Source organism: Drosophila gunungcola, unplaced genomic scaffold (assembly GCF_025200985.1).
Source record: "Drosophila gunungcola strain Sukarami unplaced genomic scaffold, Dgunungcola_SK_2 000081F, whole genome shotgun sequence".
Taxonomy (NCBI): domain Eukaryota; kingdom Metazoa; phylum Arthropoda; class Insecta; order Diptera; family Drosophilidae; genus Drosophila; species Drosophila gunungcola.
Window position 1 is genome coordinate 194,492 of NW_026453243.1, and position 72,089 is coordinate 266,580.

General features: G+C 35.4%; 1 protein-coding gene and 6 non-coding genes across 7 annotated transcripts; 2 read left to right on the forward strand and 5 right to left on the reverse strand.

Annotated features, from left to right (window-relative positions):
* The first annotated feature begins 25,018 nt into the window (after window positions 1-25,018).
* Window positions 25,019-25,100, forward strand: Trnas-aga (transfer RNA serine (anticodon AGA)). Its single transcript has one exon. It is a non-coding gene; the product is annotated as a tRNA-Ser (tRNA).
* Window positions 25,101-25,541: 441 nt separating this feature from the next.
* On the forward strand, window positions 25,542-25,623 carry Trnas-aga (transfer RNA serine (anticodon AGA)). Its single transcript has one exon. It is a non-coding gene; the product is annotated as a tRNA-Ser (tRNA).
* A 9,243-nt stretch (window positions 25,624-34,866) lies between these two features.
* Window positions 34,867-34,939, reverse strand: Trnar-ucg (transfer RNA arginine (anticodon UCG)). Its single transcript has one exon. It is a non-coding gene; the product is annotated as a tRNA-Arg (tRNA).
* Window positions 34,940-35,847: 908 nt separating this feature from the next.
* On the reverse strand, window positions 35,848-35,929 carry Trnas-cga (transfer RNA serine (anticodon CGA)). Its single transcript has one exon. It is a non-coding gene; the product is annotated as a tRNA-Ser (tRNA).
* Window positions 35,930-36,399: 470 nt separating this feature from the next.
* On the reverse strand, window positions 36,400-36,481 carry Trnas-cga (transfer RNA serine (anticodon CGA)). Its single transcript has one exon. It is a non-coding gene; the product is annotated as a tRNA-Ser (tRNA).
* A 158-nt stretch (window positions 36,482-36,639) lies between these two features.
* Window positions 36,640-36,712, reverse strand: Trnar-ucg (transfer RNA arginine (anticodon UCG)). The gene has a single exon. It is a non-coding gene; the product is annotated as a tRNA-Arg (tRNA).
* Window positions 36,713-45,129: 8,417 nt separating this feature from the next.
* On the reverse strand, window positions 45,130-48,094 carry LOC128264853 (ubiquitin-conjugating enzyme E2 N). The gene is made up of 2 exons (XM_053000567.1): window positions 47,917-48,094; window positions 45,130-46,299 (listed from the first exon to the last, which is right to left on the reverse strand). The coding sequence occupies exon 2, from the start codon at window positions 46,252-46,254 to the stop codon at window positions 45,799-45,801; it is 456 nt and encodes a 151-aa protein (XP_052856527.1). The 5' UTR covers window positions 46,255-46,299; window positions 47,917-48,094; the 3' UTR covers window positions 45,130-45,798.
* Window positions 48,095-72,089: the final 23,995 nt, after the last annotated feature.

A 72,089-nucleotide genomic window follows, 5' to 3' on the forward strand; every position in this document is an offset into this window, starting at 1 on the left:
GAAAATTACGAATCGGAAAAAGGCATTTTGGCATGCGAGTATAATTTTCAATTGGCAACAAGTGGTTCACTCATTCCACTTCATTTTGTATTCTATTTTTTCTGAGTTCCAAACATGACGTCATCGGTCTGCAATTGGAGCAGAAGTTTTCAATTTTCGCAATTTTGTTTTTTTCTAAGGTTATTTTTGTTGCCACTTCTTATTTGGTTTTCCCACTTAGCTGACATTTCGCTGGAAAATTGGTCTTCGACTCCAGCCCTCGACTCGGATTCTGTTCGGCTTTTGTGAGTTCTCAGCAATCTTTTGTGTAATTGGAAGCGGAATCTTGGCCGTGCACAAAACGCTTTGAACTCGCCCATTTGGCAGTTGGCGTGGGAAATGCGAACGCCTCGGCAGGGGCACAGTGGGACAATCATGCGAAAATGTTGGGAAAAGTCAACCGTAATCTGGAAGTTTTAAAAAATATTTAAATGCAACTTACACAACTTAAAACACTTTTGGTAACATCAAAACACTAAAATAAATAAATTAAATCGGTTTTTTATTGCTTTTTTTAAAACCATTTTACCGGTTTTTTTAATTATTTTTAACGTCTCTATTTCAAAAATCGTAAAATACAAATTGTTGTATAATTCTATACTAAAGATACAAACAATATATAAATAACTAATGAATAAAAAAAAAACCAAAGGGCAGAAAGAAATAAAGATTAATTTATTTTATTTGGCATAAAAAAAGTTTAATAGCGTTTAAAAACAATAATTGAAAATGGTATAATAAATATATATAGTTCTCAAGCTGTTCTTGAATGAATCCATAGTGCTCTCTGTCCTTAGCTTGTTGAATGAAATGAAATAAATTTTGGCCGAATTGCCGCTTTGGGCTCTCTTCTCGACCACTTTTCGGCCACGTTCCCCTTTTTTTTTTTTTGTATTCCAGGCTCTTAAAACACCCGCAATGCAACTGGCATTCTGCTTCTGAGCTTCTGAGCATGTGGCAGCTGCGCATTTGCATCAACTGCCCTCCACTGCCCCGCCCCCTTTTGGTCAGCGCCCCCTTCCCAACGGGCTAATCTCCCCAGGATTAAGGCCAGCAGCCGGCCCAGCTGCATTTTAATTTTGAACACCCTTTCGAAAGGTATTTCTAACACTAATAAAAAATAAAAACAAATAACATCCTAAATTAAAGAAAAAATTGTAAAGATTTTCAAATTTAAAAAATAAAATTGTTGTATACAACATTTAAAGTTACATTTTTTAAGCCTTTAATATTTTATTCCTATATTCTAAATATTTTATATTATAAGAGAAAAAAGTATATTTTGTAGAAACTACAAGGTTCTTGTTTTATATAATCATATAATTTGGTTAGTAATGCCAATCAAATATATTTTTTCTATAATAATATAAAAGAAAATGTCGCGGACAAAGTCATACACAAAATTTTGAAAAATTAGAATGACTAGAATAGAATAACTAGTAATTGGTATTTCAGGGTATTTTATAGTTCGATTTTTTAAACTTTGATCGACTTTCCTTGGCTTTTGGATGTTGCCCCATGCAACGTGAGCCTGTGCCACACACTCCATAATTTGCCTGCTGATGCTGATGTTGTTGTTGCTCATGTTGTTGTTGTTGCTCATGTTGTTGTTGTTGTTGTTGGTGTCTTAGTGTCTGGTTGTTGTGACTGGCGTTCGCATTTCATTCGCGCTTATCTTGCACTCGGCTCGTTTTCATGTCTTTATTTATAATTTTATTGATAAAATTGACATTAATCGCGCGTTTAAGATGATTTTTATCGCCTCGCGTGCAAATTGCTTACAATTTTTTTTGCCTTCAAGTAACTTGAAACATTTCTTGCAAGGTTTTTTTTTTTTTGTTTTTTTTTTTATCCGGTTTAAACTGTTTTATTGCCATCGGTGTTGAGGTGCCCAGCTATTATTGGATATGACAAGCGGTCAGCAAACGAAAAAGGTGAGCTGTCAGTGGTAATAAGGAGGGATGCGGCATTCAAAAACATAAAAAGAGTAATAATTTACCGCAGAAATTGTAAAGAGGCCACAAACATAATTCCTGAAAGTACAATGTATATATAGCTGTAATTATTAAGAATTATTTATGTGACTGTACAGGGAATTTTTAATTTTTTTTATAACTTTAAACACCTATATTTGTATTATAAGTTACTTTAATATGTTTTAAGATTTTAAGGGCTTAAAAAAAGCTGTAGATCCCATAAGTTTTCCCATCAATTTCAAAGTGGTCTAAAATGTGGTAATGCAAGGTAGCTTTCATTATAAAACAGAAAAGCCAATGGCCAGAAGTTTTTTACCCAAACAAAAACCAGTGGAATTACGATTAAGAAATATTCTTCCTGTTATTTCTCGTTACCACTTCCGCATTCAAACTACGATTGCAAACTCAACCATAACTCAACCATAAATATGAGCCCAGTTAAAAATAGGGACAGAATTTATGATTTTATTTGTCTTCCTTTTTGGGCAAATTTCAATAAAAGAAATAGCTCAGTGGAAAATCAATGCCTGAAATAAATTCCCATCTGCCGGGTTTTTCGTTTATTCGTTTACTCGTTTTTTCGGCTGTGATATATGAGATGCGTTTGTTGCCTCGTTCGCTTCACTTTGGGGCACAGCATTTTCCCACATTAATTTTCCTAATTTCGAAAGCCAACCCGCACACACATCCTTTAGGAGAGGGACATTTGGGTTTTTTTTTGATGGGGAGGGGGGGCTGGAAAAGCTGCGGAGCTGACTGCATCCCCGTGGGACATCGCAGAACTATTTATCAATGCTGAATCATTTCAAATACATTCTGCGTTTTTAGACCAAGAGGGGTTAGGGGCGTGGCAGGGGCAGGGGGGAGGGGCAGAGGAGTAAGGGGCGGGCGACAGGGCAAGATTATGATGAAGATCGCATTGCATGCCGTCCCCCTCGAATTCCCTGTCAAATGAAGCGGCAAAAAAGTAGCTGGGAAATGAAATATGCCAGCGACGTCTCCAGCTCCCCTTACTGTCATCCCGCCCGCCCCCTTTAACCCACTGAAGCCGGCTGCTAAGACAACTGGCTGCGCATTAAATGACGCTCCAGCGACATCTTACGCAATGGTCGACCAACCAATAGTTCGCAGGAAAACGGCGTTAGCGATGATATAATTATGAAATAGGGAGAAAATACTATTTAAATTGTTGCATAAACCTTATCAAATAAAAAATATAGTCATACAAATTTATTGTTACATTGTCATTTACATAAGTTGGAAGAGATTGTAAGTAATAAATGTTGTTAAATATATTTTATGATACTAATGGGTTTCTTAACTTAAGGAAATATTTGAAGAATTTAAAAAAAAAAAACTGACTGCCAAATTACATTTGTTTAGGTATTTTTATTTAAAAACTAAAGACGATTTCTCATTTTTCGTTTATCTTCCTTAATGGCAAACGCTTGAGGGCAAGGAAAAATTAAATATTTAATAAATATTGATAGTGAAAAACACAAAAAGTTTTGATGATGATGCACATAAATAGGTTGTTAGAAATAAAACATATGCCAGCTTGTACACTTTTTGATAAACACGATTTATCAATTTATTCGTTTGTGATTTTTGACATATATAATATAATATTTCATTTAAAGAATGTTGGACTTATGACATCTATACATCCGATATTTGCCGCGTGTCACGTTGCCAGGATCTATTTTGCGCTTTTTCACTGCCTCTGTGTGTGGAAGTTTTGCCCACACAACTCATAGAAAATTGCATTTCGCCTGCTGCAAAATATTTCACTTTAGAGGACAAACAGGTCACAGGCTGACTTTTGCACACACGCACATGCCAACCCTGGCTGTCGGTCGAAATGCGAGGGCAGCGTTGCAGGGCTGTAGGGTTGCCATCTCTCTCAACCATTTCGTATGCAGCTGACGTTTTGGCGAAAAGGCGGGGGAAAACTTTTTGGCGCGTCTCGGCCAACAAACGCATGCATTTATATTTATCCGCCCCGCAGAGGGGTGGAAAACTCCCCGAGGCACGTAAATAAATCTTAAAATTGTAAAACCCGCAAAGGCGAAAAGGGGAGCCCAAAGGGGGGCGTGGCGGTAGGGCGGCAGACACCCTTTTGGATCTGTCGCCATTTTGCGATGTGTTTTGCCGCCATTGCCGCAGCAAATTACGCAAGGCGCCACCCCTCTACCCCCCAAAACCACCACTCGTCCACCGCTTTTCCGCCCCCTTTTCTCCCGGTTCAACTAACGTTTGTCCTTGGCATGTCCTTTGGCGCGCTTTTGTGCATTTAAACCGACAAGATGGGGGGTTTCTGAAGTAAAAGCCGAGACGACGGCAAAATGCAGTCATTACTGAAAATTGGTTTTGGGGCTAACGCACTTGCACATTTCATGGCTATGATGAGCATCAAAGGGGGTTGGGAAATGCAGGGGCGGACAAAGCTGGAAAAATGCGTCGTTTCAAAAGTTTACTTCTCGCATATTTTTCTTCAAATTGCATACGATTTTTACTTGTTTGCCCCGCCGTCATCTTATTTATTTTTTTTTTTTTTTGTGTGTTTGGGGGCGCCTTGTGCCAAGATTTTTATTTTTTGAAGGGATATTATACACATGGTACAGTAAACACATTATGCTATATTAATTGAAATAAAATTTAATTTGTGTAGTTTCTAGTTTCATATGTATTTTTAAAAGTCTAATATTCATGGCTTAAAATTAAGTTTATTTTGAAATACAATAGTTTCTATCCAAAAAATGCACAACCAATTTAGAATTTGTTAACGAACTCCCCGAGCTTTGACATTCCATTATTCGAGAATTATTTGCATCGGTATAGCCAAAATAATGATATTTTTGTACGAAAAATTGATGATCAATTTAAAATATTGCCTTTTTTAGTTTCAATGATTATTTCTTGACACACAAAAATATTAATTAATTGATCTGTTCCCCTAAATTGTAAACTTAATAAAAGTCTCCAGCCTGTAGTAAATATTAATTTTGGTTTAAAAAAAAAACAAGAATGAACCTCCCTTTTAGGCAGTACCTACTGTTTCTTTTTGGGTATGCATTACCTTGGTGCTTGTTGCAGTTTTCCGTTCCACGTACCATTTTCCACAACCAACGACACACGCATCGCATTTTCAGCGATTTGTTAGCCACCCCCTCAACCCCCTGCCCACCTCGTCAGGGTAATCGCATGTGGTTTGTCACCCCCCACCCCATTTTCCCACCCCCTTTCGCTTGGCTCGTGAAGGTAATTTGCTAAGACCAAAAAAAAAAATGCTAGCCAAAATAGAAAGGGGAAACCGTGAAGATGCCGGAGAAAGATGGTAAGCAGGGAGGAAAAGCGGAGAAAGCTGAGAAAGCTGAGAAAGGAGAGACTAATGTGGGGATTACAAGGATTTACTTGTGCAATTGCATTTTGCCATGGGCGCCGTAAATGCCCAGCCATAAATACAAATTAATTGTTATTAATGTTGGATAAGAAAGGGCCAGAGGACAAAATAAACGGCGAAGAACCAAATAAAAAGCAAGTTAATAATAATAATAGGTACACAACAACTTAGCTTTCCTTTTCAATAATATATTCGAATTCTTTTGAAGCCAAACATACCTTTTAAGCCCTTAGATATATTAAAAGGTTCATATGTTAAGCATTTTCTTGTTTTTGTCAAGGCCCCCGGGAGAACTTTTAAAACACAATTTAAATATTTGGTCAGTTCTATTGCAAAACATAATTATACTGAGTACTGAATAATTAGTAAAAGAAGAAATTTATAAAACATTTACCTCATTCCTTTCCCGCTGCCTTGTTATTTTATGCCGCTTCTACCCATCATCGGGTTAAGATATCGATTGCCCCGGCGTAATAATAACATCCTACATCCCTAATTAAATCGGTTACAGATTAGCCGCATCAAGTCATTAAGAGCCACTGCATTTACTGACAGCCACGCAAAGAAGTTTTCCTTTGTTTCCTTTAATTTTTCCTTACCATTTTCCGAGCTACGATGGTCAGATTCGGTTTGGCTTGAGTCTTCTGCCTCGTTCTTGGTAGCTGGTTAAATTTCACACTTAAGGGGCCAAAGGGTAAAGCGAAAAAAAGCTAACCATGCCAGCTATTAAAATGCGATTTGATGAGGAGCTATAGCCACTTCTACTCTCAGCATTTTATACTCTTTCAAAGGGTTTACAGCTTTTTGTATTTTTATGCATCTTAAAATTGTTTATGATAAATAGCTTAAAAAATTGATATATTCCTAAAAAAATATATAGTTATACAAGTAATTAAAAAAAAATATATATATTATTTTCCTCTTTTAAATAATAATGACAATATTTGTTTGATATTGATATGTTATTATATCGAGCTACAATAACTAAAATATTCACAAATTTCTTAAAAAGATTTTTCAAGCATATGTGGCGTTCCAATAAAGAAATCATTATGTAACTTTGTTATTATCCTATCGTAACGTTTAGTTAGAGTATTCAATACCTATGAGTACTTAGCTTATTTTGTTTTCCTGTTTTTTTTTTTTTTTTTTTTGATTAATTTCCAACTAACTAGATTGATTTCGCGCGTAGGTTTATGCGCACTTTATTGCCTTTTTGGGAGAATGTTTCTACAAGACTGAAAAATAAAGGAAAAGGGGCTGTCTGGGGGGGGGTGGGGAAATGGAAACGCGCAGTGCATTTTCCCAGCCCCGAAGATTTTCCACAGCACGTCGGCAGCCGGCTAAGAAGATAAGCCTTCTGGACTTGCACTGCGATTCGAACGGGGACTTGGGACTTGCAACTAAAGCCTTTGGGCAACGTATTTTATTTGGAGCACTTGGCAAGCCGCTTCCCCTTCTTTAAAAATGCGAAGCAGAGGGGTTCAGCGGGGGCGTGACGGGGGCACGACTGGCCAATGCGAAAGGTCAATTGATGGTGCCGGCCGATAGGCAGTTGCTGTAGTTGTTAACTTAAAACGTGTAAACTGCAAGCAGAAACAGCAACTGCTGCATCGGATCACTTGAAGAAAAATATTAGTCAATTTGGTATATAAATAATAATCAAAATTTTATCTTACTTTTATTTAAATATGATATTTAAGTTCATTGACCAAAGTTTAATGTTTATATGTTAATTTAAGTATTAAGAACATGGCTGTGATAATATAAAAATATAGCTTTTATTTTAAGTTCAATATAAAACTGAATACACTTCAGTTAGTTTTATACTAGTAAAAATATTAAAACGGGAAAAAAAGGGAAGAAAATTAAGGTAAAACTTTTTATGTTTGTGTATATTTACATACATAGAAACATTTCTAAATGTTGAGCATTAGGTATTTTATTTATTTATATTTTGTTAACAATTTAAGCAGAGATCGCATAACGCTTTAAATATTGTTTTTTTTTACTAAATATCTTGGCTTTAATCTACTACTTAGATTAGAGAACTGTATATGAAATTTGCATATCATTTTTTTTTCGCCCATGAAACTAAGAAGAAATTGTATAACAATATGCAGTGCATACAGCTTTTGAAGTGTCGAAATTTTCACGTTGCATTTTCTCAACGGGTTCAACGAGCGCCTTCAATTAAGATCATCTGAAAATTGCAGTAAGCTGGTCGTAATTAACTTTTTTTATGGTTCGCCAATTCAAGTCCTTTCAGGCTAGTATGGTTTATTATATGGATACATTATTTTGTTTACAAATATGTATTTAAACGAAATTTAATTTTCATCAAAACATTGACTATATCTGATAAACAAAGTTTCGTTCTTAAATATAAATCTTCTCATTCTTTTAATATTTTTCTACTTGAGATTAAAAAAGTTTTTAACTAATTAAAAACTCATTAATGTAGAATATTTTAACAAAACGGTATTTTCTATAGTTAAAGTAATTGCAAATTGTCCAATCCAGAAGTATGTACAAAAATTTATATATTCTTTAATATAAGTATTTGCTTTAAAACGGTTGCTAGGGATTTTAATTGAATACATATTTCCCTGTAAAGTGTTCTTTAAATTCCGTATATTTTATTACCCATTCATGGAAGCACTCACATCTCGTGTATTCATCCACATCTGCTAGCCTCCATTTGCAGCATATTTTCGCACCTGCAATAGGCAAATGCCACCTACATGGAAATGCACCCCCTTTCTTCGAAACATGGGGAAAATGCCAGTCCTTCATCGGGACAACATGGATAAAATAAATATTAAACGGCCTTCCTGTGCACCTCGTTCTCGTTTTGTTCTATTCGTAGTGTGTGTGTGTGTGTGTGTGTTTGTGTGTGGATATGTGTGTGCAAATATGTATATATATATATACCCGTATATCCTGAACATCCTGTGTACCCAAATTGCAACCACAACAACAACAAACAAACAAACAAGGGCGGCAATAAAGGAGAAAGGGGGGCGTGGTGGGGTGGGGTGGGGTTTTCGTCCAGGGGGGCGTCTTAAAAGTCAAAAGTAAAAACAAGTCAATTTACGTCAAGCACTTTTGCTATAAAGGATATTAGAGCAGAAATACAACAACGACATGCCAACATTTCCGACATGTAGGCGTCGACTGCCGGCGCCGTTAGAAGCACGTGGTGCGACTGTGGGTGGTGGGGTGGTTCTGGGTGGTTCTCGGTGGGTTTTCCCTGGGTGGCTTTTCCGAATGCAACTGCCATTTGCGAGGCGACCATTTTGGGCGCGGGGCTATGGGAATGCGAATGGGAATGAGCATTGCATGCATGTCATTTGTACCCCGACATCGGCGGGGGAAGGATACATATATATATATATATATATATATATATCGGTGGTGGGTGGTGTTCAGGGGGGTTTGACTAAGGGTCGAAGGGAGTTTTTGTGCGCCGTGCATCTTGCAACTTGTCGGGGCTGCAGTGCCAGAAACAAAATGGCGCCGATTGCACTGCACAGAAAAATACTTGTAAAACACTTACAGTGTACGGTTTTTATTTTATTTATTTAACTATTTTATTTAAGCAGCAAAATATATTTTATATTATAATTAATCATTGAATAAAGTAGCCCAGAAGACGGGTAAATAAAAAACTCTTACAAATGTATTAAAATTTCGTTTAAAATTAATAGTGTCTGTTGACTTAAAATCACTTCAAAAGTTGCCTTAAAGTAGGCAATGGTTTATTGGTTTTTTTAACTTTTATAACACTATTTAGGCACTCCCTTTTTTAACCTATTACTGCACATTCTTACATGTTACATGAATTGATCAAACTGATTTTAAAAGTGTTTTCAAACAAAAATGTAGTTATTATGTTAAGAAACATATTTTCAGATATCAAATTCGATGCGGATAATAATTTTCGGTTAATTTTTTATATAAGAAAATATAAAAAAATAAGTAAGTCTGGTTTTTGTAGACACATTTAGTCCCACAGTTGATATAACGCAATTTTTTTTCTTTTTAGGGTACTCTTTAATATATGTACTTTAAAAGGTTATTTAAGTGCGCCAGAAATTTTTGGCAGTGCTAAACGCTACGTGTTTGTAGGCGCAGCAGAGTTTTTAAACAGTTTCAGCCGGAAATTGCGTTGCCATTAGGCGAACGGCAAAAGGCAAAGGGCTAAAAGCGATGGCCACCCTTCCACGCGACCTACCCCAAAAATGAAACGTACATAAAAATCGTGGCGAAAAGAAAATGGAAAATAAGGTAAAGTAAGAGCACGAGAAAATGAGAAATAACGGCGAAGAAGGAGCGATGAAGGAGCGTTTTCCCGACATTGCCTGACCTACCGCAACGCATTTTTGCCTGGCTAAGGGTAGTTCTTCCCTTATTTTGTCTTATTTTTCTTTTTTTTTTTTGGCTTAATGTGCTTGTGTGTGTGTGTGTGTGTCTGCTTTTGGCCCTCTCGTTTCCCCCCTTCTTATATTTATGCTTTGGTTTCAGCCAAAACAATTTAATACATTACATTTTACTGGCATTTCCTTTTACTTTTCCCCAAAAGCTGCACACGCACCCCAAGACGTTCAAAAATAAAAAAAAAAAACAAAAAAAAGAAAATGGAAAATGGAAAAGGGGAGGCAAGTGGGTGACTGCCGCATCCGGACTGTGGCGCAGTTTTCGCCATAAATAATGCCATAATGCCCTCGTTTCGTCTTTATTTCTCTGCACCACGCTAAAACCCAAGGAAAGGTGAATGGATCGGGGCCAGTCGAGGGTTAAAATGGAGAGGGGGGAGGGGGCGGTTAAGGCACTCATACCGATTATGGGACAAGATCATTGAGGTGAACCCATGAATCGCTTCGTACGAGGGGCATTAAATGAATTAAACACGACCTGCTCAAGGTCAAATCGACACAAGGAGCTGGCGAAAAATGAAAAAGAAAATCACACACAAAGGTGCAATAAAGGATTCCGAAAATTCCAAGCACAAACAAATCAAGGATTCAAAAGGATATTCTCATGAATGATATGGAATGTTTTTGATCGTTAGTTAAGGAGAGACTTGAACAGAAAAAAATTTGGAACGAATAAATAAATAATAAATAAATAAAATGTGCTACAATCTATTTTAGTTCTCTACATTTCTTATTCTAATTTAGGTACAAATAACACTATCAATAAAATTGTTAATATTTAAATTTAAATTAAAGTAAACCTTTTAATTCCATGTAACCCCAGTACCTTTTATTTTCATTTCTATACCAAAGAGTCTAATACTATAGTATATAGTATAATAGTATACTTGATGTACTATTAATTTATATTATTTGCCTTACAAAATTAATATTGTTAAAAGCTATGGTGTAAACAGAACTGCAAAAGTTAACACATTTATTTATTTAGTTTCCGGTTTTATAGGGGCCTCTATGAAAACTTTTCTCCGCTGAAAACTATTAATTAATTTAAACAAATGGAAATCATTTGGCAAGCAAACAAATAAATTTCCCTTGTTTGCACACAAGCACGCAACACTATAAGGCTTTTGGGAGGGAAAAAGTCAGAGCCGGCAATCAATGATGGAAAACCGGGTGGTTTGGGTGGCTTTGGGGGGGGTTTTATTTTTTTTTTTGAGGGGTAGGGGGGTTTTGGGTGGTTTCGAGAGAATTCGGGAGGCTTGGGTGGCTGGTGCCGGCGGAATCGACTCTTCAAAATGAATGCCGTGTGCAGATGTCCTGCCAATCAATGGCTACGCTTCAATAAACACATACATCGCATCCAAGGGGACAGGGGTGGCGTTATAGGGGGGCGGACCTTCAAGGGGGTGGTGTATTGCAGGGGATTGGTCTGCACACACCAACACATATGCAAAACTGGGGGCTTGGGAGCCCCTTGCAAAAATTTGCAGCACGAACAAATCGTAAAAATTATTGAATAAAAAAAAAAATTAGAAATAGTAAAAAAAAGAGGGAGCAAAACCAGCTGAAACTATCCAAAAGGAAAGAGCGAGATGGAGGGCATTTCATGGAGAAAAAGAGACGCGACGATTGCAAAGACAGAGAGGAAAACAAATTAAAAATTGCTGATAGAGGCAGCACAGCACCGAAAAAAAAAATATAGCAACCTAAAATAGGGGGGAGTTTGGAACTTGGATTCTTCATTTATTGATGTGTAGCAAGTATCCCTATGATTGCCTTTTCAGAAACTATAAGCCCCACCCCCCCTAAAAAAAACCTTCTATCGAAAAAAAAACCCTCGCATATGCTCGTGCACTGATTGCTTCATTTTTATACTTCGTCCTTTTGAAAAGCCCTCAACATTTTGTTTCGCTTGTTTACTCACACACAGCCAAAAAGATAGTGATGGAGCAGGAAAGAGCTAAGATATTGAAGACATTTTTCCATAGGTTTCACCTATTTCCATTTTTTTCCTTATTGCTGAATAGTTTTTGCAATTTTTAATTAGAAGCGTTTACACATGAGTTGGTACCTTAATGAATGCAAAAGCCAAACGATGTTCGACCAAAAAAAAAAGCGTACATAAAAAATATGGTCGATGTTCAATAGCAAATTTAATTTATTGAAGAAGAAACATTGTGTACATTTTTGTTTGTATATATTTGGAGCAAACGTTTATGTCTGTTTAAATGTTTAAATGTTGTTTATTAAAACGTTACTAATTTACTGAATTCCTTAATTATTTATTATCCCAGTGCGACAAGCTTTAAAGTTTTGTTAAAGGGCTAACCAAATTGTTAGCAAACACAAATGTTTAAATGCTTTATTATTTCAATTATATTTATAAATTTGTTTGTTAAATTTCAAAAACATAAACGAGATCAAACTTTTTGAACAGAACTACGCCAAGTGTAGCTTGATAAAAGTTGATAAAAGTCCTTAAAAGTATACCAAAGTAAATCGAATATCATATCTTGGTTTTGCCTGAGTCTGCAATTTTATTTGGTTTTTTGTTACCAAAAACCAAGTCGAAGGGTGGGAGATGGCTATCATAACAAATCGCAGATATATATAGAAATATATAATACATCTGTGTGTTTGTGTGTAGACAAAAGGCAGCCAACTAAACTGACGCACCAAAAAGTCATTTGAAAGTCGCACAAACTTTGGGGAAAAAGCTTTTCTTTTGTGGGTGGAAATTCAGGGAGGGATGAAAAATTAAGGGAATGCATTGCAAGAAAACGCACTTGTCAAGGGGAGTGGGCTAAAAACAAAGGGGCTTCGTGAATTGTCGGTATTACATATTCTTGACAGCTCCACTCTGATGTGGAATTTCTGAAAATATTTTATATCTAGATTGTGTTACAAGATCATACATGTTTACCACATAGAACATTAAAAAAATGACAAATAATCAACCCAAAACTTCAAACCAAGAGAATTAAGCCACAAGAAAAGTTATGGATTTAGAACTGCAGGTTTTTGGTCACTTTTCCGCAAAGCCATTTTTCAATAACTTTGTAACAAGTAAATGACAAAATATCGACATAAAATCTTAAGCCGATATTTAAACACAGATTTTTAGAGAATTAAACAACAAGACTTTACAGGTATACCACTTCAAAGTCGGATGTCTGTAATAAAAGTTATCAGCTTCGATGGTAAGGTTTTTGGTGACCTTTTCAACTTTTAATGTAAACATAAGTTGCAATATTTACATATAAAATTCCAATATATCCCAGATAATGATTAATTTTGTGAAAGTTCTTGGTAATTTATTCTGGCATGCTCACAAACTATATTGGCAATGATATTCAGCAGCTTGTATATGGAAATTTTCGCTGCGACATTTTCCAAGCTAATCACTTGCACAGGGTCACATCGTCCGGAAAAATGCAGCGGGGAAAAGTCGGTGTCAATAATGAAAGCAGGCCGTTGGGGTGACATCACATACACACGCACACACACATATACACTTGGAAAAAAAAGCTGAAAAAGCGCAACTAAAGTGGCAACAAAGGACATGCACACATACCGACACACATTCCAACTTACTCACAGGTCTAAGGACACACAAACGGGCGTGAAAAATAAAATGTCAAAAGTGTTTACGTTGTCTCCTTCTCTGTTCTCTGTTCTCGCCGTCTCGCTTGCACTCGCTTTGTCTGCTATGCTATGGCAAAATATACGAAAAAAAAGAAAAGTAAAGAAAAAAAATTGCCATAGTGGGCGGCAGTTGGGCCAAAAGCACAGCATTCATTATATGCAACAACATCAACAGCCGTCGACGTGGCAAAAGACGCAATGCAACGCGATGCGAGGCGACGGCAATAATACTAAAAACTAACAACAACAGCAACAGCAGGTCCGCCAACAACTATCGGCAAAAATCCCCCAACTTGAAAGGACTCGTTGCCAAAAAAAAAAAAAATAAGTGTTACACACGAAGAAAGTTTGCGTCAACACCCAATTAACTTGAACTGGATAGGTAAAATACCTTGAGCTGGTTGTAAACGATGCATCAGCTATAAAATCTCTTAATGGCTTTGATTTTCTGTGCGGAATGGAAAGTCTATTACATTAACTCAAATTAGTACATATTTGTCAAGAATTGCTCTTTCTCAAATAAAAGAATATTTAAAGTAATGGGTCTTAAATTAAAAAAAAGCTCAAAAACATTATGTTGTTACCTTAGAACAAAAGGAAATATTTCTTTACTTACAATTAAAATGGCCATAAGAAATAGTGCATAATTTTTCTGCGTGTACACCGACGTCATTGACGTATTTTGTATTTTGCAAGAAAAAAATCACCAACAGTCAAGACAAAAAAAAAAAAACAACAACAACTGCAACAACCACGGCGGAAAATACACCAACGACATCATAAAATACAACGGCAACAAAAATCGAGCGCTTTTTTTTTTGGCAGGCAAACAAAAATATTTTTCACAGAGCAGCAGTAAAAAAACATAAGACTGGAAAATGGAAAAAATAAAACTTAATAAGTAACAAAAGAAAAAAAGATAACCGGGTGCAAGGAGCTAAAAAATCTGTCAGAAAGAAAATCACAACGGATATTAAGATACCCTCAGTAGAAAGTGAGGTTAAAATTTAATGAATTCTTGAAAGCAACCCGAAAAATGATGTGTTGGTGGGTTTTAATTGAACTTAATTTGTTTTTATGTTAAGAAACTTTTTTTTGAATTTAAGTGTTTTTCGTGGTTTTGGATTTATGAAGGAAAAATATTTTCTATAGATTTGAGAACAACTAAAACGGTGTCTAAAAGTGCGCTGTGGGAAAAAGAACGTAATCTTGGTGCATTAATCCATCCGAGTCTGGATAAAAAACGGCTTATAGCATACGTATTGGCACATAAACAAAAATAACAACAATGTCTTCAATAAATGAAACTAGAACTAATATTGAAAAAATAATACACTGCAGTAGAGACACAAACTCATACATAATTTAAGGCGCAAGTGAAATTCCTTATTACTTAACAAATAGTTTTGTTTTTAGTATAGTTTTTGGTTTTTGGTTTTTTTTTTTAATTTTAAAATGTTTTTTTTTTTAAAAGAATAAATATTTAAGAAAAGTAAACTAAACAACTATAAGAAACATGCCTTAAATACTTAATAAAGTAAATTTTGGGTTAATTACAAAATAAATAGTAATGCTACGAAAAATATAAGCGACACTTGGACGCCTACGATTTTGTCGGCAGAGAAATGTTTCGTTATCGGCGCCGATACACCGAGAGAAAAGTCCAGTCACTTTTGATAGTGACTGCACCACGTGACCAAAATGAAGGGCCATCATAGGGGTTCAGGGGGCGAGGTGGGTGTGGGCGGGCGGTAAAAGGGACGCACAAAACGCAGCAAAACGAAACGCAAAAACGACTTCAACTGCGCTGCCGACTGCGCTGCCCAAAATGCCCAATGCGCTCTCTTTTGCTCTCTCTACCTCGGTCTACCACGGTCTCTTTCTCTCTCTCTCGTTCGTTTGCTGTTGCACTCGTCGCATGTTTTTTGTTGTTGCTGCCAGCCTTTGTGTGTGTGTTTGTTTTTGTTTCTCTGTGTTTTTATGTTTTTGCGTTTTTTTTTTCCATTTCCTTCGCTGCGTTTTTTGCCAAAAGGGGCGATTTTTACTCCGGTGGTGTCGCTTTTGTTGCTTTTGTTTGTTTGTCTCGCTGCCGAACGCAGCTCAAAACAACAACAACAAGAACAGCAACAGCAATAGCAACAACAACAGCAACAGCGAGCGGCGAGTAAATTTTTTTCTGCTTTTCGCCCCAATGTTTGTTGTTGTATTTTTGCAGCTGACTTGCCAATTGTTTTTGGGCCAATCACAACGGAGTGCAAGCGTCGCATTTCGCATGTGGGTGTGGCCTAAAAATGCAACCCCCTGCAGGTGGATAACGCGGGCAGCGCAGTCGCAGCGCTGCTTTTTGTTTTTGTTTTTTGGCCAGCTCAAAATAAATAAAATGTGTTGTGTGTTTGACCCACGGAAATAACAAAAACAAAAACAACAACAAAGAGGACAATTGACCAAAAGGTCCTGTACACAAATTCTCGCAAACACACAGACGAAAGGAGAGAGGTGTAAGCGTAATCAAAGATTAGCACCATAAAGGGATAAATAGGTAACGGTACCATTTAACCCGTTTGTTATTTATTACACATGTACATTTACATATATTAATTAACAAATGTTAAAATTTTGCATTATGTAAAATAGAGATAAATTGCCTGTGAAAATACATCGATTTAAATTTAATGTTTTAAATATTTACGAAACTACATATCTTGAAAAGTTGTTTGTTGAATTTTAAGAAAATATAACGAATCATATTTTTTGTACAAGTGGAGAAAGATTAGAAAATTATGTAACACCCACTTACAATGTATATACTACCCATATGGTTATAAAAACTCTTAAAAAAGTAACTTCTTCAATTATACGAATAAACTTGAACGAAAATCGTTGTTTTTAAACATTTTAAAACAGAGTTAGAAAAACAAATGTATTAATTATAACAGACAAAAATAAAATTGAGAAAATGGTTTCTTTATTTCAATAGGTTTACCTTTGATTAATTAAACATTAAATATATTGATAGCTTAAAGTTTCACTTAGTTTTTTCCCCTTCTCCAAAACAATTATATTTTAAAAAATGTATATTTAAACTAATTGCTAGAAAACACAAATTGGTGTTGTAAAAATTGAATGTAAACAAATCAAAATTTGTTATATAAGACAAACGTTTTTAAGTTTTCAGAGAACGCTTTAAGCACGAACCCAACAAAAGTTCCAAACTTTAAACCAGTGTTTAAGTTTGTTTCCTTCACTTTATTTGAATGTTCCTGTTTCTCTGGTTTCAAATTTTATCCGCGACTTTTCGCCAGCGAAAAGTTTTCACTTTCCTTCTGAGGAGTGGGCGGTGGGTGGTGAAAACAACAAGAAAGCACACAATAAATACTTGACGCTATATTGTACGAGTGTGAGTGTTTGACTGCAAGTTTAAAGTCAAAGAAAAGCGCCAACAACAACGGGAACAATCTGTGAAAAGCGAGGAAAATCGTCTGCGGGCAAACACTTTCAACTTTTCCAACCAGAAAAAAAAATAGCAAGTCAATTGAGTAATTCAGATTATAAGTATCAAACTCATTTGCAAACGAGCGGTTAATTATTTAATTAGCATTAGTGGGCTTTAATATTTTTAAACTCACAACAACTTTAAATTACTAAAGTTTAAGCTATATTTTTTTTGGAAAAATAATATAACCGAACACATACGAATGCAAATATACAACCGATATGATATCCCGGAACTATGCATTTAAGTAAGCGATGCTTCAAAGGAGCAGCAGACAGATATCCATTTACAAAGGATGGCAAAATGGTTGAAATTGTAATGCCGACGTCCAATGCCACATATTGCATACATTTGTGCGCCAGTCGGAGTAAAATTTTATTTGCCGCTATTTTGCGCACAATTTAATGCCATTTTTATGCACTTAATGTTTGCCCAGATGGCAATATATATATATATGTTACATATAAGTATAGCTATATATTTGTGCATACAAATAGTAAGACAGCGCAAGTTTGCAGCCAGCGAGCGGAGAGTGAAAGTTGCTCCTTTCTTTCATTCGGTGCCATTTGTTGTATGTATCCGCCAGATACATTATATATAGATATATATTCATATATATATATATATTTATGTATATATATATACATATATATATATCTATGTGTGGCTGCATATATCGGTGGCAAAGTTTTCAATTTCGCTTTCAGCATAAATATGCCAGAGAGAAGTTTGCTGGCGCTCTTTCTCCTTTTGGCCCGCTGGCTGTTTGTCTGCATTATGACCCACTTAAGTGGCTTTATGGCGAAGGTTACGAAACTTTGACTAGACGCCATGCCATGCCACGCCCCGCCCGTCCGCCCCCCCCCCCCCCTGATATCAGTCGAAAAAGTTTTTAACTTGATTTAATGGGTTTTAATTGCCGACGCTTGGCAACTTCTCAAGTGTGTTAATTAATTTGCCTGTTTCCGGACACTTCCGCAAATACCAAAGCCCCTTCTTGGGAAAAAAGATATATATCCTCCCCAAATATTTTTGGTCGCCAGCACATGTATCTGGCAGATACATCAACTATCTTTGCATGCCATGTCATCACCAGCAGCAAAAACCTGTCAGTCATACCCACACAAATTGTTATTTTTGTTTATACACCCGCCAGGTAAATACCAAAAGTGTATATATATTCATATACTGGATCGCATATATATATATACATATATACTCTTAATAAAACTGTCAATCAAGCGGCACAGGCCGAAACGCCAAATAGAACGACATTTAGATAGAGCCAACAAGACTGTCAAAGGTTTTCCAGCTGGCACCGAACCCAAGCGAACAATTCCGCGCCCAATTGCCAAATACCTGCCAAAGTTAAGCTGCACAAATTATGTCAATAAACAAAAAAATTATGGAAAATGTTTTGAAAAGTGCCACAGAAAAATAACCAGTCATTGGATGGGTGTTTTTGATCAAGCTGTTTTGATAATTTTTTCAATTCAATTGCTCACAATGAACCACTTTTATTTGCGTAACTAATGTTACCTTATACTAACTGACTTATTTATAATAACTTAGTTGGCTTTTGGGCTAAATCCTAAAAAACTTTATTTTTGATGCTCTCAAAAAATTAAGTCAATGACTTCACATTTTTGTTTCATTATAAAATGGTTCCCAAAACATTAAATCATTAAGATAAACATCATTATTTTGCTTTCGGTTTTTGATGGGACATATTATGTAATAATATGTGATTATGAGATATATATTTAATCAATTTATAAGTGTGAGCATACAAATACTTTACGTATTTGATATTATATTAAAATAGTATCCATGACATATTTAAAACTACCTTTCAATATTTTTTAAATGATTTTGTTTCAAATGAATCGAACCATTAGAAATTTCAGATTTGTTTTCCCTTTTAGAGCCTTTCCATGGAACCTTTATAAAATACTTCGAACCATTTGCCGATCAATAGGTACAAAAAATCGACCTGTCACAGGTACAAGTCTAGAACATCCATTTTGGGGGTCCTTTAAGGGGCTTCGATGAAGGGAGATCCCGACCCTTGATTTGTTGCTTATGTCATTTGGCAAATTGATTTCATTTGAGGACACCTGACACGAATGCAAGCCGCCCCGTTTCCCGATGTTTGTTTAGCATCAAGTGAAAGTTTTCTTTGTGTTCTTTTCCCATTCAATTTTCCAGGGGGCCAATGGGCAAGGAGTGGGGCTAAATGGGGTTTTATTTAAATCTTTTCTTTTCCATGCCGGTCTTTCAGTTGTCAGCAACATGTTGGTAGCAGCCAGGCTGACGCTAATTAGACACCCAGGATGTGTGTGTGCGACCGCCGATTCTACTGGCTTATTAATGATTGAGAGTGGTGATGACAAAGGTGATCGATAAATATCGAAAGCGTAGACAAATATAACACAATTTCAGGCAATTTAATCGAAAAGTTGCATCTATATTTATTATTAAACTATATTTTCGATATTGAGCACGAACTTGTATTGATTTTAAAAACAAAACTATTCACAAATTAATAGGTACGAGATTTTGGCAAGTATCTACAATCCAACCGATTACAGGTTCAAAATAATATATGATAATAATAATTCTAAATAGCATTAACCCTTAATTTTTTAAATTTTTTGAAACATTTGATTTTGATTAGTACAAAAGATCATCGATATATTTACGATAAATGCAATATTTTCGATATGTTGGCATACCGATATTTGCGATCACCACTCGATATGCATCCCTAGTTGAGAGTGCGGCGGAGGATGGGGGTAATTCACTTGGCAGACGTCGGCAAATAACAAAAGGCCACATTTTTGTACACCGGCAACATGTTGCCGGCAGGTTGTTGCTGCTGCTGCTGCTGCTGTTGCTGTTGCTGTTGCTGTTGCTGTTGCTGCTGTTGCTCCTTTTTGTCGTCTTCATCTGGTTTTGTTGCCCTGCAGCGGCGGCATGTGAACAACACAATGTGTCATGTTGTTATTGTCGTTGTTCACCATCGTTGTTGTTGTTGCTGATGCTGTTGCTGCTGTTCATTTTGTTGTTGTTCGCGCAATCGATTTGTTGTTGGTGTTCAATTAATTGTACTCAAACTCAATGCCAATGTTGCCTGCTACTGTTGCTGCTGTTGTTGCTGCTGTTGTTGCTGCTGTTGTTGTTGCTACTGTAGATGTTGCATGTTGCTGTTGAGCATGTTGCTGGCGCCAATCGAGGATCATTCAAGCGAATTGTAAGCGACGGCGGCATTTTAGATGGAGAGAAAAGGATCCCCGCCCCCCTCCCACGGCAGATTAGCATCGGCATATCGGCAGCAACAACAAATTGCAATTTATATAGAAAACTACATTTTTACTATTGCCGTATTCTTGGCCATTGTTGCCGGGTGGTCTTCAAAAAGTTTGCTTAATTCCACGCTGTCCTGTCACTGCAGTTTTTTGTTTTGTGTTTGGTGATTGGGGATCTTCTAGATTTATCAGAAAATTAATTTTGGCTGTTATGTATCTTAAATAATTTTTAAAATATCAGTAAATGAGAATCGAAGCACAAATTTGATTGATAATATTAAAATTTTCTAAAAGATGAGAAACATATCATATTACACCAAGCTTAATAAAGAATCTTGGCTTTACATTTTATCTTCATAGTCTGATATTCCAATTTGAGCGCTAATTATGATGAACTTTAACCTGTTTTGAGATTAACCTTTTTTTATCTTTAAAAATGTTTACATAATTGACTACATATCATTAGATATTGCATTGCTTAACGTATATGATATGTTATTTAATAAACATATTTGAATTGTTATAAACAAGTTATAATAACCTGGCATCACTTGTGTTTTAAATGTTTTATTTTGGAATTTTGTTTTAAGGTTCAATTGAATTAAGCAAAGTAAAATTGCCTAGAAATGCATTGGTATACAATTTATAAAGCTAATTTTTCGCTGTTTATTTTGCTTTGTTTTTAATACAGATCTACAAAATTTTCCATTAACAATCACATATCCTCAAAAACAATTGGACTTCTATTGATCTTTGATGGCCGCAAGCCAAGAAATCTTGTCCTGCGTTGGACAAGTTGGACAAATAATCTTGAAATAATCTTAAACCGAAGGCGACCCGCAAATGGAAGATGCCTTTTAATTAGCCAGCAACAAGAGGCGCCAGACAAAGGAAATGCCGAAAAGGATGTCCACAAGGGGCATAAATGTAAGGGGGTGGCAGGGGGTTTTTCTTCGGTGGGGGTGGGTAGAGGGGTAAATTGCCCCAAAATGCTGGCGGCAAAATGAGGCGACGAAACACGAACCAAGACAAAATACGCGGATTTCTGCAACACCCTCAGACCGCTGAGAAAAAATAACAAAAAAAAAAAAATAAGAAACCACTCAGACCTCAGAATTGCGACTTCAGACCCAAAAGACAACTTCATTTTTGTTGTTCCACACTGTCTGCCGCAAGCAGGAGCGTCGGCGGGTTAAGGGCTGCTTTCTGAAGGGGGGGTCATGCAAAAGTGTTAATGGCGGCTAATAAGGCGAGGCAAAAAGGACGAGCGGCTGGCGGCAGAATGGACAGAAAGGCGGAACGTCGCCGAATAACATTAACAAGCGTGATAACAAAAAACAAAGCCAGAACAAAAAAAAAAAAAAAACAACAAAAAGCAAGATGAAGACGTTGCAAAAGGGCGTGAAAAAAAAAAATATAAAAAAAGGAAACTCAAGGAGGGTGGCCAAAAAGAAAGTGGGAGCACCAGAAGAAGGTGTCAAACAACCAAATTTTGACAAAACTTAAACCCGCCAAAGGACACAAAAACAAAGGTTTAAACACCGCAATACATGACCCACTTCGCTTTATTTCCAAACTAATAGTTACAATATTATTTCTTATATTCTTCAATAACTAAGGCAATTCAAACATTGACTAGGAAAATAATAATTTATTTTACATTCTTTTAATTACAAATTCTATATATATATTTATTAATAGTTTTTTTTTAATCTAATTTTTTCTATTAAAATGTTCTTCAACGTTGATCAATCGAATGAAAGACCATTCTTATTAGACTTCTCATAAGTTCAGTTCTTCCATTAAAGTATCTATTGCGAAATAAACCAATTGCTTAATAAACTTTGAAAAAAATTTAATTTTTATATCATTTATTCAAAATGCAAAACATAAAAAAAAGATATTGTTTAATTTAGATTCTAATAAGCTTCTAAATCCTTATTTAAAAAAGTATATGCTTTTCACATTTGTTTTTTTTTTGAATTAGCCAAAAAAAATAATTAAGCTGCATTATAGATTTTTACCCGCCCACTTGAGAGCTCCCAAGTTTATTTAAAGCATAAAACCAGCCAACAAATTTCCGCCAAGTAAACCGTCCGATGTCCGGAAGCCTTCCTGCTGGAATTAAGCGGAAAATGTGATCCTGGGTAAGGGATACCGAGGAGCCTTCAGGATTCGGGGGTGGATGAGTGAAGTGTGGCAGCTTTAGACAGCTTCGGCTGCATAGTTTCAGTTGCCTCTAATTTAACGGCAGAGTAAGCCGAAAAATGCGCGAAGGCAACGGCAATGGCAATGGCAACGTCAACGGCGACGGCGACGGCGGGCAAAACATTTGGCAGCTGACAAGACATCCTAAACAGCCATCCAAAGAGCCAAGGATCCAAGGATCCCCGGCCCGACAAGCAGCGATTAAGAAGATAAATGATTATTTTGAGCAATGCCAAAATAATAGACACCGAAAGCTGCCACTAAGGCCTTGTCTTAAATTTCTAAATTAGATGCGATGCGAAATTTTTGCCGCTCCGTCTGCCATTCGCAGTTCACACATATTGATTATTTTCCCCCGCCCAGGCTTTCTTAAAGCCATTGGACAATTGACGTGTTTTTGAACCCGAAAAAGAGCGACGCACTCCAGGAGTCAAAGACGAAAAACAGAGGCCGTAGACCTAAAACCGGCTGCCCTTTTTTTGTATATATATAAATATATATATCAATTTATGTATATAAACAAACAAACGTACCTATATATATTTCGTATTTTCATTGTCAAGGCTAAACGCAGAGTGACGCCCTCAACACGCATTTTTGCGAAGCTTTGAGATACATAAGTTCATAACTAAATGCCCTGCTGAAATTAATAAGTTGATTTCAGACAGCTCTTAGTAAATAATAAAAAACATGCTAACTTATAAAAATCGACAGCAAAATATTAAATGTTATTTTAAATTGTTTGTCTACTTCAGTAATCATTGAAAATTTTATGAAATGTTTAGAGATTTTATTAAATTTAAATTTTTTGAAAATGACTTCTTTGCAAATGTTCTGAAAGAGAGATAAAATAAATTTGTATCACACCTAATTAATTACTGCCTAAAACGAACTTCGCAAAATTTGGCAAATCAACTTAAATAAAAACATGTGTAAGTATGTCAAAGATTAATATCCTTTTAGCTAAAAATCAACCCTAAATAAATATACTATTAAAGTCAATGTACCCCCAATAAAAGTTTGTTTCGGCAGAGTATTATCAAACACACATAAGAGTGCGTAGAGCATTGAACTTGGGCCGAAAGTTGAGTCAACTTTGTGCGTGTATCCAGCGGATACATTGAACCTGCGCAGCCCCAAAAAAGCCCCCTCCCCCCCTTCCCCGCCCCATTAACACCCCTCCACCCCCTGGAAGGCCAGCCTAGTGAGACACTCGCCTGTAACGGCGCTTTCTTTTATGATTTTTAATTAATTTTATGTGCCAACACCAAGACAAAAGTAAAATAAAATAAAACCGAAAATCTTGTTAGACAAAAATTAAAATTTAAGCAAATTTGATAGATAGTTAGATGGATAGATAGGTTTATAGAGACAAGCGCAGCTGCTCACTAAAGGGGGTTGCCAAAAGAAAAAAAAACAAAAAAAAATCAGCAACAACAACAACCAAAAAATCAGAGCAGCCAAGTCAATGAACCAAAAAAGGTCAAGATGTTTGCAAAAATCTTTTTTGCCCATCGCCAGCTTAATTTGTATTTGGCAGGTTTTTAATTTCGGCTTGTCTTGCTTTCTATTTCTCTGCGTAGCATATAAGATCTAATGTTTCTGGGCCCGATATCTGCTGAAAACTGCTTGAAACACTCCAATGATAAATTATAGACAAAATATATTTCTCCATTTCTGTTTGTCGTATCAATGGCGATCTGATTGCTGGTGGCCAAACCCAAAAAATTTCCTTGTAATCACAAATGTTGATATATTTTTTGGACACGCTGGGGATTGTGAAAGTCTACTGATCGTCCGATAATTGTACAAATATGGTTGTCTAACTTATGTGCAAATTGTGGAACTAACATCAAAACTAATAAAGGCATCCACAAAATTGGAGTAATCATTTCCATCTTGATTCATAAGTTGTTTTTTTATGCAACGTAAATTTAAATGATTTAATAATATTAATACTTTTCGCTATATATATATTTTTATATTTAATTTTTTAATTTATTAATTTTATTAAATTTAGGTCTTGGAGTTTTTCTTGTTAAACCAACATATTGATTGTTTTAATTTTTTTTTTATCATTTTTCAGTGAAAAAATTGTTGTTCTTCGTAATCTGTTCATTCCTGAGCAGTCAATTATATTAACAAATTACCCAAATTAAAACAATCAAAGAAATTAATTAATTTTGATTTATGTTCAAAATTTTAAAATAAATAAAAGTAAGAATATATATATATATCTTTATATATATTTATAGTTTGTGTAGAACTATACAGAACACTTAAATGTACGATTTTCGTGAATTAAAATAATCTAGAAAACCAAGTACTTCAAGTTCAACGGCACAATCGTACAAAAATTACACGATCGTCAAATTTAATTCGACAGATAACCAATATCATCGTCAACACTTTATTTATTCAGCTTTCTTGCATCTAAAAATAGAGCCCCGATCCCCAAAAAGATCCAAACTTGTTTTCACGCTAGTTTGGCGATCGGTGATCATTGAGCAGTCGTGGCCGAGCGGTTAAGGCGTCTGACTAGAAATCAGATTCCCTCTGGGAGCGTAGGTTCGAATCCTACCGGCTGCGGTGATAACGCGTTTTTGTTTTTTTTACTAGAGTTTAATGAGTTTAAAAACAAAATAATCATTTATACATCTTTAAAAAAATATATACTTAATGTATTAAACAAATCATAAACACCCTTGCCATTATTGAGAATTACTTATTACCGATAAATTCAATATACACAATATTTTCTTGTTTAATTATTACATTTCTAATGGGTTCCAATTGATTGATTTTTAATTAAAAGCCCTTAAGTTGTATTTATTTAAACCTTCAAATTTGTATTAGAAAATGAAAAAAAGCTTAGAAAAGAAAATCAAATGACTCAAATAATTTAGTTCTTTTGTAATAAAAATGGATACATATATCCATTTATAGTAAATTTTTGATTGGTATTAATATATAGCTTCAATTGGTTGTGGGCCGCTAAACGCGGGTGTTTGGGCCAAAGCTGTTAGCCAAGCAGTCGTGGCCGAGCGGTTAAGGCGTCTGACTAGAAATCAGATTCCCTCTGGGAGCGTAGGTTCGAATCCTACCGGCTGCGGTTAGCAAAACACTTTTTTAAAAGAATTTATTGAAATCCTAAACAAAAATACAAATATGTTAAGCCCGCTAAAAAACTATGGTTATTTTTGAGCAATTCAACACAGGTTATTTGAAAAGAAAGGAATGAAAAGAAAGAAATAACCACTGGAAAAAAATTCTGATTTACATTAAAACATACGTAAAGACAATTTTTAATATTCGATTTCATTTACAAAGAAAAAATATGCAAAAATAAAATTTGTTTTAAGTTTATTTATCATTTTGTTATTAGATCTTTAACATCGCAATTTACTTCTTTTGATATTTTGGTTAATATATTTGTAACTCTCAATGGATAGTTTTTTTTTTAACTTATTTAAGGTCAACCTTTGCAAAGTTTCAGCTACAGCGTGCAAAAAAGAAAAGCGAACATCGAATTGGCACTGTAATTAACCTTATATTGATTGAATTTTAAAGGCGTTTAAGCTAGTGCCACCCGCTGGGACTTGAACCCAACTAAAATCGCCAAAAATAAAGGCAGAATTGAGACTACAAGATTGGCTTTGACTTGCGGAGGGGCAAGGAACTCTTGAGACCATTGAACCCGCCCCAAGAGGCAGTTGGGCCAACAAAACCAAGAAAAAAGTAGAAAAAGGCCCCAGAAAACGCGCCGAACATTTGCCAGATGCTAAGTGAGTGATAGACAAGCAACAAGCGACGACAACTTGCGCAAATCGACGACAGAAATCAGAGCAACGCATCAAGCCAAAATGGCAAAATCTTAAGCACAAGAAAAGAGAAGGAGTTCATAATACCCTTACATTAGATCAAATTATTTATTTATTAGCAAATCAGGATTTGCACGATTGTTGTCAAAATGTATGCAAATATGAAACCTATCGTTTTCATGTAGTTTATTATTAAATAATTTAAACACTTTTAAGCAACATGTAAAATCTAATCGAAAAATATATTTGTTTGACCACAAATGTTTCAACCTTTGATATTCAGTTAAAAAAAATGTGATAAAATCTACTTTTCACCTATTGTATAATAAATAGAATCAATTGTAACTTCAATCGAATATTGACACACTTTTTCTATCATTTTGATATTGTTAATATGATATGAATATTGTTAAGAATTTTTAAAAAAAATTTTATAACTGAAAGTATTAAATAAGCAAATCAGTTTTTTCCCATTTTAGCTCCAGAACTTTTATTTGATACCATGCACCAGGGTACATAAATAGCCGGAAAAAAGGCAAATTTAAGATACGCGTATCTTTCGCACTGATTTCGGTTTTTCGCCGTTTCGAGCGAGATAAACGACCGCAAAAACGAGAGACTTTGACCCAAATTCGGCCAAAAGCCTGCGTTGATTAATCGACTTTTGGCGGTGCTCATCGCACAGATACAGCACGCGAAAAAAAAAAACCTAAATCGAAACTGAGACCGAGACCGAGACCGAGAATTTGCACAGCTGCTCCTGAGCCGGCTAATTGAGGAAATCGAATGTAAAATTATGTGAGCGGCAAGCAAAAAAAAAAAATAAAAAAAAAAACCAAAAAAAAATATTTGCAAACGGCCGGCGAACACGGTGACGCATCCATCTAATTTATGTATCTGATAGATACACCGCGATACTTCGCACGAACTCCCAAGTTTTGTTGACCTTCTTCGGGCGCTTTTGGTCGCAGATTTTCACTTTTGGCCACGCCATTAATTTCTTTTACGTAGCGCCCCCTTCGACAAAGCTGCTAATATGTCGAAATTGTTTCAGCTCCGAGCTCTGTTTTCCATTAATTCGATTGTATTTCTGCAACTCGCGATTCATCTTTCGATGCTTTTGCGATACCTGGAAATTGTCACAATTCGAGCGGAGTTTTTGCTGTAATTATGCCGCAATCGTCAGTTGACAAATGTGGGCCAAAGTGAATCAGTGAGGGACCCTGGGAAGTAAGCTCACATATCTGGCATATATATCTGAGGCCATTTGAACTCCCAGCGAGTTCAAAACTTAATGAGCTCGGGAATATTCTGACACCCATTAGAATTATCAATCAAAATTCCATTTACTTATTAACTACATTTTTAATAAAACCACAAGTAAATCACTTGTATGAAGCTTAAACTCTAAAACAAACTGCACTTTATTTACATGTATTTGTTTAATAATAATATTTTAGTTTAAATACTTTGAGGATCGTTAACAAACATTTAATGTGATTATTTTTGGACGTAAATTTATGTTTTCAAATAATACAAAATAAAACTTTAATGAAAAGACATATAAAAAAAGTTTTAATTTTATAGTACATTTTATAGTAAAATACATTTACTCTTGATTTTTTTCAAGCTTGACATACAAATTTTTGGACAATTCAAATCTTAGTCTACTGGTATGAAAATTTATTTATTTGAGTAAAATAAATATAAGGAATTATCTAATTTAAATTGTATAGACTTTCACTTTCTCATTTCAGCAACGTTAATAAAGTATGCCAGTTTAATTGTTTCTTAAAAGTTTAATTGTATTTATTAAGTAAACTTTATACTATGTAAATGAAATACAAAATAAGGGCAATGTTATGCCCTCCAAATGGAGTCGGATATTACCCCTTTGACCACGCTCTGTGAGTAAAGAATTAAACGCCTGCCCTCTGGCCACGCCCCCAAATGGCAGACTACAAAACTGGCATGTCGGGGGTTATGGAATTGGGTAAGGGATCGGGATCGGGGGAGGATATGGTGTATATGGTTAGCTGACTCAACCCGGCAAGTGAAAACGTTGAGAAATCATTTGCATAAAATAATTTTGCGTGTTTTGAGTAAATAAATTACGGAACAAGGAGGAAAGTAAGAGAACAACGCCGCAGAAGAAACCGATATATATAGATATACATATATATATATGGATACACTAGCTGACAGATATGTTTACACACACACACACACACACACACTTGTCGATGCAGTCGCAACACTTTTTTTCGAGCTGTCTGAATGAAGTTGTGCAGACAATAGATACAAATACACACACACTGATAATAAAATTATGATCAATTGGGAATAAAATCATATTATTTTATAATGGATTTTCTGGTGACACTTTAGTTTTAGTTTTTAAAAACACAAAATAAAATCAAATTATAAAATGAACAAGTCAGCCATTTTATTGTACGGATCAATTATTACATTTTTATATAAGTATATAAGTTGATCGTTATTTTTGTAGAAATTACCAACTAATACACAATTTCATCATACATAAGAAGAGTCTCAAACATTATTCAAAAGTTAACCTAGGTAAATTAAGTTATTTTAAAGTTAAGTAATGAAATATGGAACCGATGTTATGAGTTTTTCTCTATGCTTATATACTGGGTTTATCTATCGACTGGCCAAGCCCCTTGATAACTTAGCCGTATTCCCCGTCTTTTGGCCCTGGTAACATGTCGTTGGGCAATTAATAACGGATTATGAGGCGATGACTCCCAAAGCGTTGACACTGCGGAAAGAATAAAATAAACACAAAGGGGGAAAACTGTCAGGGAAATGGGAGGTTGGGCGAAGAATCACTGACGGCATCTTTGAGATGCACATTCAGAAAAAGAATATACGAAAAAATAAAAGTAACGCGTATCTGTGCGCTACAAATGTATCTTTCATCATCATTGGATTCTTTTTATAATTCTCCTTTAGCCCCGACTTTGTCACGCCCCCCGCCCCCCTGGTTCCTTGCCTCAACAGGCTTTTAAGCTGATGAAAAGGAAAATACCCGAGCATTCAAAGTCCAAAGTTTTCTTTCTTTTGAGACACCATCATCTTCCCCCTTTCGTCTTTATTTTTTTGCGGATTTCTTGTGAAAAGCGTAAAAATTGCTGTAGATTAGCCAGGCGACGACATTGTTGGCTCTGTTTGAGTTTGTAGACAACTCATATGAGTCGGGTATTATTCGGCTTGAAGGGTTCGTCCTTCTGGGAATGGGATAACACGGAGGGAAAACACAGATGGCTATGAAATTTTGATACATTTGCATTCAGCTTGAAGGATATTTATTCGAAAATAAATAAAAAAAAAACAATTTTTTCCAAAAAATACTTAAATATTGAATTAGGAGTTCTTAAAAAGTCACCAAAAAATGTGGAAGCTATAATTCTACTTAAGACTGCAGAGTTAAGATGTAACCCTTAGCAATTTATATTTATAATTACTGCAAAACAAATATCTTAACCAAATAAATTATAAATATATTTATCAATTAAATTTCAAATATGGGAAAACGACTACCAAAATGTGAAAAAAAGGCTGAATCTTCAATTTCAGGTAAGAGCACATTAAGTAATGCTTAGATATATATATCTAAAATAATACAGCTCCTAGCAAATAACATTTTTAACTATATGTTGTATGTGTTGGTTTAGTTTGTTCAAATAATGCACTCTAATCTTTTGCAAGACAAAAAAAATTTCACACGCTAAAGCGATTTATTTTCAAAACTTTCAAAACCATGTTTAATTTAAATACATATATAAAATTTAGATATTTATTTTGCATAAAAAAGGCTAAGATCTATTTGCAACACCAGTGCTTTCCTAGTCCCTCCAATACTATTTGAACATCAAGTGGGCTTTTTTGAGAAGCAACCTGAGAGATTCTGCCAAAAAACCTTTTGCATAATTCTATAAATTATAAAATACAACAAACAAATGACAACAACGGCGGAGGAAAATGCCCCAGCGTGTGGCTGCCTTTTTTCCTTGGAAAATTCTGTTGTCATCTCCTCCTGGTCTTTCATTTTTTTCACTCACATTTTTATGTGCGTCTTGTGATTTTTTCACAATTTTCCGTTGTTACTCTTTTTTTTATATTTTGTTGTTTTGTTGTTTTGTGTGTTTTTTATTTTTGTTATTTTGTTGTTGTCGAGCTCTCAAGTGCAATATGCAGGCCTCCCCTGGTCGAAAACCCGCCGCCCCCGGTCACGCCCCCCCATCTTCCCCCTTCCCCCACACAGCCTTTGCCCATCTGTTTTTAGTATCCTTTGGCTTGGCTTTGGCTCCTTCATGTATTTTTTATCTAAATGCCCCAAAGGCATTCTTCTGCAGCATAGACAAAGTCGCCTGCTTCTTCTACAAAAAAAAAATGCAAAAAAAAAGATATATAATAATAATAAAAAAAAAAGAAAAAGAAAGGGGGGAGAGAATAAGGAGAAAATAACGCAGTATTTTTTCTTGGTTTTTGTTTTGAATTTTTGTGTCTTGCATCAGAAGTTGGCAGCAGAAGAAGGCAAAAGTCATGCGCCAGAGAGCTCCTGAAGGACGCATCAAGGAGACAGTTGCCAGTTGTTGCAAACGCCCCCGCCGCCGCCCCTTTATCCGCCCGCCCCTGGCCGCTTCATCATCATTAGCGCCCTCCCAAAAAAAAAAAAAAAAATAATAAGAAATGTAAAAAACAAAGTGCAGCGCAGCGCACACAAAAGAAAAGAAACGCCGAAAATGTGCTTAGGGTTAAGTGTTCCCGTTAGAGGAAGCCAGCTGCCTCCAACCCTGATCCCTTAACCCTTAACCCTTAACCCTTAACCCTTAACGTTTTCGCCCTCGCAATTGTCAAGGCCCTAATCCGAAAGAGGTCCTGGATAACGGTGCATCGGGATATATGGGGGATATAACCGCGACCCATTGTTTGACCAAAAAACTGCCTCGCACACAAAAACCTTTGGCGGCATTTCGAAGATCTACACGAATAATATATACCCTATTTAGACTTTGGAATGCTTATTTTTTAAATGCTTATTTTATATCAAACTAGGAAAAAAAAACAAAAGCACTAAGATAATTTAGTTGATTCAATAATAAAATATATTTTCATATTTTTTATTAAACTTAAAATAAATACCTTCGAACCAAAATTTGTATAAGTTTTAAGTTTTAATTATTTTCAAAAGAAGAAAGCATAATATAAAATTATATTTCAAATTTTGTAAGGCCAACAAAATGTGAAAATTCTATTTGTTATTACTGTTTTACTTAAAAAAAAGCTGTCAAGGTATAAGGCTAAAAATAAATCACTCTCTATGAAGCTTAAAAAACTTTTGAGAAATTTTTAAAAAATGTACTAATCAAACCATTTTGCTAAATTTCAATAAAATCTATTTATTTTACCACTCAATGGAGAGGGTATATGGAAATATGTCCCGTTGACTTCAGGCTCAAAACGCACCCCCTACCCCAAAAAAAAATTAAAGACCGTCAAGGAGGCGGCCTGCAGTTCAATGCACCTACAACATCTAAACCCAAAAATAAAAAGAGCACAAATAAAAAGCAGCCGAAGCAAACAAAAATAAGCGGGGAAGGCCCACACAAACACACACTGATGTGTGTGTTATTTATTGCGACACAAAGGACTCGCGCAGGGAGACAGACGTTCAATGTCCTGCAGCCTGCAAACGGGCTAATAAAATGTGACGAGCGTAACGCAGAACGCAGCGCGAATCGAGTACTTTCTTTCCTTTTTTTTTTTTTTTGGTTATTTTCTCGCTCAGCGCTGCAGGACACATGCCACATACACACACACACACACACACACACACACAAGCACACACACACACAGATACAGATACAAACACAGCACGCAGGACATTGACACCCGAAAATGGAATGGCATAAAATAAAAGCCGGCGAGCCGAAAAGTCCGAAGCCCTACGAAGACGCCGAAACTGCCGACGCGCCGGCGAAGCCCAAAAAGCCAATGGCCCTCCGCAGGATGCGTTCAGGATCCGGGATCCTGCACAGCAAAAATTATTTATTTAAATAGGTAAATGTATTTGAATTTGGCATTTGAATTTGAATTTGACAAAATAAAAATACATTATATAACATTTTGGATGATAATTAAAGCTACAAGTCGACAATTGTTGGTTTATTTAAGTGTTCTTAAAAAGTAAAGGAAAATTGTCTTTCAATGATGTTAAATTTTAATATTTACCATTTTTATTTCAGTTAAAAAAATTAATCTTTTAATATAAAAAAAAACAAATATTTGATTAATTCCATTTTATTAATTTATATTTTTCTTTACAAATGATGAAGAAGTATGACTTTTTTTTGTTGCCAACTAATAGTATAATTTTTGTTATTCTGTAGGGGCACGTGTGCGTGTCCATACACACTGACTAACGCACACACAGAAAGACAATCCTGTGTCCTCAGTCCTGAGTCCTGAGTCCTGAGTCCTGAGTCCTGCCGGATTATCCCTAACGTCATCGGGGTGCATTGAACTTTTTTCAACCTTTTGCCGCTCGTCTTCGGTTCGGTTCTTCGGCTTCTGCTTCTTTGGCCATTGGGCGTAAATCAAAATGCGCCGAGTCCTGCGTCTTGGCTCTGGGGTCTCTCGACCTGCAGCGCCAACAGCTGATGTCCTGACATCCCGGGCATTGCGTATACGCAGTGGGGTCCCCCATCTTCCTTCCGCCCGCGGCCAAAGTTCATTGAACGGTTTCGTGCGTCGCCTTTCGCCTTTCGCTGTTCGTTTCGTTTTTTGTTTGTTTTTTCCTTCAGTTTTCTTTGACGTTTGAGGCGTCTTAAAATGGAATTTGGTTCCATCGATTGGCAACATGTTGCTAGCAACACTCACGGATCCAGAATATGTCAAGGATATTTTCAAGGATAATTCACTTTAAAAGATCTTTCAAACCTTTATTTTTTTCAACAAGAATGTTTTACTCTAAATATGAATGAAAAAACCTAATCAAAATAATTTATTTTGGCCAACAAAAAGCTTTTCTTAAATGTCTTTTTAATTTGTGATGTGTTTTCTAATCATAGATGCCCCCCTGTGTCAGCCAATAAAAGATGGGCAATCGGCGGCATCAAGGCCCAAAGTCGGAATCGGAATTGGGATCGAAGCTGGAGTTGGATTGGGATTTTCAACTTAAGATGGAGATGGAGCTGGAGTTGGAGTTGGACAAACGACCACCAGAACGGAGACATGCAAATAATCTTCATATGTGTGCTGTGTGTCGCTTGGTTGAGCATTGTTAAGATCGGTATCGTATCGGGCCGAATAAAAGGGGGGACCATTCATGGCAGAAGTCGGCTGAATAAAGCAGTCAGCAACGAGTTGGCAATACATTTTCCGCCAAAACACCGCCCACCGCCCACCGCCACCGCTGCCACCGCTGCAGCCGCCTGGCCGGCAATCTAGTTTGGCTGCACTTAATTTCAGCGCTTAACAGACAATTAAAATCCAATTAATTCTGACGTTTATTATGCTAAGCCGACTGTGGGCCCTCGGATCTCTTGGACCTCGGACGACGGACATTGGACGGCGGACCTCCACATAAATTGCAGACTCGTCCTCCACTTTGTAGACCAGCTTGTTCCTCCGCGTGTCGTTCTCGTTGCTAAAAACTTGCTCCTCTGTCTGCTCGCTGACAAAAAAAAAAATATAGCTATTGCAACTAGCAACAGCAGCAGCAACAGCAGCAGCAACAATTGCAGCAACAGCGACACTAGCAACTACACTGATAAAATAATAAGCTTGCAAAACAATACGCATTTGATATCAGCCAAAATAATTATCTAACAAAATTTAAATCTAACAAATATTAATAGAACGTGTTGCCTTTCGTTAAAACCAATATTTATGTCGAGTACCAACTATTTGTATAGATGATAGTTGGTTATTTAGTTATAGCTTAATTCATTTGATTATTTGCTATTGAAATTAACCTAAAGTCATTGTTAAACATTTGTAAATATATATTCTAACTCTAATAGATTTAACTAATTTTGTAGTCATATTTTAAGAGCCCGTCCTTGCTCAACCTAAAAAAATACAGTCCAATCTGGCTTTCAATTTTATTTTATTTTATTTATTAAAAAATTCAAAATCGCAACACATTTTAAAAGCTAGATGATATATATAAAAAGTATAATTTATTCGTGCTAAAGTATGAAAGATGGAAAAATTAAAATTGTTTAAATGTTAAAGTTAAAATGATTTGTTTTCAGTGCAACAACTGGAAACAGGAGCCAGCGGACAAAGTTGGGCTTCTCATGATGGCAGCCACATGTTGATTCGTCCATGGGCGACCCATGTAAAAGTCCAATAAATCTTTCAATTGAGTATGCCAATTGGCCGGGATTGCTGCTTACCTCTCTATGGTAACAAAAAAAGCGAATCGCTGGGGTTTCCAAAAGTATTGCTTTATAGCACTTACGAAGCACAAGTAACTAAATATAACAAAATAAAATAGTTTTCGACCGTGACAGGACTCGAACCTGCAATCTTCGGATCCGAAGTCCGACGCCTTATCCATTAGGCCACACGGTCAGTTACGCAACCCGCATCCCAAATTACAAACATATGTTAAAGCAAAATGTTTTATTTAAGAAAATAGTTTGGGACATATCTATTGTAACTCTAACAACAACAAAAATACAACTTAAATATTTATTCAATAATATACATTTAAGTTTTCTACGAAAGGTAATGTTCAAAATCCTAATGTTAAGGTCAATATACATAAGTTGTAAGACATATGCATATATATATATATATATATATATATATATATATATATATGCATTTAATTTCCAAAAACTGTCCACCATCATCGGATGACGGGGCAGGAGGAGGTCTAAAGTCTGAAGGCAAGTCCAAAGGGACACCCTGGGACACAAACCGCAATGATAAGCAAAAACAGCAGCGGCAACAGCAAAACCAACGACGCCAATGTTGCGAAAGGACCAAGGACCAACGACACCAGACAGGACAGGACACATTTTGAGCCTTTTTTTTGGGGGGGACAGGGGAGAGGAGATGATATACGCACACAACCATGCCAGACGGAAGGGCAAACGAAAGTAAAGGAAAGCCAGCCGAAAAAAAAAGGAATTTATACAAAAATAAATGCCGAGGAACAGACCGAAAAAAGGTTGTCAAAGGTTCAACGAACTCGTCGGCAGCAAATGTAAATAATTTTGTGCGTGTCTGGTGGTGTTGGTGTGTATCTGCGTGAGGTCTACGCAACGCCAGACAAATAGGTTAAGCAAAAAATGATGCGGTCGCTTGAGAGCAAAATAAGATTAAATTGCGAAATTTCATAATAATTTTTTTGGCAAAAATAAAGCGATTCATTTGACAGGAAATAATTATCAAATTAAAGTTAGAGAGAGAGAGAAAGAAAAACTGTGTATATTACAACTATAGATTAGTATTTTCAGCTAAAAAGAACTTTACGCAGCCGGTAGGATTCGAACCTACGCTCCCAGAGGGAATCTGATTTCGAGTCAGACGCCTTAACCACTCGGCCACGACTGCTTCTTGCCGATCGAGTGCCAAATAATGTCCCGGACTTTTTGCAAATTGCAGGTCCAAAGGTTGATATATTCATAACTAATATTAACAATAATTTAAAGCCAAACTATTTTCTTCAGCAAAGTTTTACATTTATTAATAGATTTAAAGAGAAATTAAAAAAAAGGTAACTATGTATATACAATTATATAGTATTAATTTTATTAGGTAACAGTTTTAAAAAGGTTTTTCCTACAACTTAAAAATTGTCCTTTTTTTATTTAATAAATTGCCTAAATGACAAAATAATTTGAGAAAAAGCTTTATCCATCAAAATGTAATCAGAACTCTGCTTTTTGTTCCATATATATTCGATTTAATGTTCTTCCAAACATTTTAAAATTTTAACAGCACAAACCATTTAAAGACAAAATAAAGTAGTTTTTATAAAATTAATTGATTAATTAAAGCGAAAACAAAAAAGTACATCTTTACGCAGCCGGTAGGATTCGAACCTACGCTCCCAGAGGGAATCTGATTTCGAGTCAGACGCCTTAACCACTCGGCCACGACTGCTCCATGCTACATGCCGTGCCCAATTAGCTACTTAAGATTCTGGCTACTCAGAGAATAAGTTGCATATCTTTTGCAGCATATTTGCTAAAGTAATAAACACCTCTTATTTACATAGATCAAAAAAAAAGATTATAAAAGAAAAAAAAAAAATTAAGTGTCGACCGTGACAGGACTCGAACCTGCAATCTTCGGATCCGAAGTCCGACGCCTTATCCATTAGGCCACACGGTCAGTTGAAACATGGCGAACTAACAGCAAATATTAAGAGCGAGCCCCGAGAGAACCTGGAGTGAGAACATTTGCGAGAACGAAAACTATGGAGAGCAGAAGAGAGCGGGAGAAAGCGGGTAAAAGTGTGGAAAGGGGTGGGTGCTAGGCTATAGAGCACTAAAGGTCGCAAGTTCAAATACCACTTGCGGTTCCATTTAAAAATTTTTTATGGAAAGTGAATGAAATATTTTTTATATTATTCAGAGACAAAATACCATATTACATTATATCCAATCGAAAAGCAATCTATTTACGTCATCCAAAGGAGCAATGGCCCTGTTTTTGTAACAGAATGAGACCGAACAATTGGCCAGCTTATTTTTGACCATATTGTGTTAGGTCATGATTGTTTTATCAAGAACAACTTAAAGAAAAAGTTGCAGCAACGAGAATTTCCTTGCCTATTGATCACCCACTCCACCCCCTGAACTTCAACTTTTTTGGGAGGTTTTAGTCAAGTGTTTTACTTTTTGGGGCTGCTTAATTTCGCCTGTGTGCGTGTTTGTGTAATGCTGGTTCTTGGATCGATAATTTGTGTCTGCGGCAAACGCATTTTATGTTTTTTAGTTACCTTGGTTGTTTTTTTCGGCCTGCGTTTCTATGAAATTGCGTTTCTTACCTGTTTTCATGTCCATTTTATTTACTTTAACTTGAAAAATAATAAAAACATGAATTTTTTTGAAAGCTTTATCCTATCTTGGGTGTTTAAATTACACATGTAATGTGGAGATGATAATGCCGTCGCTTATTTTCTGTGGGCTTGGGAAAGGTCGAAAGAATTTTTTTTTTTTTTTCGTTGTTTTGTTTTTCTATTTCGTTTTCGTTTCGGTATGGAACTTGGCGAGTGTGGAAGCGAAGTCGGTTACAATTAAAATTAATTACAAACTATCTAATTACATGGTAATATGCTAATCAGCCTCGCCTCTCTCGCGCTCTCCCTCGCACTCTGCCATCCTCTCGCTCTGTCTTGCCACGCACTTGGCAACCGAAGTTGGCTCTCGAGGGGATTCCCCTCCTCTGCTCCGAATGCAGTTTGCATGTCGGTTGTTCGTTGCATGTAAAACTTAATGAGATTTCTGCCATGGCCATGACAAACCCAAAAAAAATGGACACACTAAAAACAATTTAATTTATTTCGAATTCCTTTAGGAGTCCAAGGTTTTATTTAAACCACTATATTAAATTAAACCAGAATTCGAGATTGCTTGCCAATCTCTTTAAATATATAAATATGTTTTCTTAATAAAAAAAATTTTTAATTTAAAAAATGTAACTGATTTCTAAAACATAGTTTGGAACTCAAGTTTTTTTTTTTCAGATTAAAAGATGTACCAACGCTTTGGGGATCATATAATATATAAAGAGACTATGAATAAAAATAAAGACTATGTTTCAAGACGATTGCCAATTATATTGGGGTTTTCTTTGAGCGCAGGCAGCTAAAAATGTAGCCAATGTAAACTAAACTTTGGGATGGAGACAAAAGTTCCCGCTGCCGCTTCTATGCCCAATTATTGGCAGCACTATCGGGGCGCCATAAATCAGCACAGGTGAGTGGGGGGTAGGGGGGTCTTGGCGGGGTTGGGAGTTGGTCGGTGGGCGTCAGGAGGCAGGTAACAATGCCCGGCCAACAAAGAGTCATAAATAAATTTTTGCAACTAATTCTGTCAGCTCCCGGTGCCTTGCCCATTGCCACATTGCGTTATTATTGATGGTTGAGGTTGAGGTAACAATGCCGCTCGTTTTCGGCCTGGTCAAAATCCCCTAAACCAACTGCGGTAGGTGGACTGCCCCCCACTCGTGCCTACCTTTCACCTCCCTCACTAATTCCCCGAATCCATGATTAATGTTCGTCTGCATTTTCTTCCTCCTTAAACATAGTTTTAAAGTAGAAAAGAAAATAGTACTTGAAGGTATGCAACGAACTTATGCTGTGTATGTGTCTTGTATATACATATATTGAACGGATTAATAACTATTTATAACCCATATTCCAACATATCAAGAACAGTTGTATAACAATTATTAGACTATTTTTAAAAGGCTTCGTAATTTGGGTTGACAATAGGTAACTTTTTAAGATTCGATAATGAGTAATATTTCGTGATAACTTGTCCCTTCCCCAAGAAACAATTATTATACCATTTCTAAGAGGGCCTTGAAGCCTGATAAATTATGTAAGAAACTGAAGCATATTCCGCTTCAATTGATCCCTGAATATTTGATGGAAACAGTCGAGTAAACAATATGGTAAATGTTGTTTGTATGTAGCGCGCAACTTTCGAGGGTGGCAACCCTGGCACCGTGGTGGGCTTTGTCCTTAATATTCCAGGTTCCCAATGCTCCACCGCTCAACCACTGCCACCACCAACACCACCACTCCCGTGTGTGTCCAGTGGCACAAAACCGAAATAAATAATTGATGAAACAGCAAAGCGCACGTAGGGATTTCTAACTAACCCTACACCCCCCGCTTGGCCATTTTTCCAGCTGCACTATGGCTCCACCCCCACTACCGTCCCCCCCTTTCACTACTTTCCACGCCGAACGGCTCTCTTTCGACTGTTTCTCATCCATTTGCAGTTGGGGAAAACTGAAAACCATCTCTGGCCTACGACGCATGATGTTGTGTTGCCCACACACTCGCACACACTCACGTGGTGTACATGCCCTGTGCAATGGGATATGCTTGGCTATATATATTTATATATATATATATATATATATATATATATATATACGTATCTGTGTGCGGGCATATATTCTATATATGTTCCTGTACGTGCGCACTTATCGATTTTCTGCTTGAAAAACGTTAAGCGAAATGCGCCCAAAGCGTCGTTGTCGGTTAAGTTGGGTCCGGTCCGGCCCAAAAACCAGGGTTCCCAACCCCATTCAAATACCACAGCCCTACACGGACAAAATATCAGAAAACTATAGAAAACTGGACAAAATATCAGAAAACTATAGAAAACTGGCGACCAAACCATTTCTTGAATTATGTTTTTGTAGGAAATGATCTTGAAAAAATGTACTTAGACAACAGGATTAAACCGATTTGGTTCTTACATATATGTATATTTTTTGATATTTTTATTGTCTTTAACTTCATTAAATCAAGAAATTTGTATTTTATTACAAATAATAAACGTTTTGGTTAAATTTATTTTACAGTAACAAATCCAATGAGGCCAAAAGATCATATAATATTGCTATGTTTTTTTTACTGTGTGACGACACACACTGCCACAAAAAAAAGTCCCTTTTTTGAAAGGGTTGCCAGGGCCACATGCGAAGCAAATGTTCGAGTGTTCTCCGTCTGTGTATGCATCAATATGTGTACATGTGTCTGTGTGTGGGAGGTGGCAACAATAGGCGTGTTTCGTAGGCGGTCGTCCACGTCCACTTTTTTGGTCGTCGTCATCGTCAACGTCAAGCAATCCCCAGAGCGTAAAAAAAAACAAGATGGGGATAGTAGAGTAAAATACCAACAGAATAATAATGGTTATACAAAAAAATGTATAGAAAACAACAAACAACAACAAGAAAGCGGACTTGGAATTCTTAAATATTAAATCCTAATACTAATAAATATTACAAGCGTGAGCTTATGTTTCAAAGTCCTTTAGGTGAGTAAATTAAAAATAGTAAGCCATATATATCTATCCTGGATTTTTCACAGCTCTCTTTTAAAATACTTCTAAACGATTTTAAAATATCCATTGAGTGAAAACTGCATCTTTTGGAAAAACAAAAAGTTAAAGTTATGAACTCAGGGCAATTAACATAAAAACTAAAACAAAAATAGATAGTTAAAGTTCCAATTAATGTAAAGTTGCCAAGCTCAAACATTACCAGATTCCAATGCTGATGGATATTTGCCTGTTTATATAAACACTCAAGTGTGTTTTGTTAACTTAATTCCCGCAAAACTTTCCATAGGCTGCCATCAGGGGAAACAAACATGAGAAGATGGACAGGACAGGGCATTGCGGCCATTCATTGACTATGTGCGCACATATCAGTAAATGCAACCTCCTGTACATGCCTACAGTGCAAGACAGTTGTGACAGGCGCAGACCTGTTTTCCACTCTCACCATTTAATTTGAATTTCCCTAGGTTTCTGCTAATTCACATAATCTCGAATTTCCCAGAAACGTACATATTGTTTATTGAAAGATCGACTCTGTTATATATTATTCTATATCATATGGCTCATAATTATTGTACAACTATTACAATGATTTTATTAATTTGATTTTGTATACCATATGGCTTATAAATATAGACCTAACTATTTATATTAAAACCTATATTGTCAAACATAAATGCTTGGTGATTTTGGGTCAAAGATTTATTTTTATCAAATAAATTAGTTTTATTACGATTTAGAAGTATATGTATATACGAAGAGGACGCACTGTACAACTATCTATATGTCCATACTTATATGTATTAAATGTGTGTATGTGGGCAGACATGCAACGCACCGAAACACCCACCCGAAACACACACACACTCGAATAGAGACAGACATCCCTAGACCTAAGTTGCATGAACTTCAGTTTCGCCTCGCTTTTCGGGCCATGGGTGGGTCTTAAGGGGGGAGGGGGTGGGTGGTTAAGGGGTCTACCGAGTAGGTGGTGCCTACCAAAGCCAGAGCCAAAACAAAAAGGAGCATTGGGGGTGGCGTGTGGGTGGCAAAATGGATGGCAAAATGGAAACGCACACAGACACAAAGGCAGGAGTGGCGGTTGATGCAGAGGGGTTCCGATGGAGGGGGGGTTAGGGGGTTTCGAGACACGCACACAAGCACACATGGACTTTGGCCAAGCCCAAAGGCCTGGGATGCCGCCATTTTACTGCGTCCTGCACACAACCCTCAGAACATTCCACCAACCCCCCCCCCCCCCCCCCCCCCACCTTCGCCATTTTGCAGCCCCCCTTGCACATTCGTGTTGCAGGTGCGCCGCCACGAAAAGTTAAGGAGGAGGTTGGGTTGGTGGGGTTATATCTCCTAGTTCTAGTCCAAAGAGTTGATTGCGAGCTCGGCAGAAAATTTCCGACCTATCGCATGCAGTATCCTCGTTGCGTTTGCAGTGCCACCCAAGCCCCCAAAAACATCACCCATTCCCGCCCATTGCATGCGTGTGTGTTTAAGTCCTCCACCTCTGTACCCATGACTAAAAACCCAAAGAGATAGCAATAGCCAGTGATGGGAAAGGTAAAAATCCTTCGACCTTCGTAAAGTGCAAATAATATTTTAAAAATAATTTTTCATACTTATTCATACTATTCATTCTGGTTTACTTTAATAATTAAGATTACAAAATGACATCAATAAGTACTTTTTGAAAACAAAAAATTGCAGGAAAATAACTTTTTTTTTCAATTAACTGTGACCTAAATCAGAAATTTCGAAATAGTTTTATATATTGACTATTAAAATTATTTTTAAGAACACATGCAACTTTTTGTTGAAATTTAGGAGAGGTGTGTTTGGAAACTTTGAATACTTTACCTTTAGACAATTTTCAAAATGCGTACCTAAAATTTGGGTACTCTTTTGGTTTACTAATTTACACTTAGGTACAACTTACAGGATACTTTCCATCACTGGACATGGCGCACAGAGCTCATCCTGTCCGAAGCCGGGTCTTTCCTTTTTGGATTTTTCCCTTTTATTCCTGAGTGGGTGGCAGAGAAATTCCTTGCTGCGATATCAATTAAGGATACAGCTCACTCACAAGCCCCCCGCTCGTTCATCCTTCCCCGTCTATCTTTTATTTTTAAGGATTTTTCGGTGGCCGTAGGCAGACCCAGAGACCAAAGTCCAGTTACACCACTCCCTCCCTCACACACCATAAAAAAAAAAAAAAAAATAAACAAATAAAAAAAATAAAAAAAAAACACCATCTAAGCCCGAAACTTTGTTCAATGCTGCAATGGACAGGCCAAAAAAGGAAGCAGAAAGAGAGAGGAAAAGCGTGGCCGAGTGGGACAGCAGTAGTGCACACACAGAGTTGCATGTGCGTGTGTGCGTCGTGTGTGTTGGCCTTAATGGAAATTGGTTTTATGCATGTTGGCTTTTGTTTATTTTTACAATTTTGATGATGTTTTGCTGAATGCGATGCGAGTGGCAGCTCCCTCTCACTCTCACTCTCACTCCCACTCACACACTCCCTCTCTATCTCTCTCTCACTCTCTCTCAAGCTCTGTGGGTGTGTGTTTGTGCGCTTTGGTCTTTTTGGGTGTTGACTGTACTTCTGGACATTGCATTACATTACGTATACGACATGTGTGTGCGGGTATTTTTCGGAGCTAGGCTGTACGCCCTATTTCGATTAGCTTTCAAACAAAAATGGCGCATTTAACGTGCAAGCGAGAAGGCGATCTGCAGCACGAGGTGCACTTAAAAGTCCTCTGGGATGGACTGTACCAAAGATTCACTACAATCGCACAACACTGTTCCGAGTTGAAAGAATTTTCAGGACTTGGTAATTGGGTTAATTAAGACGTTACTAAGTTGGTAAAACTTGTTCCACAATTTCAACAGAACTGGAGTTTTTTACGGAATATTAAGTGATGTGTGTCGTGATCTAACTAGTTATTCGGTAAATGAATACAAAAAATACTCACAAATTAGAAAACAATAAGACTTCATGAGAAAATATTAATTTTCATATAAATCATCAACTAAAAATTTAAGAAGTCATTGTAATCGTAAAAAAAAATTTATTGGATCCAATTACTAAAAAAAATAACTCAAAGAATTTTGAATTTTTGGGACAGCTCGTTGGAAAGAGAAGGGAATGGCGGTGAGATAGAGACAGTTGACAGTTGGTAGAGAAGCCACTTGTAACGATTAATAGCCATAGTTATGGCCTGACCACCAGTCCACTCACACAGCATTTTCTTCCGTTTACCACCTATTTTTCCATCTTTTTGTCTGGCCGACAACACACAATGAAGCTGCCGATAAAAATTCTCGAGCACACAGACACTCAAACATCGCATTTTGCATATGCGTTTTTCTTCATTCCGGGAAAACCACCCACTGCCACCCCATTTACCGGAAAAACAAAATCGACACAAACTAAAAAACGGAGCACACAACACCGGCAGCAAAAAAAAAAAAAAATGATAAAAATAATACAAAAAAAAAAAAAAAGCAGAAAATATAATAAAAACCAGAGGGAAAAAATTCCTTTAGGTTCGACATTTGTTGGTCAGGGGCCTCGAAATCGCCAGAACCAGATATATACGTTATATGCGAGCGAAGAGCACCCAATCAGAGGCGGGAAAAAGGTCCTGGTTCGCTTTTTTTCGGGGGGAGTGGCCAGCAGCAGCAGCAGCACACACTCGCTCACAGGATAAGACCATGAGAAATAGAGAAGAGCTGAACGGCAGTTCAGCAGTTTTTCCCAATGCCGTATCCATAGGGGCCTCCCCAGTGGACAGGGGGCAGCAAAGGGTTAAGCCGGAATTAGTGGGAGGCCTGCCAACGGAGAAAAATCCAATTCCAAAGCCCCAAGCGAAATGATTGACAACTGCAGTCCACGACAAGTAAACACAATTTTGGCTTTTATATTCGGACATCTTTAGGAAATTTGTATTCTTTTCAAATCTATAGTTATTTAAGCAAATGGCAGGTCGCCTAACTATCCTTCATGTTCAAAAATCATATGTTTAATACATTGAAATAACACAATTGTTAAAGTTACAATTATGTAGAAAACAATAAAATCAAAATAAGGTAACTATTATTAAATTAAAATGTTAAAAGCTTTTTTTAATATAATAGTATTTAACAAATAGTAATAACCATTCCCATGTGATTTTAAAATCCCAATTTAAATAAAACATATCTTTTATTTTTTTATTATTTTTATTTACTTTTTTATTTTCTTATTTATTTTTTCTTAGAAAAAAAAATAATTTAAATAAAAAAAAAAGAATTTGATATTTTCTTGATTTTGTATTCATGTTTATTCTTTGATTTATGTTTGCTTTTCTGTTGCTATTGTTATTCGGATTTTCCTTGAGTGATTTTGGGTGAAAACAAGTTAATTACTGTACACAAGTGTTGTTGAGAACTGCTCTTGAAAAGTTCACGCAATCAAGCCACTACTGTTATGTTTTGTATAAATATATATAGTGTATGCACTTTTTTTATTTATTTATTTTTTTTTTTTTATCATATTTTTAATGTTTTTTCAAAAATTACTAATAGCTTAAAGGCTTCTTTGTTTGGTTAAAAAAAATTGTTTTCGAGTAAAACCAGTTTTTGTTTGTCAAAGGGAATTTGACACAACCCAGGCAAAGCTCAAGTATCAATCGAAATGGTAAACTCTCTGCTCATTAAGAAAAATACAAATTTTACAAAGTTGACGATCACATCTAAAATTTATTTCAACATTGAAAATTATACAATCAAAGCACTCTATTCTGAACAGAAGATCAACCAGAGTTTTCAGAGACAAGCTAAGAAAAAATCAAAACCCCTTTCTAGTTTCCATTCCAATTGATTAATTATCCGATGTTAATGTTTATGGGTTGGTTATTTCAATTAGACATATAAATATATACGGCTGTATGCATATAGACACCAGACCCCTCGAACAAATCAATAGAAATGATTAAAGCCAATTACTGGGTGTTCACTTTTTGTTTTTGTTTTTGTTTTTTTTTTTTTTCGGATACATGTATTGTATATGACTTACATAAAGAATGCTTTCGTTATCTCTCCTCCTTTGCCGATCGCCCCGATCGATTGGTTGAAAAAAATATATATATATATTATGTATATCCCGCCCCAGAAGGTTCGAAAAAAAAAGTATTGTTTTGTTTAATAATTTTTTTTTCTTTCTTTCGATCTTTCTTCTTATTTTATATTGTTTTCTTTCGCATGCTTTAGGTTTTTTCTGGTTGTTTTTAAAGTATGCGTTTTCCCCACCCGCCCGTCCATGTCGCGCACCCACTTTCTGGAAAATCGCCGATACAACTGACGGATCCGCTTCCTGACCCACCTCCTGACCTCGGGCGTTCAGTCTTCGACGGCATATTTCTGGGTCCATTCGCGGGCATTGCGAATGGCCTCCGCCTCGTTGACCTTCCACAATTCGGCGACATCGTTGGCCAAAGGATCGTCGGGATTGGGTGCACTGAGGAGGGCCTGGATCGATAGCAATATGGTGCGGATCTGCAGCGCCGGACTCCACTTATCCTTGAGCACGTCCAGGCAGATGCGGCCCAAGCGATCGATGTTCGGATGATAGATCTTCGTGATGAAACGCACCTTGGGCGCCGACATCGGATAATCCTCTGGTAGGAACAATTCCAGCTTGAATACACCGCCCTCGAAGGGCGAATCGTTCGGTCCGGTCACGATCACATGGAAGTATCGTGCATTGTTCTCATCGGGAATGGCATTGATTCCCGGCACAGGCTCTTGCATCAGACGCTGCGTCTCCTTGATGATGCGACGTGGCAGGCTCGACATTTTCCCGGTGCGGCAACTTTCTGTTCGGGTGTACTGGGTGTTAAGCTGCAAACGAGATGCAAAAATCAAGAGGAGTTGAGAGTCAGAAAAAGCAATAGAACGAGCGAAATTATAATTAAAGTTAACAAATATTTTAATCGATGTTTCTCAATACCCAAAATGATTCATTTTTCTTTATTATTTAAAGCCCAATTTTGGTATCAGAAGTGCATTTAAAAATTACTTCGCCTGAAATAAATGGCTGATTTTAATTAATTTGATTTTTGTTTAAGGAAACCGAGTTTTCAAATCAAAATAAATTATTTTTTGTTTCCTTTTTCAAGGTCGTGTGTGTTTGGTAAGGTAGTTGATCGATTAAGTTTTGATTCGTGGCTTTCACTTTCCTCTAGTATGTTTTGCTATAGAATTTTGCATTACTACTCTGACTGCTACATTAAAATTTTTGAAAAGTTCCCTAGTGGTTCAAAAAGAATTTCAAATCTGCTATTTAGTTTGATTATGTTTTAATGCTAAATCGATTGCATAACTAGATAGACTGTGAAGAAACTCGTCTTGGTAACAAGTGCCTAGGTAAAATTACGATAACTATATTTTAAATATAAGTTATTTTTGGGAAGCAAAAATGTAGTCTTTAACAATGTAACCTTAAAGGTAAACGGTATAAAAAAAGTTCCAGATAAAATACAATTTTTTAAATGATTTTCTTTGTGTGTAAGCTACCACATTTCACACCCCATTTATCATGACCTTGCGGCTCCTTTAACTGTTGACATTTCCTAGACGTACTGGAAAAACAAGTCAAATAAAGACAGCCAGGACAAACAAACAATAACACGGAAACTAAAATTGGAAGTTTCTAGATATTTCTTTATACCAATAAAACCGAAAAAAAAACTACAAAAATAACCACAAAGAAAACAAAAGGTACATATACCGTGCTTTAATGCGTAATTGTATTAATTTAATCATAAAATTTTTCCAAGTGTGCGGCTTTTGTTGTATTAAAATTTATTGATTTCCCTTTTGGGTGACAAATGCACGTAGTCTGCAGATAAAGAAGAAGCAGAGCGAAAAATGGGGCGAAAGGGGGGGGGGGGGGGGGGGGGGGAATACTATTCCTCGCACTTGAAAAATCAATAATGTTGGCAATTTAAGTATAAAAAAACCTAATAAGATTTTCTTTTTTTTTCTGCTGTCGGTAATTTTGCTCACGCACACACAGAAACACTCACGCACGCACACAGACAAAACGCAGACAACGCGCACGAAAAAGACAAAGGCAAAAAGAGAATATGCGAATGGGCAAGACAAAGAGGGCAAGCCAAAAAAAAAAGAAAAACGCCGCGTTTTCGGCAAATTTAATTAAACAAAAAAAAAACGGCGAAAAACTTGAAGCAATAGCACAATTCTTGTTTTTCGCACACAAACACATACACAAGCACTCCCACATTACATTTATCAATTTTAACATTATAATCTATCGGGTTTTTTCTGGTTCTTCTTCGATTTTATATTAAATTTTTTCCGATTCTTCTTCTTCTTTTGCTCCTCTTGCATTTTGTTGTTGTTTTTTCAGGCTTGTCGCTCTTTTATTCGACTTTTTTGGATAAAAACATCGATTGTTCTGTATAATATTAAACTTTTGTATAAACACGAACTCACAGCGAAACGGCGCCAAGCTACTGATAATTTTTATTTGTAGTTACGGCCAATAATTTGTTGGCTACTTGAAATTTTGGATTTTTGCAGGCAGCTCCACCACAAAAATTATGAATGTCGAACACACTCGAAAAAAATGTAGCCGTTCGCCAGTGTGTGTGCGCGTGTGTGTGACCAACGGCGTCTGTGTGGCGTCCGTGTGAGCGGCAATGTCAGAGTGGCAGAGTTGCCAGAGCTACGGTAGCTGGTGTACCCGATTTATCAATGCCGTTTTCACTGCTTAAATCTGTGAATTTATTAAATCTAAAACATTTCCTTTGATTTTTGAAAATTAATCTTTTGCTTCTTGATCTTCTTTTATATTCAGCAAGGCATATTTATTTTTCGCATAAGTAAAATCAAATTTGCCTCGACAGCCCTAGCGCTTAGCGGCTGTCAAATGCGCCCGGATTTCGTAGCAGTCAGCTGGTCGACACGCTGCATACCCAAGTTTTGCATCATTCAGTCTTTTTCTTGAACCATACTTGGCTTGAAATTTGGCGGGATAAAATCCAATTGGATTGAAATTTGACTGTCGCTTGAGTTTTTTAGTTTATTTGTGTGCTAAAGGGCTGAGTGCCGTTTATTTAGTTATTAAACGTCTTATAAGTTACTTAATATCTCGTAAAGGGTCCAAGTTCACTCTTAAAAAGATTTAAAATTACAAATATTATTTAAAGTGGTTTATATGCTCCCGCGAGCACGCGAGAAATCAAAATAAAAATATTTGTTTACAAATTGATTAAATATAATATTTGAATATTTGTGAACACATTTATTGTTGTCAAAAATAATAAAAAAAAAGAAATATTTAATTCTTATTTTATAATTATTAATTTTCCAGCTTTGAATGTTTTAAAACCATTTTCACTCTAAACAAGATATTTACTGAGGCTCACCATTTGCTCTACAAAATTGAATTTTTGAATATTTATTTAAACGTACATACATATGTATTGCCAATTCCAACTTTATGTCTGTACAGAAGAAACAATGTCAGCATCATTATATTTTACATTAAATGCTGTGAAATTGACATACAAATAACGGCTATTCTCCGAAGTCAAAAAAGAGAGAAAAATGGTACCCTAAGATAAGGAGAGACATAATCGAAATTCGAACTGCATTATTTCGAACCTTTTCGCCGGGTTTTGCACTGGCATTCGATCATATTAAAACGAAAAGCGTGGGAGTCAACACCAAATCGGAACGAAATTATATCAAAACAAGTAAAATTATTTATTTTAATGTGTGTAAAATTATTAATAACAAGAATAAATAATACTTATAATAGTACTTGCAAATTATAAATACAATTAACTAAAAAGTGTGGTGTTAATAAAGGTAATTATTTTCAGCTATCCCAAAATCCTAACAATTTGGATATTTAACAAATTTCATTAAGACTGGGTGAGGAATTTCAAAAAGAAAGAAAGCCCACCAAAACTTTAGATAGATACAACAACAAATTGTCAATTTGGTGTAATCAACATTTATGCGTTTTAAAAAAAAGAGGCTGTCCAAGCGTACATTTATACGCCTGCACTCTAACCCACACACACACACACCAAGAATGCAATGCCCAATGGACGCACAAGAAACCGAAAAGAGCAACAACAAGAAACAACAAAAACCACAAGGCAAAAGGCAGAAAACCAAAAAAAAAATAAAAAAAAGCAGCAACCTCTCGCTTGCACACACACATGATATTTATCATTCGTATTCGCTCGATTGCATAGGCCGCATGTGTGTGTGCGAGAGTGTGAGATAAAAACAAACAGCAGCAACACAGCAACAACAACTGAAAAAAGGGCAACAACAAGGCAGCCATATGCATTACAAACACACACACGTGCGATCTCCGTTTTTAGGCTGGGCAAAACAACAACAACGTTTGTAAGTCCAGCCCACAAGCTAGAAAGAGATGGAGCAACCTGCCTCTGCCTTTTCCGCTGCAACTGCGCTGCTTTGTGTGTGGGTGGGAGAGAGGGGCAACAAGAGAGAGAGGGGAAAGAGAGCCGTTAAGGGGCTAGTAAAAGAGGGGACGGGGGTGGCGACCTTTATTCGCTCTTGGGTTGCAGCTGTTTTTATTCTTTTATTTTTATGTTTGTTTATGGCCAAGTTTTTACTGCTACAGCTGATCTGCGGAAGAGAGGGGGATGAAGGAGAAAGGGATACAAAAGGGGACGAAAAGGAGAAGACTTTCTCAAGGTTTTTCCACTTCAAATAGAAGAAAGTTTCAAAGTTTCGCCTCAAAAAATATACATAAGCGTATTTACAGTTATCAACTGATAGAAAAACAGCAAAGCACAAAAATCGAACAACAATTTATGAATATATGTTTTTGCACATATTTGAAATAGAGAAGAGTGTTTTCAGGTTGCGCTTTAGAAAAATGTAAGTTTTTTTTAAATTTTTAAAATAATAGACAAAAAAATGGCAAAAATGGAACAACTTTTAATAAGAAAATTGTAGTAAAATGGAACAAAAAATAAAGAAAATTGAAACGAAATAGTTAAACTTAAAATTGAATAGAAAAGAAATTTATAACTTAAAATAAAAAAAGTGGAACGCAACTCTCTTCGTAAAGTTTTTTTTTTGTCCCGTTTATCATTTAGAAGTCGTCGAGCAAATTAAGATAAAACCAACAATATTATCAATAAAACATTTACAATTTAAAATGAGTAAATCCTAAAATAAAATCAAGAGGAAAAGGAAAAAAATAAAACTTTTGCTTATGTTTTAGTTGTAATAGTTTTAAGAAATTATACATTTGGATAGTTTAAATAAGGCATAAAAAGCGTACGTTACAAGTCTTAAATGAAAGACGTGATTTTTTGGTAAACTTCGTTTATAAAAAATGTAGAACACATTAACGTTATAAACCTTTTTAAGTTAAATAATTTTAGGTTGTATATTTAGCTACTTCTATTTGTTTAATGCACTTCCGATGCACTTTCATTAATAACCGTCGTTTCAATGGTCGATAACTGAGTGCCTGCCATAGTTTCAAAAACATGGCGTAGTTTTCTAGGGGTTTTTCTTGCTTTTCATTTCGAGGGTGGGTTAACAATTTTCTATGGCAGTTTTTGTGTGTAAAACATTATATAACTGGCAAATAGGTAAATTATCTTCTTGAACAGTTTTAAGGCATTCTGGATAATTTTTTTTAATGTGTAGTATTGGCCTGGATTGAATGGTTTCATATTTAATCCCATCTTTGAGTTATTCTTTGAATATCTTTCTTAAAATACAAATAAAAAAGAACGGAACAAAAATTAAGAAGAAATTTAAAAGCATGGATCCAATTTTTTTTCTCCCAAAAAGGCCTTAAAAACTAAACTAAGTTTAAATAGCTTAAAATAATTTTTTTATACATTAGCAAATACTGCCTTGCTAGATTTATAGTATTTAGATATTTGTTTAGTTTAAGAATAAATTCTTAACAAGCATTCAAAATGTATTTGATTTCGTTTCAAATCATTAATTTAAAATCACTTAAAAATAATTTTAAAAAAGTCGAAAAGGTGAAGTAATGCAAAACAAGAGGATTTGTTTGTGTTGCAAATTATCAAAAATATTGACAGCACTTTCTGTGGAGGAAATAAATCATTGCATTGTTCTGTAATTAGCACCTTCATTTTTTTTTTTTAATTTTTCAATTTGTCCTGAAAAATTTAACTGGCAACATTTGGTTTTTAGAAACATGTTGCCAAAGGAATACTTTGGCAACATCTCCAATCAGAATTTTTGATTTCTCTTTCGCCTGCAGTGCAAATGCATCTCAAGAGAAAATTAAAAGAGTTAAAGAGCAAATTCGCGAAAGAGTTAAAAAAAACGCAACGAACAAAACGAGCAAAACAAAAAGGGCGAAAAACAAACAAAAAGAATAGCCGCTTTTATTTGTATTTTTTTTTTTTTTTTGCGTTTGCCTGGTCTGTTTTGTTTGTTGTTTATGTTGTTGCTGTCGAAGGGCAACAAAATCAAAAAATAAAAAAAATATGGGGTGGGTAGGGGGGTCAGGCGTACGCAAAAATAAAAACAACAGCGAAAAAGTAAGGCAAAAGTGTTCATTAGAATCGTTGTTGTAATTTACAAGTGTCCATCAGCATAAATCATGATATCACAAAAATACGAGGTCTAAAACTTATTTACACAAGGACTTTGGATTATTTAGCTGTTTTCACGAGCTATATAACATTACATAAAAAAAAAACCTTAAATTAAATAACAGCGGAGGATGGGGCAAAACCGACCTCTATTTTCTTTTTCATCCATTTGGTAGAAAACCCAGTTTAAAAAAACTTTATAAATTTAATTTAAAACTGCTTCCATTTGAAATAGTGATATTAAATTTGTTTTCTGTTATTGTTTTGTGTGGTTTGAAATTTGGAAACATTATTAAAGATTTTCATCTGCAAATGTTTCTAAATAAATTTTTCAAGATTTTATAGCGCAGATTAAGAGTAAATGATTGAAAAAATTTCAAATCTCTAAACATGTCCTAAAGATGAGTTGAAAATATATTTTTAGGCTCAATCCTTTGGGAGTTTTTAAAAATCTATAGAATTTGGTATATATATATATTTTTTTTTTTTTGGATTTAAGGTATACTTTCTTCGATAAAACAGTAAAGTTAGTAGCCAAAGTTACCAAAATATATTGCAAAGTGTATAACTATAACTGCAGCATAGTTTTAGGCTCAGTAATTTGGGAGATATTAAATTTATTGAGATTTGAAAAACAATTCCAGTATTTATTTGGATTTATGGCGCACTTTCCATGCCAGGGTATTCGAAACTTCGTTGTCCTGGTGAAAGCCTTTCTCCCCGTGTCGTTCTTGTTGCTTCTGCTTCTGTTGCTGTTTTTGTTTTTGTTTGGGGTCGCGCTCGTTGTTTTGTGAGTGCAACAGACTTGGCTTAGAGTGGATATGGTGGTAGGATGGTCTGCTGATGGCTCGATGGCTTTCGGGTGCTGTGGGGGGAGGGGGGGGGTGGTTAGAAGGTGGGTGGCTTTTGGGGAGAACAAAGGAAACCCTTGGCAACGCAGGGCCAACAAAAAAGAAGCAGACACAAAAATATCAAGAAGAAGATGTGGCAGCAGCTAGATGTGGAAGCAGAAGAAGCAGACGAAGAAGAAGAAGAAGACGAAGCAGAAGAAGAAGAAGACGAAGCCGACGAAGCCGACGAGGACGAGGACGAACGAAAAAGGACGAAGTCCTGTTCTTGTGTGGGTGGAAAATTGCGTCCTGTGGGCCGTTTGTTTTGCTTTTTTCGTTTCGTTTCGTTTCGTTTTTTTTTTTTTGATTTCTTTTTCTTTATTTTTTTTTTTTTGAGAGCTGGTGGCATGGTGCAACATAGGCTGAGTTGTTGTCGCCTTTTTTGTATATATTTTTTTTTGGGTTTTTTCTTTTCTTATTTTTGTTTTTTTTTTTTTGGAGTCAATGTCTGGCACCAGTTTATTTGAGTGTTTTCGCTTCGCGTTCCTATGTCTGTGTGCGTTGGTGTTTGTGTGGCGACTGCGTGCAGACAGAAAGGTCCTGGAAAAACCAGCCAACCCCCCAACCCCCCAAACACCCCCACGCTTGAACCCCCTTGCACTGCCACCCACCAATGCGTTTTTTTTTGTTGTTTTGTTTTGTTTTGTTTTTTTTGTCGACTGAGCGTCGTCGCATTTTCGATTTTATTGAGCAAACAACGAATTTCCAAATAAAAACAAAACCAACGATAAAAGTGCCAAAAAAAAAGAAAAGTTAAACAAAAACAAAAACAAAACAAATGGGGGTGGATATTAAGCAACATGGAATTGGCTAGTGTTTCATTTTGTAGCTTAAACTTTGCACATACTTTTGTCCAAGGTCTGTCAAACTCTGATTCTTTTTAATCGCAAGATCATAATAGGTTGTTCAAAACAAAGAGTTTGATTTAGGATCCTTAAAACAGGGCAAGATCACAATTGCGCCATAGCATTAAGTACTTTCATAATGCAAAGTTGTATCTTGACGGCATTTTAAACTTACCCATTTAAATGGTTTAAGAATAACATTTAATTAATAAAAAAAAGTCTAAAAAAACTTTTTCAACTCTTAAATTTAAAATTAAGCAACATGATTGTCCAAATTTAGACCTTTTGAAATTTGTATCTAAAATATGCCAATATGAAAATTAATTTTTCTTAATAACAAAATGATTGATGGCTCTTTTATGTTAATTTAATGATAATAATCGTTTAAAATCACAAAAAATTGTTATTAAGTAATTTTTTGTTTTTTATCTTATTCTTAAAATATTTGTACGAAAATCTTAAACATCTTTACTACCTTTCATAAATAATGGTATATTTCTTCTTATTTTATATCCTTAATATTATAAATAATTTACAAAAAAGTTGAGCAAATACATATACATATGGATGTGTATTTGAAATTCTATTCTACTTGTTTCTGTAGTATAAAAAATTCTCAAAAATGCAAATCGGTTATATTTAGTGATCTTCTAGTCAGTTTTCAACAGTGATCCCTGGCTTTTCAACTGCAAGTGTGATCGGTGCAAAAGAAATGTGATTAATCACTCAGCAGAAGCTTCCTATCTATTTCCCAAAAAAAAGAAGCGCGCAAATTTTTTTTTTGTGCGAATCAATTTGTGTGCTACTCAGTTCTATTCTATTCTATTCTATTCTATTCTATTCTATTCTATTTTTTTTTTTTTTTTTTTGCAAACTCAAAGCTTGTTGAGTTATCTTTTTGCGCTGCTTCTTCCCCTAGTTTTTTTGCTCACTTAATTTATGTATTTTTTTTTTGCAGAGCTTCCATGTGTGCGAATTCTGGGCAAAATAAAAAAAATAAAGCGGATCTCTCGATGAGTGAAAGGGACAGGGAGTGGGGGAGCAAGAGAGAGATAGTGAGAGGGAGAGCGTACGGCGTCGCAGGTGTATTTGTGTGCGGGAGCTGGCAACAAAAAATTCGCAACAAAAGAGAATTTGCAAAATCGAAGAATTCGCGAGAGCGACTCTCTTTTCTTCTCTGTGTCTGTTTGTGTGTTTCGCTGCGTGGCCTTTTCGCTTTTTTGCAACATGTTGCGATAAATCTTTATTCGCAAAAATTCGCATTCGTTAATAATATTTAATATTTAAGCTTACTGCTGACAATGGTTAAAAAAAAAAAAATAAAACAATATTTCTTATAAGAAATGTTAAAAACATGTATGAAAGTTTTAAGTGTTTGGCAAAAAAAATTACATTTAAAAAAAAAGCTACATATTTTGGGAAATGTATTAAGCCAAAATGGGAAACTCTAAACACCTTCAGGAATATGCTTTTTCTTTGAAAGATTATTTCCTAAAATTTTTAGCAACATGTTGCGGGCAACATATATTCGCAAATTATTCGCATTCGCGATCTCTCTCGCTCTCTTTTTTTTTGCGAAACTCTGACCAATGCAGCTCGCTTTTGTGTGTGTGTGAATGTGTAGTTTCTTGGCTGCTGTTTTTTATTTTCTTTTCTCCTTTTTTTTTTTTTTTTTTTGCTTGCTTTTGTTTGGAGCGTAGTGGACGACTGCGCTGCCGGCGTCGCTGCCGACGTCGCCGTCGCTTGTTGTCGTTGTTGCCCGCCGCAGTCGCCAGTTGGTCCGTTCATTCGGCTGTATCGTTTGCTCCTCGTCGCTTGGTGTGTGAGTGCAAAAAGCGCTGAAAATCGCGAAAAAATAACCGCTGAAATTCGCATAAAAAGAAATAATCATTCGCATACAAAAAAAAAAAAACTCAAAATTCAATTTGAAAATACCTCGAAAATCGTATCAATTTTTTTCTGTTCCCCCCCGCAAAATTGTGCTGAAGTTCGAAAGAAAAATCGTTGCGAAATTTTTGTGCGATCACCCACATTAACTCTCAACCCCTCTTTCTTTACGCTCTCTCCCTCTCTCTTTCGCACTACAAATAAAACTGTATTTTCTTAATTTTTTCGTTCCAAGTGTTTCAAAAAATATGTCTTTGTGAAACGAAATAGAAACTATGTCCCTTCTGGGATTTAAACAATTAGTTTCATGCAATTGTGTAATATAGCGAATTTAATTACTTTGGGTTTTCGCCGTCGTCAAGCCAATTCTAATCTGGCAACAGTATTTTGAATCTTAAATTAGGAATTGATACTAGACAAATAATTTTAATCGGAAACATAAATATATATAGCTTATACAAATATTGTTATTCATAATTGTTCCTGTTTTGTTTGCAGATTTTTCACTGTTTAATACATTCACTTCTAGTTGAAATGAGTTTACTCAGCTCAGTTTTATATGTAATACCAATTGATTCAATTAAAAGTTTCCTTTTTAGTTATTTTAAAATAAAATTTGATTTATAAAATTTCATATTAAAATTCAGGTCAGGCAACGAAAATGAATTCCTTTATTACAAAAGTTGTGATCACTTTAATCTTAACTTTCTTGCTCTTCATCAAAAAATTGTTAATCCATTTGTTTTACTTGAATAAAAGCAATCATTTGTTATTTAAGTTAAGTACTGAAAACACATTAAAAAACATTTTATTTGCCTCATTTTGAAAAAGCTAAAATATGTATGAGAAGTAATCAGAAATCTTCCACAGGATTAGATAGTTTCATTTTTTTTCTAGAAAATTATTTAAATTGAAGAGTTTACATTTTTCAAACGTCTTTAAGCTGTCAAAAGAAAGTACAAGAGCTGTTCAAAACACTCATCTTAAAATTCTGTAAAGCTTATAAAAATCTGGAAATAGTAAGAAATAATTAAAAATACAAAATTATTTATGACTGAGTTTTGTGAAAAATTCTAGGAAATAACATAACTACTTGCTTTTAGTTGGTTTAAAAAAAAACCTAAGAGATCTTGGAGATAAAAATTAATATTTGCAAAGTTAAAAACCAATTTTAACAAAAAAAAATTCTGAAAAATCTAAAAAAAAATTAATTTATTTAACATATTTTGTTTTACAAAGTCTTTGAACTTTTAAAACAACCTTCAAAATCTTCGAAACAGTTACGTTTTAAAAATCATAGAATTCTTGTCAAACTACAATATTCGTTACTGCTTTGTACATTTCTTTTTTAAGAATGCCTTAAAAATCTAAAAATTAATTGCCTTTAATATATTGTTGAAGTGATTTTATGCAAATCTTTAACCAAAAATTCACATAATAAATATCCTGGAAAATCGGATTTTATTTCCTTACAGAATTGTAAAAAAAAACAACTTTTAAAATTCCTAGAAAAATTGAGAAACTTTGAATTTTAAAGTTTATAGCCCAAAAAAAAACTCTGGAAAATCTGAGACAATTTCCTGAGTCACTTGCCAAAATAGATTGATCTTGAAATGGTTGCCTGGCGGACTTCACTCAATCTTGGAAAGAGTTCTGTTCTGGGCGCTCTCTCTTGGCCAAAAAGTCGATGCTCCGAAGGCCAGAAGAGAGAGTTTCGCGAACTGCAAGAGCCGCCTCTGTCGGCGTTGACGTCGTCGTCGACGTCAGCAGCGCCGCTCGCACACATGCAATGCGTTTTTCACTCTGCTTTTCGGCCTTTTCGCTCTTTTGGCGAAGTTTTCACTCGCGAATTTGAGTGAAGTTGCGACCGCTTCTTCAGCCTTTTTTCGCGTTCTTTTTTTGCATTCTGTGTGTTTGTGTGCGAGTGTGCGAAAGTGTGTGTGTGTGATGTTGCTGCTGCTGCTGCTGCTGCGCTGCTGCTGCGCTGATGTTGTCGTCATCGGCGGTCCGGCAACGTAAACGAAACGTATCGAAAACGTATTGAATCATAACAGATCCGCACGTTGTCGCGCACGTACGCAGTCCGCGGAAGAAAAGCTACAGCTCTCTCTCTGTCTCGGCTAACAAACACACAACAATACACAACACACAACAACAACAACAACAACAACACATACACATACCAACAACTGCAACTGCAACACAACAACAGCAACAGCAACAACCTGCAACACCGACAACGGCAACAGCAGCAACACGCTAAACAACAAAATTCAACATTCAACATTCGAAACATCCAAATACCACAGAAATTAATCCCCTTTTCCCTGTGTCGCAAGTAATTTCAAAAATTATTTTATCAAAAAAAATATACCGAAAAATTTTAAACAAAATTCAACATCGCGCCGCGTAAAAACATATTTTTTTCTAGTGGCTCCACTTGTTTTTTTTTGTTTGAAGAAAAGATATCACAAGTGAAAAACAGCATCAACAATTTTTGATTTTAACGAATGTGCTGTTTTTTTTTGAAAAGTGTTTATGGAAAAGTGTTTATAAATCCGCAAAGAGGACCACATTTATTCACATACAATTTTATTTCGTAGTAAAAAGGATATTGATATTCTGAGTGTTTTAAAGGATCACTACAGAGTGTTTATCAAAGTGACCAAGAAAATCACTAAATCTTTTTAGTGTAATTTGTAATGAGGTGTTTTCTAAGGATCAGTAAAACTAGTTAAATTACTGTTAAAGAAAATTACAAAAAACAATTTGTATAAAGGAATTTTTTGAGAAGTTTTTACTTTAAAAGATTATTTAAGTGTATGTTTCATTTAAAACTCATTTTATTTTGAAATTCTAGTGATTCTAAGGATCTTATGGTAGTGTTAAAGTAACATTAATAATCACAACTAAAATTTGTACAAGTTCTACTTGGAAATTTGTCAATTAAAAATACCAACTTTTTAAATGTTAGGTGTTTTTTAAAATCACTAACTTATTATTTCATTTCATTAGTAGTAAAATAGGAACTTAAGAGTTTTCTTTAGAGCGTGGTTTCAGTGCCCAAGACAGTCGTTCAAATCAAACAAAAAATAGGTATTTTTAAAGGAATCTAACAGTTAAGAAAACAATATTTGTCTACAAAAAGAATGCGACTTTAAGGGATACATAAAAAAACCTTGTTTAGTTCAGAAGTTTAGAAATCCGCTTAGAAAATGCCGACGGGTTATGAAGAGGTTATTTTTATTTTCTCTGAGCTGGTTTTAAGTGCAAAGCGAGGAGCTTTTTTGAAGATATTAAAATGCATTATTCTAAAAATATTACAGTTTAATCATTTTATTTTTTCATTCATATGATTAGTTAAACTAAATATATTTTACGTTTGAAACGAAGTGAGGTTAAAGACTTTCTTCGTTTTCTTAAAATTTAAACTTTATCCAACGATTTCAAAAATATCTGACACTAAAATGTACAGTGTTTGTTTAAAATAATGGTTTTTGCTTTTTAACAAAAGGGGTTGTAATTAAAAAATCAAATGTTTTTAAACCTAGATGACTGTAGAAATATGTATAACATTCTAAACATACTCTATTAAAATTAATTCACGAAAAAAATGTTGCTTAAAACTATAAACTATAAATATATTGGACAGACAGTTTGTGTGTACATTTTAGAAATTATTATTATTATTCCTTTAAAAAGTATGTTTTACAAATATAATTTAAAAATACAAGCTACAAATACAAAGACAAACATTTGAGACTTGAAAACTAAGCGGAAATTTATAATTGTTGGTTTTTTTCATTATCATAAAATTGCAAAGCATTAAGATAATATATAATATTTACATTCTTAAAATAATAGTTGATTTTTTTGGAATTAATTTTAAACCCAAAAGTCTGAGGCAAATGAATTTACTATTATCCTTTTTAGAGATTTTACCAAATGTGTATTTTTAGAGTCCATAAAGATGTAAAAACCAATATTAATATTTCTCAGTTTTTGATTAGGACATTTAAAAATTTCATTTCGCCATATATTTCGATGTTCCTTTGTCCTTTCCTGGGAACCAAAACTTTTTGCCGAAACATATGGCGAGCGGTGTGTTTTCTGAATGGGATATGTTGCATTTGGCCAGATTACGCATACGCCGCATTGTCCACTGCGAAGAGAGCGAGGAAGAGAGCTGCACTTTCATGCGGATTGAGTGAAAGAGAAAAGCGAGTGGAGAAAAACGAGCTGCATTTTTGCCAAGTCGCTGCGTTTTTCTCGATGCTGCTCTTTTGCGAAGCGCGTGCGGCGCTCTTAGCACACACACACACACGTTGCAGGGGCACCCACCCACACACACAGACATATACATACGTATATAAGCGATTCACTCGGAAAAACGAAGCAACGAAGCCGACTGCGCCGTCGACTGCGCTGCCGACTGCGATGCTCTTTGGGGGTTTTTGGGCTTTTGGCCAGGCTTTTTGGTTTCTAGCTCTGTCGGCTTTGGACTTTCGCAGAGATTTCACACGCGATGCGATTGCAGTTCTTGCAGACACTTTCATACGTTCGTTCGTGTTTATTTTCGTTAGCCCTAGCCAAAATACATCTAAATTGCCGATATTCCAATATTCGAAGGATATTTGAAATATATTTATAGGTTTATTAATGCGTTTTATTTCTTTTTTTTTTTGAAACACTACGCGCGCGATTCAGTGTTGTGAGTGTTTGAAAAAATGAAGCACACGCATTTCGAACAATAGGCCCTTTTCATTTATTTTGATTTATTTTTTTTGGCTTTTTTTTCAAGTGTTTTGCGTCGGTTTTAACAAGTTTTTTTTTTATATTTTTCCCAGGCATAAACTCAAACATAATAAAAATGTTTTATAAATATATTATTATCAAATAAAAAAATATATAAAAATAATGAAAATAACAGCGAAAAGTTTTTAAAAGTCAACAAGCAACAACCAACACAAAAAAGAAGCAAAGAAATTTCTTAATTGTAATTTTTTTGTATTTCAACAATGCAACAACCACAACAACAACAACTACACCTACAACAGAGGCAACAACTACAGCAGCAGCAACAACAGCAACAACAAAAGCAACAGCAGCAACAACAACAACAACCACAACAACCAAATGAAACAACAAATCAAGGCGGCTTTCCACGTGTGTGTGTGTGAACAACAACAATCTAAAAACTTTAGAAAAACTTACAACAACTTTTTGGACTTGGAGCATTTTTTGAAAACAAAGGCCTAAAACAAAACGAAAATTATTTTGTGTTATTTTTATTATTCGTCGTCGTCAAAAACAAACAATTTTATTTTGAACAATACAACAACAAAAAAACATGCTCTAAGGTTGTGTTAAGGGAAATTTATCCTATTTTGCACCTTAATTTTTATTTAACCAAATTTACAACAATTTTTTCCAAGTGAAAATTTTGTGCGAACCGCAACCAACACAAAACAAAATAAAAGTGAAAAAAATAAACAAAAAAGTCAAATTTAATTCAATGCAAACAGCAAGTGCAACAACAACCACAAGTAATTCATCCAAATCAACACCAACAGCAACCACAGCGGCAAAGGCAACAACAACAACAACAACAACAACCACAACAACAAGAACGAGAACAACGTTTTGAAACTGCGGTGTTTGGCGTTTATGGTGAGTTTTTTCAACTATTTTGCAACCATTTCAATTCTTTCGCACTTCTTGATATTATTTTATGAAGTGTTTTTGCGTGGGTTGAAATCGGACACAAAGTGCTACTTGATAATAAAAGTGTTAAGTCGGTTTATTTCTTTTCGCTTCGAGTTAAGCCATAAACGTATTTGGCAAAAGTGCGAAGTGAGAGGAAAGGAAAGTGTTAGACGTGAACTTGTTTTGCCATTTTTTTTTGGCCTTCATAATTGAGAATCTAGAAGCTGTATTTTAATAGCATAATAAACAAAATTCTTTGCAACTAATGTTATAAAATCGATTATAACAAAATATCAATTAAAGTACTTACTTATCTTAAAAATTAACTTCTTTTTTGTAGAGGCTAACAAAAATGTATAAATGCACGAGCTACGAATAGGTTGAAGTAATTCCTTTTAAAAAAAACAGCTTTGTTTAAACTTTTATGAGTAGATTCTCTACCTTTATTTAATCAACTGCAAAATTCTTGTGCTTAAAGTATGTTAATGATAGTTATATTTTTAAATGTCTTCATCATAAAAAATTATACCAAACTTTCGCAATAATATTATAATCCACGAATTTAGTTCTCTGTATTTTGTCGACCCTCAACTTTCTTTATCAATATTTCTTTTGGCGACGACTGCAGCACTTCCCGTTTGAACCGGATGCGCAAAATTCGAAAATTTGCTGAATGTTATCAAATAAGTAAAATGGAAATGCAATTTTCTGGGCCACAACAACTGGCAGAAACAAAAAAAAAATGCACAAATCAACAAAAAAAAATAAATAAAGAAAAAGCAAATCAATAAATTGGCAAAAAGAAAAAGCGTTTACTAAATGCTGGCTCAGATTTAGAAGTCGCCAGCAAATAGAACCGGGAAAACAAAATTTCGGAAACTTCCGGCGCCATCAAAGGCGCCATCCCTTCGCCGATTTTTTTTTAACTTAGCTTCGGTTTTTAATAGTATCTTTAATGAATTTGTAAAATTAAAAAAAGAGTTTAGGCATTTGTTCTTGAAACAAACAAAATTTATCAAAGAAAATTTAAAGCTTATAGAATTATTTTAAGCAATTTCGTGCTTCACCAAAGTAAAATAGTTATATAATGGCACGGCCTATTAAACAGTTTTATGGACAAACTGTACATGGTGTTTATTATTACTAAACTTTTAATTGAATAAAAGATAACATTTTTCTTATTTGTATAATAATTAGGATTAATATTATACAAAATGTTTTTGTACTCAGCATTTATTAAAAAAAGTCGCGCATTTTTAAATTAATTTTTCTTAAAACTAATTGTTGCCTTTCATTAAAATACATTACATGGCCCTAATATGCCGAAAAGCACTGTCTAGCTTCTTCGCTTGCCTTATCCCCATTCCCATCGCTGTCTCTCGACTTTATCGCAATTATAAATATTTATAAGAAATGGGTCCATAGGAATATTATTCTCATTCCGCTTGGTGGGGGGTTTTTTTTTGTTTTTTAGCTTTATGGTTTTTTTCTGATTTTTCGAATATTTTGTTGCAATGCGCATGCGCAACAAGGTTTTTTCTGGATAATGTTTAAACGAATATCCTAAAATTGCTTCTGGGCAAACTTTTTGTTTGCCATTTCCATTTCGTTTAATTTCGGTTACATTTTCGTTGGCAAAAATTCATTACAATTCGCGTAATTGCGTTGCCTTTGTGTGGATTTTGTTTCTGTTTTTTTTGTGTTTTATTTTTTTTTTGCGTTTATGTGCAACAGTTTTCGTTTGTATGTGTTTTTTTTTTCTAATTATTTTCCGCGAGTATGAGTGCCTGTGAGTGCAACTAATGAGCAACTGCCGGTCGGCTTGCCAGCGGCTGAAATTATTAACTCATTATGGGGTCTCGGGCGTTTTAAGTGCCTCAAGTCAGCCTGTTTTGTTTCGTTTTTTTTTTCTTATTTTTTAATGGCTTGCGTGCGTTTTTTTTTTTGTTTGTGCATCTTTTTTTTTGCAGTTGGCGGCAATTGAATAAGGTGCAACATTGTTGGCGGACGGATTCTCTCGAATAAATGAGCAGAATTAATTGAAATGGCCCAAAAGGTAACAAGCAAAAAAAAAAAAGATATAATAGGGTTGCTTTGAGCCCAAATACATAAGCGCTGGTAATTGTTTAGTAGGTTGAGCAACCATTGATTAATGGCGGTTAATGTGCTGAAAAATTGCAAATGTGCTACACAGTTTCACCTGTTGTGTTAAAATGTTAAACACGTTTTTAAATGAAACTTAGTTCATAAAAAAATTGTTTCCTATTAAAAACAGTACATAAATTAAATTTTTAAAGGAAAAACATTATATATGGATGATAAAAATATATAAATACCTTTTAGAAAACTAAAATTCGGACTTTAAAGTTATGAAATGCTGAGTAATAAAATTGTAGAAAAAGTTATAGTCACAAATTAAAATTTAAATTCAAAATCTAGACTTTTGTGAATATTTTAAAGAACATTTAAATGTGCACAAGAGCAAAAGTCAACGCAAGCCTTTGAGAAATATTTAAAATAATGCCCATATCTTTTTTGTTAGTGCTGCAGAGAATAGCCCCATAAAAATATTGGATATTCTATACCCAAGCTGTATTCAGCCATTCCCCAACCCGATATTTGGCGCTTGGCTTGCCGTTGTCTAGACAAATCAATATAATCCAGACGGCAAATGGCCAATATAAAAAGAACTACATATAGCAAAAATATTACGCATACGCCCGGTTGGATTGCCCGCGCGCTGTCTGTCGAAAAAAGTGCAGCAAATTAAACAAAATTTTTAGATTTCCTCAACAAGTTTTCCTTTTTTCTCCGTTTTGGGGGGAGCCTTCTTTTTCTGTCTGTCTGGAATTTGTAAATATATATACATATATATATATATAAATATATATAAAAACGTCTATATTTGCATTTGACAAAATAAGTGCATGGGCGCAAGAACGAGGCAGCGAAAGAAAGGCGAATAAAAAAATTCCGTTAAATGTTCCAGGAGCAGACAGAGAGGGGTATTAAAATGGGAAAGAGACGGGTATAGGGGCAGGAGAATGAGACAGGGAGAGGGACAGAGGGCGAAAGTAAAAACAACAAGAAGAAGTTGCGGTTGCAAAGGGGGGTTGGTTGGAAATCGGTCGAAAAACAGGGGGTTAGACGTGCGGCGAGGGACCTGAAAAATAGGATGTGAGCTGGGGAAAATGTAATTTGGCGGCGCTTTCGTTTTTCGTTTCTTTTCGTTTTCGCATTTCGCCCAAAACTCGCACTTCAATTAATCAGACGCTGCTGCAGTCGCCGCCGACGTCACTGTTAGCCCTACCACCTCCCACCCTCTTAACCCTTGTCCGCCCAAGTGCAAGCGCCGTCCTGCTTCTGGACTTTTCCCCTGTGTGTGTGTGTGAGTGTGGTTTTTGTGCAAGGACCTCTCGATGCACACTCACGCCAAAATATATAAAGATATGTACAAAACATCTATATATATATATATATATATATATATGTATATGTATAAAAGGGGTTCAAATTTTCAGCTTCTTCTTCTATGCCGGGCTTGTGTTTGTTTTTGGTAGCTTTATGCAGCTTTTGTTGGTTCCTTTGCTTGTCCTGAGTTTCTTTCTTTTCTTTTATAATATTTATATATATATATATATATATTTTTTTTTTTGGCAATTTAGCCTCTAATCTAGCTGCGTGTGTGTGTGGTACAGTTGCGATTTCTATATGATTTAGAAGGGTATGCATGTTGGCCCTGGATTTTTAAATAGCCCGAACAGCGAAAATTCGGAAAGAAACATTTTTAAATTGGCAAACTTTTAAATGAAGTAAATCTACATTTCATCTTTATTTGTAAGAAAGATAGAAGTATTGTTTCAAAGTTAATACTCTTAATAACCTAAACAGCCTATAGATATAGTGTATAGGTTATAAATAAATATAAAACCCGATAGTAATGACATTCACTTAGTCTCTATAAAAACATATTAATTGATCATATTTCGACTTCTATCCAATAAGGAATGTCAAGAAAAAGCTAAGTTTAACAAATATATAATGTTCTCCATATTTTAGTCAGACAGTCCTCGAACTCTTTTATTTTAATTGAGTTTTTCTATATTTCTTCTTTTGATATAATTCATAACTTTTTATATTTTGACTGTTCAAGAATAAGAATTAATTTTTAGTGATCTACTTCTTAACATTAAAGTTGAAAAAATCTTTGAATATTTTTAGAAATTAAAATCAAGGTTAGTTTTTAATGGGTTTTTATAAGAAATGTTAAATTTTTTGAGCAATTTTTGATTTCTCAAACATTTTAGTTACACTCTTGGGCAACTTAAGACCCGTTTAAAGTTAAAATATGAAAAACCACTAAGAACACCCCCACACATTTAGTGAGTGATCATTATTATCCTGCTGGTGAGTTGGTAAGAGTTGCCAGGTGTTAGTGTATGTCTGCATCTATCTTCTCAATGGTAACCCTGCATACCCCTCTCCCTTCCCACCCAACACACTCAGCTCGATCCTTGTCTCTGCAGTTGGCTACCGGTTTTCTTTTTCCCCCCACAGATCAATTATGATATAATTATCTTTTGCACTATTGACAGCCAGCAAGTATAAAAGGGGCTCCCTCTCAGTGCGTCTCTTTCGCTCGCTGTGCGTCCGTCTCTTTCTGCGGATAAATAAAGTGAAATGCGCGCATGCGCACAAGTGTTGCTTGTCATTATGTTAATTGCATTTAAGCGCCAACAAATGAAGGCCTCAAAAGAGGAAACGGACACATAAGCCGGGGAAGAATATGGGGGTAATCTGGCGAGAAGCTTTTATTATATTAACTTGCTGCTGCATATAATTGATGATGATTAAATCAATGCTACCGCAATGCGCCAGCATCTTCCATCTTCCATTGAGCTGGGACCTCAATGCCCCCCCACCTTTTTTTTTCAGTTTCCCTGAAGCGTGCTCTTCTCGTTCTTGTGGCCATCCTTCCCTTCCACATTTTGCCTTTATTTTTGCACAGTTTCAGGTTTCGTCATCATCCACACGTTATTTTTTTACTTTTTTACTTTTGTGTTTTTATTTTTTTGCATCTGCTCTTATACGATATCATGCAATGGGATGGGGAAATCCTTAAGGAATTGATATTGAACTAAAAATAAAGTTAGAAAAGAAGAAGTTAAAAAACAATAACTTTCTATTTGATACTTATTTGTATGATTATACCCGTTACTCGTAGAAGAAAGCATTACCGACCCTATAAAGTATATACATTCTTGATCAGGGTCAACAGAAAAATCTACTTTTAGCAGACTGTATAAAATTCTGCCTTTTAAAACATTTTTACCTTGAGTTGATGATCTGACCAGGCCAAGCTGCCAAAGATAATATTCATATTTCTTAAGTAGATCGCTTCGTTTTTTTTCTGTAATTTTTATGTAACCCTTCGAGACGATTTTGGACACTAAAAACCGAACAGACGCAACAGAGAACCAACCCCAACAGCCAAAAACCCAAAAAAGCCGAGTGCAAGAAATGGGAAAAAAACGTCAGTGAAGCCAACGAGGCATGGAGTTCCCCTCTTCCTTAAAAAAAAAACATATACATATAAATATATATACACAGTATATGTATAGATATATGTTGAGATATGTGAGCACATACATGGGTATATATTTGTGCAATTTATACACCTGACCCTGTCGCTGTTCCCTGCTCCGTCTGTTTGTTTTCGCTGATTATCTTTGGCGTATTTAGAGCGTAAAGCGTAGTCAGACAAACAGCCAACAGACACAGTAGGCCGAAAACAATAATGATGGCCAAGGAACCCGGGAACCGGCAACCAGGAACCAGAAACCAGGAATATATGGTCACAAAAAAGGGGTTATCGTTGCCTCTGAAGAAATGCCGCGCCGAAATTCAAAGTGAAATGGCATTTATATTTTCGACAAATTTCCATTGCCACCTGCAACATTTTGGCAGTCGACAAAAAATTAAGAAACAAATTTTAAAGTTAGCGATCTGCAGAAAACGAAGATAAGAAACGAAATAAGAAAGAATATACGTTGAGGGGAATAAAGCGAATTTACATAAATGATGGATATTCGTCTGGATAAAAAAGTGGAAGTGAAGGATCTTGAATATATTTTTGAAATATTAAAGTAATTATGCAATATGTGCAATTAATATTAGAATAGTTAAAGCTTTGAAGCTTTACCAAAGCTAAACAATAATGTAAATTGAAATTATTAAATGTCAAAAAGAAAAACATGTTGCAAATTTGCCATAGATACCCACTCGTAAACCATCGAATTGAAAACAGAGTGATTGATTACAGACGTTAGCTCATTAGAAAATCATTTAAAATTGGCCACCCAACCCCTTTTCAAATGCAACGCTTCAAAGTTAAGCTATAAAAGAGAAATGCGAAAAAAAATTGCCAAAAAAGGAGTCTCAAATGCGAATGAGGGTAAAAAGTGCATAGTGCCCCCCTTTCACGTGCATCGAGCACTAATGCAAATACAACCCTGCGGCATTTGGCAAAAAAAGCTTATTGCCAAAAAAAAAAGCGTACAAAGGGGGGGTGGGCGAAGGCAAGGAACACAAAAAGGGGTCGCAAATGAGGGGGGTTATTTTTTAGTAAGGGGTGGTAGTAGTACTCCCACGAATTATATTGCATAAAAATAAAACGAAGATGCCGCCGCCAGCAAATGCAGAAAGTAAAAGCAGCCACCAAAAAACAAAAGAAAATCAGTCAAAAACAAAAAAAAAGGGTTTAAGGGGCGTGAGTTTAGGGGGGTTCATATTCGCAAAGGGGCAGCAATGATGATGGTGATGGTGGCACCATGAGAAACATCAACACCAATTTCGACCCGCTCAAACTTACTCTTTTCTCTCTGTTTATACAATTTTTTGTTGTGCGTTTTGTCCCAATTTTTATAAAACCCCCACAAAACCTTCCCTTTTCTGTCGATGTGCTGCAATGCAGCTGAGGGCAGTGCATGTGTTCTAACCACACCCTTGTCCTAAGATTCGGAAACCTCACCCTTAATATCAAGCTCAGTATTTTTACCCGATTTAAGCAACTTCTGCATTTTTCAAAAATGTATATACCTTAATTTACTCTAAATGAATAAGGAAAAGCATATTTGAGATTTACATAAAAAGTACACTTAATGTTTGCCACTTGTTTCATATTACATATATATTTTTGTTTCGGCCATCTGTATTAACAACACAAATTCTAAATTCTTTAAATTATATTTTAGACACATAGATTTGTAAATTTATGAAGGCCTTTCCAGCTAATGTTGAACAAGTTTTTTAAGCAATAACTAATCCAATTTCTGTTCTTAATTAGATCAATTTAAAAAGAATTTTAAAAGGTGCCAACTGCATACCAGAATCCACTTGAAACCGAAACAGAAATCCGAGTGCCATCGAAAAAAAAAAAGAGTTAGGCCAAACAAATCCCCTTCCACACACTTCCATGAACGCAGCAGAATTCAGCAAAATTCAGGCAACACATCAAGTTAAAACCAATATAATAACATATATAAAAAGAGCACAGTCTGTCTGGTCGCCCCATCCTCCCCGAAAATCATCAACAAAAAACCCCCCTTGGCGGAGTGCCCCTGGTTTGTAACACATTTTCGTGTTTCGCTCGTGTAGCATTTTTCGGTGTGCGAAAAGGGTTAAACAGGACGAAACAGGACGAAATGAAGACCCCCTCACCCTTCTCAACCTTCTCAACCTCCTCAAACCGCCACTTCACATTTTATTTATATATTTCACTTCTTTCATTCTGCTTCTTCTGCCTGCTTTTTCGGGTATTTTGTATATCTCTTGCACTTTTTTTTTGTCCGGTTTCATTTGCAGTTTTTCGTCAGGGTATTTGCATTTTTAAATGCAGTTAGAAAACGGCTAAAGGGATTTAAGTCACATGAAGCTATTAGGTATAAAATCATGTTCATCAAATTTGATTTATTGTTTATCGAATTCATAAAACAGATTTTAATAAGACCTAAAACTTATAAAGCAACGACTCTTTCACTAATACTAAATTCGATTGTTGTAAAATAAAATGTTAATTGACACTGCATTGTGAGAATTAAGTTTAATATATTTTTTTTCGTTTTTAGTGTGTTTCAATTTTCGGCTTCCCAGTTTTTCGGTTGATTTTAGTTAATTTTTTTTTGGTAATTTTTGGAAATTTGGTCGCCTCTTCTTCTTGCCGCTCGTTGAGTTTTTTCGGGGTTGACTGCAATTGCATCCTGACCCCTCTTCTTTTTGGTCCTGTGCGTTGTGAAGTGGAACGCGCTGGCCAGGTTTTGCGTCTCGAAAACGGGGGTTACGAGAGGGTTTACGGGGGTCCCTGCTCATCAGCCATCATCATCAACATCATCAGAGAGGGGAAGGAGCTTTTTTATTTGTTCGTTTTTTTTATTTTGGGCATTTTTTCGCGCTCGTTTACCGTGTTGCTGCATTCTGGTCTGCTGTTTTTTGGGACATTTTATTTGTTATTTGCTGCACACAAACTTACACACACATAGACGCACGCACTTCCGGAAAGAAAGAAAATAAATAAGCAGCCAAAAAAAAAAATAGTAAATAAGAAACGATAAATTCGGGATGGGAAGTTTTTAATACTCTTACCAAGATATCGATATATCGATTTCCAAACATATGCTAGTATAAATATAGTTACAAATAGTAAGATTTTAATCGTACATTTAAAGTCAGAACTTAAACACCTTATTAGTTTATTGGTAAAATACATTTTTTGTAAGCAATTTTTTTGTAATTTATTTGCTTACCTAAAAGTATTTATCTAAGTGTGAGGCTAACTAAAGTACTTGGGTTGCAAGGCTGGAAATTTATTTATTTTACTTTCAACTTTAAATATATTATAATATATATTGATCATATTAAATCATATTTTTTAATTTTTAATGGTTAGAAAATTACAAATATATATTTTTTGAAAACAATTTTGTAAACTTATTAGAAAAGAACAAACGCTTCAATTGATTTTCGATACCGATTTTTAATTTGTAGTGTTTTAGATGCCACTGACTTAGATTTGTCAAGATACCCTTTATAAAGGGTATGGGACAACTTAAACGGGAGAGTTTATTAGCCCCCGACGATGACGACAACGTTGACACAGGCGGAGAGCAGCCGGCGTCGTTTTTGCCGTTATCGCGTCCATCGGACATAACCGAGGACAACATGGCAGTGCCGAAAAGGGGGCAGGATCAGGGGCAGGGGAATATCCAAAAAGGGGGATGGGGCGACACATGTTTCGTCCGTTTTTCGTTGCGTTTTCGGGACTTTTTCGCGCACTTGTCGCCGATGCGAAATGAGTTCTTTTTTGCAGTCCTTCGTTTTGCATCTGCCACCTTTAATGGGGGGCGATCGAAAAGAGGGGAGGGGGGATGGGAAGGACACGCGATCGATCCACTCTGCAAATATTCCCAAAGGCGCAAATGAAAGCCTGCTTTCTCTTTCAACAGTAATCTTCATTGCAGTTTGGTTTGTATTTTTCAACAGGTTGCTAATTATTAAATAAATTAATTTTAAAAACCTGCAAAAATAAAATTATTTAATAATTAATAACGTACAAAATCAGTTAATTTCTTTGTTAATTTGTTATCATTTTTATAAATTTAAAAAAAAAAACTCTTTTTTATTGAGTTTATAAATTGGCAAGGGGTCTTCAGTTCAAAAAATTCATCGATATTTTGAGTTTAGTTTGTTATTTAATCTAAAAATAATATATTTAATACACCCACTAAGAATTTACGAAATATTTATTTTGCGTCTAATTATAAGTATTTGCCACCACCTTGTTTTTTGTAAGGTTTAAGTGTTTAAAGCTAACAAAAACATTAATTTAAGTATTTCTTTAAAGGTTTCTTCAATTTATTTTATGTACATCCGCTTTTCTTTAGTCTGGGCTTTTTTAAGCGTGTTTTTTCCTAGTGGATTCGTTTGTAGCTGTTGGTGTGACAGTTGAGACAAATTGACTTTGACAGGCGGCAGTGCGCCAACAAGAGCAACAACAAAGCGGGCTTATTACGATGTTTAAACATCAAAACGATGAGGACAAAGATGTTGCTCTGGTGATGAGCGGCTGAGTTGCACCTTGCAAATACATTTCAGCTAATCCGAACATGACAGTTAAACAAATGAAATGTTAAAGAAGATTTTAAAAAGCTAATTAAGTTCAGAAACATGGGTTCAAAAATATTTATTTGTTGCCAAGATTAAATAAGTGTTGAGTTAAAAAATGTCTATATTATTTGTTAAAATATGGTTGTCTTAGAACTAGATAAATAATACGTTTATTAATTGTGTCATGGGTAAACCTAAGATGAAATTGCTAAAGTATATTTTATGAATGATGAACTTAAAAATATATTTTTATGACAAAAAATATATTAGAAATTGCTGAAATAGTGAGTTTTAAAAATTATAATTCGTGCAATGAAAATTGAATGCGTGTCAAGAAATGGAATTCAAATTATATGTCACTTATTTTTTCTCTGTGCTTAGACTCTTTCCAATTTCTTTCTTTAATCAGACAGTCAAGGGACAGCAATTGTTTGGCGTCTGCTGTGTAGGGTCTAATCCCATATTTCTTCTTCAGCAGAAGCTTTATCCCTTACGCATTTCAGATGCCTTGACTGCAAGGATTGTTCTATTTCTTTTAC

Excerpts from the sequence above, each read along its gene's own strand:
- LOC128264853 (XM_053000567.1), bottom strand. The coding sequence starts at position 46,254 with ATGTCGAGCCTGCCACGTCGCATCATCAAGGAGACGCAGCGTCTGATG.